The following is a 72,089-nucleotide window of genomic DNA, read 5'->3' as shown; positions in this document are numbered from 1 at the left end:
AACACCAAAACTTATCACTGACATTATTAAAAGCATTCTACTACATTCTTCACATATAGAATAGCAATTTTGGGCATTTAAAACCCTAGAAATCATTGCCATCTTATATCCTTTTCAATTTGTGTATGATATGAAACAAGTTAATCTATTTCCTAAACAGAGAGCCATTAATCCATCTTTATGGGTGATCTCATGCTTAAGGATAAGATTGCACCAAGTCAGTTCCATACAAATTCTTATCAAATCTAGAACTAGATAAACCTGGGTCAATACTAGAATTCCAACCCAAAACCGAGTGGAGGAACAATGTATTAATATAAATAAAACCAAACCAAAATTCCTTGGGTGGGATACAGAGCAAAGAGGGACCACCTACCGAAGCAGAATGAAGTAACGAGGTGTAGCACAATGATAGCAACGGCAAACGGCGGAAACCATGAGAGAGGGAGAACTTCCAATCATGAGAGAACGAGTGAAAATCGTGGGGAGAGATGAGGGTTTTTACCTACCAGCGAAAAAAGAGAGGGGAATTTGGGAGGGATTGTAAAAAAGTGAGGTGCCTGTTTGGTTTGAGTTTTGCTTTTTAATTTTTTTTCTTGTTTCATTTTTAAATGTTTAAGAATTATTCATATCCTTTCTAAAATTATGTAACAAAATTTTACATATTATTTTTACTTTTTTATTATATGTGACAAAATTTTATAGTTCATCACGGATTATTCTTATTTAGTGATGAAATTTATTTTTTTCACTACTTTTTGTCACCATAGGTTACTTAGAAAGCTAATTAACTTGTGTTTTGTTTTGAGAGAGAGAGAGAGAGTGAGAGAGAGAGGGGAGAGGAAAAATGAGAAACAAAAAAAAAAGGAGGGAAGTTAGTAGTCTATTTTTTTTCATTACCGCCCAATATGTCAAAATTTTCCCTTTAAAATTAGTGACAAAATAATTTCCTCACTAAAAAGTCTCAAAATATTAAAAATTATTAGTGACAAAAATATATTTCTCACCAAATGGTCTTAAAAAATTTAAAATCAAGTTTCTCAAAAATATATATATATATACAATTATTGGTGACGAAAACATTTTTCTCACTAATAATTTTATAATTGGTGACAAAAAAATTTCTCACCAAAAGTCTCAAAATTTTGGCGCCACCAAAAAAAAATTAGTGGGAAAACCTTCGATGACGAAACTTAATTTTTCCTCACCTAAAAAAAAGTATTTGTTGACAAAAATAAATTTCGTCACCTATTATTTTTATTTTTTGTTATATGTGACAAAATTTTATAATTCGTCACGGATTATTTTTATTTAGTGACGAAATTTATTTTCTTCACTACTTTTCGTCACCATAGATTACTTTTGTTGTAGTGTTCCGGTTATTAGCCTAGATTTACTATGTGATGCACACAGCATACAAGTATAGACTGGATCGCCTGAATTGGAACAAAACATTTCATGTTTGTTTGTTTGAAAATGGTTTGATGGTGCTACCCACAAGTAGGCTAAGACGTGGATTTGCCACCCTCAGGTGGGCTTAGAAAAACATGATTTTGCCACTATCTGGTGGGTTTAAAACTCACAGTCAATGCATTTATTCCAATTCAAATAATCCAACCTTCACCCACAGGCATTCAGGCAGTTATATCACATAAGCATATAGCCTCATGGTAAACATACTATCATGGCAGTCACTCACACACATGCAAGGATGCTAAAGCATAAAACTTACCGAGTACTCCAAGCCAAAACAGAAGCTAATTAGAAATCCATGCATGATCCTAACTATACAGAAATGTCTAATGCAACACACGCAAAATGCACTAAGATAGGCTCGGCTATTCTAAAGATGGCATGTGAAATGCTATAACTAACAAGTATTCAACTCGGAATTGAAATACAAATGCAATTAGTACGATGCGCCGAGCCCGGTGCATGCAAGACAGATGAATGAATGCAAACATGCTATCATACTGTATGCTAATTGAAACATGCCCTAATCTAACCATCATAAGCGGGTAAATAAAAGGGAGAAAGACGTGGGGTTAGAAGACATACATCACACACACACACACTTATTACAGTTGTGCCCTCACTCGGAGGGTCCGAATAAATAATACAGTCCCAAATGAATAAATAATACAGTCCCGAATAAATACAGAATCCTAATTAATTAACAAATTAAACTAGGAAAGTAGTAAACTAGCATGCAAGCTAGGGACTGCCTCGGCTCTGTTCTAGATGATGAATGATGCATGTTCGGGTTGCTTGGCACGGAAATCCATCGCGATGCCCCAATTAGCCTCTGTTTGCAATTGATGCCGGAATGCTGTGCAAGGCTTTTGAAAGCTGTTGATTTCTGATTTGTTGCAACAGAGAGCAGGAAATGGGCATAGCAATGTATTTTCACATATGTATGCTTGACTACTCTTCAGGGAGTGTAGTCCTTGATCCTCGTGCCACCAATCACGCATATCGATGCATGATGGCCGAGGAGTCGATTTGCACGACTTAATATGAAATGAATGCATATATGGACACAACAAGGCCTAGACTCCATCATAGATAATCCGGAGTGTCGGCAACCAGGAATTGAGACACGTTCCGTCACTCAGAGTACGAAACGTCCCTCGTTTTCCGTGCTTGGGCTAACTCCTATCCCAAGCACAATGCAATATGCATGACATGCATGAATGCAATCCTAACATGCAACCTAGCATGCACAATGCTATGAGATGGCATACACAGTGCACGATGTAACAAAGCATACACAATGCTCTAACATACAACCTAGCATACGCAATGCTATGAATTGAAATGGCATACACAATGGATAATGGACTTACACCAACATGAATGGACCTCAGCCACACTCACATCAGTAGCCATGAGATGAAAATGAGACTCTTGAAATACGTGCACGCCTGCACGCAAACCGAGGACCGAACCTAAGGCAACAAATGCCACTCTACCAAAGCATGGCAAGGCATGGAATATGGTATGCAAACATGAAAATTTCAGCGCTGAAATGTGATACAAAACAGCCCCGAAACATGGAAACATGGCACCCGATGCGTGGAATGAACCCCGAAACTCGAAACTAGGCACATGGAATGACTTACAGCTATACAAAGCATGCATTATTTGATCATGAAGCGTGAAGACAGATGCAAGACAGTCCCAAAACATGCATATTTTCAGTTTATAACAAGTTTCAAAAATGAACACAAATAGGGCAAATCTATCATGCAAAAATGGCCCTAAAAGAGAGATTAAACACAAAGCGACGGCAGCTTGCCCCAAATGGAAAAAATCCCTTCAATAAAGTTGAAGAGGGGCTCAAAAAAAGGCACTTTACAGTTTACATCAAGCCACGAAAATAATCACAAATAAGGCCAAACTATCATGCAAGAAAAGGCCTAAAAGAGGGGTAAAGAGACAAGTGGTAGCTGCTGTTCTCAAATAGAGGAGAGCCCTTCAACAATGTTGAATAGGGGCTCAAAAAAAGATATTTCACAGTTTATGGAAAGGTCCAAAACAGCTCACAAATAAGCCTAAAATACTATGCAAAAATTGGCCTAAAAGAGAGATAAAGAGGCAAGTGATAGCTGCTGGCCTCAAACAGAGGAGAGCCCTTCAACAATGTTGAAGAGGGGCTCAAAACAAGATATTTTACAGTTTATGAAAAAGTCCAAAACAACTCAAAAATAGACCTAAAATACTATGCAAAAAAAAAGGCCTAAAAGAGAGTTAAAGAGGCAAGTGATAGCAGGAGGCCTCAAAGAGAGGAGAGCCCTTCAATAATGTTGAATAGGGGCTCAAAAAAAGCTATTTTTACAGTTTATGGAAAAGTCCAAAACAGCTCACAAATAGGCCTAAAATACTATGCAAAAATTGGCCTAAAAGAGAGTTTAAACACAAAGGGTGAGGAGGGGACCTCAAACAGAGAAAGACCCTTAATCAAACATGGAGATGAGCCCAAAATATGACTATTTACAGTTTGGGTCGGAGCCCAAAAATGCTAGCAAGTATGGCTTAGATACAAAGCAAGATAAGGCACAAAAAGAGGAAAAATTGGACTCACCCTTGTAGACCAATGGACCAGCAGCTCTTGGACCAATTTTGGGAGCTCTTCACCTCTGGAAAGTAGCCTTAAGTTGCTGGAATGGAGGATGGAGGCCTTGTGCTATGAGGTGTAGGGTAAATGGTATAGGATTAAGGGTGTTTTGGTGCTTGGAGTAGAGAGAGAGGGAGATTTAGTGCAAGAGCTCAAAACTAATTCTTGTAACCTTCCAAAATGCAGTTGGGGGTGCTGGTTATATAGGCAAAGGAATGAAGGAAATGGGGGGAAATCAAATTCAAATTTCCCCCCCAAAAGAGCCCCCTCGGATACAGGATCTGGGGGAAAAAAGAGGGCATATCTGTAAGGAACCAGGTGAGGGGGTCACGGCCGGCCAGGTTCAGAAGGTTCAGGGGGCCAGCCGACCACCTCCCATGGCCGGCCGACCAAGGGTCAAAAGGATCAAGCACAATTACTGGTCGGCCACCTCAAAAAGGTGGTCTCCCATGTGTGCACAACACAACTATGTAGTCAAAACCTAGAAAAAGTGAACCAGGAGAGAGAAAATACCATTTTTTAGAGGGGTCAAAAGGGTCAGGCACAATTACTAGTCGGCCACCAAATATTGGTGGCCTCCCAGGTGTGTACAACACAAATATGGGGTTTAGGGTTCAAGAAAGTGGCCCCGGGGTGGTCAACATTGGCTTTCAAGTGAGGAAAAACGGGCGTCAGAGAGCGATGAAGAAATGAAGCTGGCTTTTTAGAACAATTGCTGGCCTCCCACCCTCCTACAAGCTTCCTAACCATGAAAATAAGGTCTCCACAAAAAATGAACCAAAACAGATGCAAAACGGAGGTTCGGGGACCGAAACGCGCGGCCCGGGGGCCCCGAAAATGGGCTGTTAAGCACCGAAGGTGGCGTTTGACCACGAAGTTGGTCTTTCGGACCCCAGTGTCCCTCAAAAGGGAGGAAATAAGATGTATGCCAAAAATCGGAGCAAACGAAGGTGGTTAAGCGGTCCCGAACCGAGGCACATGGCCTACGGCTCCGAAAAACTAGAAACCGGGCTCCAAACGGGAAAAATGGCCTACGACCACGAAACGTAGCCTACGGCCACTGAGAGATGATCTACGAGACCTCTCCCTCCTTTCGGGAAGAGAAAATGGAGAAAACGGGACCTGGTTTGCAAACCGAGGCAAGGTACAAAAGAGTCTGGAAGTCCGGAGGCAAGGCTCGCAGCCGAGACTCCGCAACCTCAGAACGAGCACAATATGCGACATCACCAAGCGCTCAATCGGTGACGTCTGAGTCTTAAGGTCGGTCAAAAATGGGGTGTCTATAGTTGCCCCTCTTTGACAGAACTCGGAAGTCATAAGTGACGGGAGTGAATGTCAAAGCCTAGAGACGACCCATTTTTGACAAGGCCGAAGACTTAGACAAACAGGCAAGACAAACAGAGATGTGTCCGCAGGCAGGGGCAAAATGCAACCGACAATGCAAGAAGCCGAAGGTATCTCAATGGTCACGCAAATGCAGCAAGCTGTAATGAAGCACATATTCACAATAGATACAACAGTTTTAAGCAAGAATGCAAAGCAACAATTACATTTCATGCGGTTAAGAATGCGGAGAATTGTTCGATTCTCGCCACGTTTCACACAGAGAAGATACAATACCTGCATGATTCGTCTGGTTGCACCAGCTTTGAATGAACCGTAGATGCAATATCGTGCTTCATGCTGCTGGGGATCTCTCGCTTCTTCTTGATTGAGCCACAGGTACTACTTTTCTCCCTGACTATGGTTGCAGCTTTCCCTATTCTCCAACAGGGTGACAGACTAGGTTGGTTCAGTATCCAGAATTGAGGCGCACACACATGCTATCTCAATCTATGGGGCTGCCATACAGATTTCAAGCCGAGGATATACCTCTGGGTATTTAAACCAGACTTTAGTCTCGGAAATCCCGAACCTTTGCGTTCTAGGCAAGAGCCATTCGAACTCTAGTTTCCACCGTCTCAGTTGATCTCCTAGGAACTCACTGCTAACACAGGCAGGTGGCTATACCAGACCACTGGAAGTCGTTCGGGCACGACAAACACCAAAGGAATTGCACCTTTAGAGGATTTAAGGCCTCCTAGACCCGGGAGTGCATAAGATAGTACGAATAAAGATGCAGGATTTAAGGTCCCCTTAGACCAGAGGATTTAAGGTCTCCTAGACCAGACAGTAAAATAGATACGATGTAATAGATGTGATGCAATAGATGCAAAGGGTGAACACACGCCAACCACGTTGGACTCGTGAGTGGAGGAAGAACAAAGAAAATCAATCAGGAGCGCGTTCCATGCAACCTAAGATAAATTCCAAACACGCTGAAATCGTGTGAAGAAGGGGAGGCTCCCAAAACAACCCGCCCAGTGCGTCTACAACGCAACCTGGGATAAATTCCAAACACGCTGAAATCGTGTGAGGAACGGAACACTCTAACCATGCTGAAAACGTGAGAAGCGGTCCGAAAATAATTACTCAAGTACGCACACAACGTAACTAGAGATAAAATCCAAACATGCTGAAATCGTGCGAAGAACGGGACACTCAAACCACGCCAAAATCGTAAGAGGAGGTCCAAAAACAACCCACCCAGCGCGTCTACAACGCAACCTGGGACAAATTCCAAACACGCTGAAATCGCATAAGGAACCGGACACTCAAACCACGCTGAAATCGTGAGAGGAGGTCCAAACAACAACCGCCCAGGTGCGCGCACAACGCAACCTGAGATAAATTCCAAACACGCTGAAATTGTGTGAGGAAGGGGAGGCTCCAATCACGTTGAAATCGTGAGAGGAGGTCCAAAGACAACCCGCCCAGCGCGTCTACAACGTAACCTGGGATAAATTCCAAACACGCTGAAATCGTGTGAGGAAAAGAACACTCTAACCCCGCTGAAACCGTGAGAAGAGGTCCGAAAACAACTGCTCAAGTGCGCGTACAACGCAACCTGAGATAAAATCCAAACACGCTGAAATCGTGTGAGGAACGGAACACTCTAACCATGCTGAAAATGTGAGAAGAGGTCCGAAAAAAATCGCTCAAGTGCGGGCACAACGTAACCTGAGATAAATTCCAAACACGCTGAAATCGCATAAGGAACGGGACACTCAAACCACGCTGAAATCGTGAGAGGAGGTCCAAACAACAACCGCCCAGGTGCGCGCACAACACAATCTGAGATAAATTCCAAACACGATGAAATCGTGTGAGGAAAAGAACACTCTAACCACGCTGAAAATGTGAGAAGAGGTAAACAACTTGGGAGCGTGCTCCACGCAACCTAAGTTGAGTCCCGGGAGACAACGATCCTAAACGCTGCTCAACGTAAAAGGATAAACAATAAGAGATAACACAAGATGCAAATAAATGCAATAAGTGTGATGATATGATACATGTTGCAAGCAATGCGGAGCGTGATGTTTAAAGAATGCAATAAACAAACAAAGCGGCACTTTAGAAAGCACCTCATGGAGTGAGTGGCGGTAAACCGTTTTACTCTCGCGGGGAATGGTACTCAGGGAGAGCGCTTCTGATCACCATTCTGGCTTGAAATAGTAAAACAGTCAACACAGTATTCTGTTCACTTTGAACACACAGCTCGTATCGGCATACTGCTTATTCTGAACACGCAGCTCATAACACAATATTCTACTTATTTTGGAACATACGGCTCACGCAGGACAACGCTGATTTTGAACACACGGTCCATTCTGAACACAACTCATTCTGAACTCATAGCCCATAACACAGTATTTTGTTTATTCGGCACACAGCTCATATAAGACACTGCTCATTCTGAACATACAGGATGCAATGACGAAACTTGCAGAAGTTGAAACAATCTCGGATGCCCAACATTTTCCCTCTTTTCTTTTGCTTTGAAACCCGAAACTTTCATAGCTTCAGATGGGTCCTGGTTTTACTGTTTTCACATGACCTGGGTTGAATCCCGCGGCTTTATGAAAGAACCAATCCTGATTTGCACAAATGTGGAGAACGACACGGCACTCTGAGCACAAAACGATTTTTGAAATTAAAATGAGAAAAGGGTTCTCAACCGGGTATTGAGCCTATAACTGACCATAGCCAAAACGACTCAACAATGGAAAACAAAGGTAGAACAACCCAAACACATCTATTGACACTTAAACGACTCAAAACAAGAATCGAGACAAACAAAACACACAAACACAACACTCAACTGTGTTATAAAGACAAGAGACCTCTTGGTGCACGAGGAGCCAGTTTCTCTGGGTATTATTTCCCACCATTTTCTTATTTGTGATTCTCACATCACTCGACCCTCAGGCTCTGTTTTTCTGAAAAAGCCCTTTCCTCACTTTTTCTCTCAGCGCACATCTCTCTATTCTTCAGTCTCTCATTTTTTATCCCTCTCCTGGGTGGTTGATGGATAAACAGAAAGTTGCAGCTCTTGCCCAACATAATCAGTCCGCGGCTATTTCCTTCGGTGACATCTGTCAATGCGCCGGATGAGGGAATGGAGTATCTTGATCCATTCCAATCTTGTGCTTCGCACTTGGCTTGATATCTCGCTACTTAGAGGATGAGGGAGCTTTCAGCCCTTTCGCTGTCGCCTTTAGTTGTGCCTTTTCTGGTAGGTAGAGTGCCCTTCTTGGCAAGTATGGCACCTTTTCTGGCTTGTATGTTGACAATGGGGAAAAGACAGAACACCTGACTCAACTGTGCCTCTAGTTCATCATTTTGACCATTTTTTGTTTTTGGCTTTCTACTAAAACAATTTTAACCAAAATGAGAGTTAGATTAACACACTTGTTCGATTTTTTGATTCAAAATCATGCAAGTTAGGTTATGAGCACTGAAAATTTTCCTTTTTTGGGTCCAAGAAAAAGGTCCAGTTTTGAAAAAATGGAATAGTTTTTGAGAGAAGATCAGTCAACCTTAGTAAAAATTCTCAAAAACTATTTTTTTCAAACGACCACTGCTCAACAAGCATAGAACCCACTCTCGGGATGCACAACCTCAGATTCGAAGGAAAATTGCTCCTTGCTTGAGGGGAGCTGCATGGCAATGGACAGTCGCCCCTTGTTTGAACGGCACTACAGCGCGTTGAATGACAACGGAAAGTTGCCCCTTGTTTGAACGACACCACAGCGCATTGAATGGCAACGGAAAGTTGCCCCTTGTCTGAATGGCCCCGCAGCGCATTGTAGTCAGTCCTTAGAGTGACGAACACCACCAAATTCTCGGGTACAGAGAAAGCGAAGATCATCAAAACCATTACATGGGCAAAATCAATTTTGAAGTGTTTTACGACTGGACTTCAGAATGAAGTTGCCTACGTGTCCCAAAGATGGAAATCAAGCCTTACGTAGTTCGGGGTTAAGGTACACTCAGCTATGTTCTTTTTTTTTTTTTCTTTTCATCTTTTTTCTTTTTCTTCTTTTTCTTCTTTTCTTTTTTTTGTTCTTTGCATTTTTGTTCTTCTTTTTTTTGTTCTTTTTCTTGTTCTAACTTTTGCCTGGGTCGCCCTTCCAGGTTTTCGGCCCAGCGAGCCTCTCAAGGGTAAAAGTGTAGCTTGGTCCAAGTCAAATGGTTCTGAGATCTCGAATCCGTCTGAATCCAAGAGAGTGGCTGCTGTTTGCTGATGATGCAGGAGTTCATCCTGTGGAGGCTGAATTTGCCCCTAGTGTTGTAGATCAGAACTCAGTTTTTCTTTAGCAATACTTTCTTCTCTTTTCCCCTCTGGGATTTGGCATTCTTGCCGATCTTTGTTAGCTTGAGAAACATCCCAATTTTTTGACTCTTCGAGCACATCTGACAGTTTTGCCCCTAGTTTGAGGGCTTTTGATCTAGCTTCGCAAGCTTCCTTTGAAAACACTTGATCTTCTTGATCTGACTTTTCTTGCCCCTAGTTCGAGGGCTACTTCGAATCTAGCCACGCAGGCCTCACATTATGGTTGACTTTTGAACTTTCTGAGTCTGAGTTCGAGGTTTGAAAGCAAGGGGTCGAGTCTCGAGGATGAGAGCGATCCTAGGTTGCACAATCTCAAGAACGATTCCACACAGGTCTTCGCAGGACCGCGCAAAACACTTTTTGAAATCTTTTAAGAAAGCGACTAGTCGCTTGCGCTGAAGACAATGTAGAACCAATCTGGATCAAGCCAGGACCCTTCCCAGTACTCACACTAACAAGCATGATTTCATTCATTAAGGGCTTAGCATGCTTCTCTTTCTCTCAATTGATCAAATTTTTGCAAAACCCGAGGAATTCCTTCCTCTTCGTTTTCACCGCAGTGTTAAAAAAAAAAGTTTTGAAAAACTTAGGTCAATGCAATGATTTCAAGGCATAAGAGAGTAGGTGGAGTGCACTGCCGTTTCATTCAAATCCCGGCACAACTAGCACACGGCAGAAGCAAACATAAGAGTGCGAAAATCACTACTATTTCAATCAGAATCTGTTGGCACAACTGGCTCCAAGGCAAAAACAGACTCAAAAGAAAACGAAAAGACAAACACAAAACAAGCAAGTGATGTCCGAGGTAACACCCCCGAAATCACTCGACTCCAACAAAACAGGACTGACTCGATACACCAAGACAGACCCAAAACAAAAAGGCTGACTCTATACAAAACAACAAGACTGACTCAATACCCAAGTTAGAAAGCACAAAAACTGGTGTTTGCATATTGCTCAGAATAGTGCATGCCATTCCCACGTCTGGAGTTAATCGAGCGCCACCCGCAGTTGGTTCATCCCCTGATCACATCACATTATCCCCCAAGTTCACCGATCCAGTGCCGATAGACTTTGCTGAGCTCGGCGGGAGGATGACCCCGTTGTCAAACAGATCCTGTACTTCATGGCGAAGACGAAAGTAGTTGTCAGTAGTATGGCCAGTTTGCTGATGGTACGCGCAGTACTGGGTAGCATCATGTGTAGCCGGAAGAGGGTTCGGGAGAGGCCGAGGCTCAAGGGGTTTGAGATGACCTTGTCCAATAAGGATTTGGAGAGCTTTGGACAAAGGCATATAGAGGGCATGGAAGACCCTCCGACCTCAGGGTTGGTACTTCAAGGTTTGTGGATTTTTGCTGGGCGCACCAGCAGAGGGATTAGCAGGTACTGGCCTGGTTTGCTGATCTCTTTCGAGTGCAGGATTATAGCTGAAAGGAACGTTTCTGATACAACAACCCTTCTCTCGGCTTGCCCCTTGATTCAAATTGCCCCCAACTTGAGTGGCGAAAATGTCGTCCACAGTTTTTGCAACAACTGCGAGCACTTGCTCTTTGTTCAGTCCCTCGGCTTTCAAAGCCTCAACAGCCAACAGAAGATGTTCATGGGGATCCATGTCCGCCCCTATCTTATTCTTTCCACTCACCTCCACTTTGCCAAAGGATTGACATTCCTCAAATACAGCCCGTTCCAAGACTGGGGGGCCTTTTGACATGAACTCCCTGGTATGTGATGTGGTTGATGATGGAGCCGATGTCCCAGAGGCCAAATCTGTCACAGTTCTCTGAAGATCTTCGATCATTCTTTTCAGCTCAGAAGTAGTGGGCTCACGGGTTTGAGATGATTGGGGTCCAGGTGCATCCATCATGCATAAGTCCATGCTTTCTGGAATGAACACCTCAGGCTTGGGTAGATGGGCTGGGGTGATCTATATGCTGGGGTTGAAGGTGGATGGTAGTGTATGGATGAGGTTGAGATGGGGAGGTGACAAATCAATATTAACCTGAGGTCCTTTTGGTGGAGCCAAGGTCTCTTCGTCAATAAGATCCTGAATCTTATGACGGAGGCGGATGCAACGGTTCGTAAAATGACCATGTTGTTGATGATAGGCACAGAATTTAGCTGGGTCATATCTTGGTGGAAGAGGATTTGGGAGGGGTTGGGGTTCTAGGAGTTCTAGGTGTCCTTCTTCTTACAGCTTTTTCAAAGCTTCGGAGAGACTCATGTAAAGAGGATGGAATTTTCGGGCTTGGGGCCGAGTTGAAGTGGTTGGTTTTTGGTCATTGAGGGAAGTGGTGATAGTGTCTACTTCTGAGCATTTCGCAGCTGTGCTACCATCAATAGTAGCATTGGAACTGCGAGCAACATTCCTCTTCGAAGGCTCATTATCTTCTGCAAAGATCCCTTGTCTGATGGCATCCTCGATTTGAACCCCCATTTCATGAAGGGCTGGAAAGGTAAACAGAGGTAGAACGACCATCTTTTGCAGTAACTTGCCATGCAGATTCCGAACAATCATCCTGATCTGATCTTTGTCGGAAGGCCTTGTAGTCATCATTGAGGCCTTTGCTCTCCATCTTGTCACGAGCTCTGAGAAACCCTCCTTTGGCTCTTGGCGGGTGACTTCGAGATCACGAGTCGTGACCTCGATCTGTGTGTTGTAGGAGTATTGAGCAATAAAGGCCTCAGCCAGCCTTTCCTAGTTCTGTTTCACAGAGTTCTCCAATTTTGCATACCAGATTGCAGCTATCCCAAACAGGGTTCGGCCAAATAGTGACAATTTCTGGGCTGTGGTCAAACCCATTGGCCTCAAGATATCAGAAAACAGTTGGAGGTGCACCATTGGGTCTTCAGAGCCATCAAATCGATCAATATGCGGCATTTTAAACTGCTCCGGCAAGGTTACCACTGAGTCGGTATAACCATCCTCTATATCAGGAATAGAGCGGGCCTCTTGAGACTTTTTGAACAATTTCTCAAGCTTGCTCACTTTCAATGCTGTGGGGTCCATCTCGAACTCAAAGGGGGAGTCTGGTAGGTTGGTGGGTGTTTTAGACAGCTGGGGTAGCACCGGGGGCAGAGCTGGCCCGCGTGGAATGTCCGTATCATCCTGGACGTGGGTTGCCTCCCCGAGTATGGGAACTCTTGGTGGGGGGGAGCCTGGTGTGAAGTAGATACTCCAGTTTGCTGTTCTAACCTAGCAATTGTCTCTGCCTGTTGGGCTATGACCACGGCCTGTTGCTTGGTGAATTCCGCTTGACGGACAGCATCTTGCTGCATGGTTTTCATACTATCCTGGAGTTGGCGCACCATCTCTTTTAGACCCGACATATTGTCCTGATCTAACTGAGTAACTAATATACCTGTGTCTGTAGTAGGCTCAGAAATCTCAACCTGGCTGTTCAAAGACCACTGAGCTGGTAGCTGCTGTACTGGTGGTCTGTGCCTGACCGACCTTTTCACCCTGCCTCTGGTAAAGGAACACTAATTGCCTTTGAATTGAATCTCTGACCCGACAAACTCTATCAACACAAATTTAGTGTACCCGGGGGATATTGGAGCCCTTTGAAGCTATGGTTCCCAGACTACCTAGTAAAAGAGAAAACATGCAGCATCTTAGCCCGATTTCACGATAACCCATATGAGCAGAGCTGAATGACTGTGCCTCCTACAGAATTCTGCCCAAAATTCTGCCTGTAAACTGATACCATCAGGTGAACTGAATCCCAAAGTACTGAACTGCTGCCCGCGGGCCTGATGCCCAAACCACTAAACTGGTGCCCGCAGGCCTGATGTCCAAACTTGTAGACTGATACATGTATTCCTATAGAGACGCACTCTAAAAGCACATAGCAGACAAGTGAGAGCCAAAACACCCCTATGTTGGGGTAGGGTTTCCCTGTCCTATTTTGTCAGGAGCTAGGGTTTCACTACGCAGGCAGCGATTTCAAACAACCTAAATCAGGTAAGTAACCTGTCCTAGCTTGGAATGGTCACTATGGATTCCGAATATGCACTAGGTTGAATGGTCAAAAAGGGTGCCTCGGTAAAACCGGGGTTTGTGTTCCCATACTGGCAGAGCCCATAACCGGTCAGCCTTATGATCATGCCTTGACAAGACAAGCCTCCGGCAAACCGTTCAGAAATAGCAGATGGCAAACACGGTGTCCTAGGCGCACCAATGCAAATGCAATGCAAAGAAACACAAAAGTGTAATCAAAACAAGATATCATGAGTTCGAGTCAAGTTCTCTAAATCCCCAGCAGAGTCGCCAGAAACTGTAGACGTCCCCGAACGCCCCGAGAGGGTGAGTCCCGTTCTGTTCGTTTGGGCTTCACTGCAGTTCGGACTCTCAAATTGTCACGGTTCTAAATCTGAACCAAAGAGTCCAAATCCGGCAAATCGTTTTGAGAAAAACAGATTTTTAAAAAAGTGCCAAACATGGACTGCTTTGCCAGATACAGAGTCACCACCTAAATGTTTTATTTTGGGGAAATTTAGGAAACCCTGACTCGTTTGCCTAAGGCCACGTGTCCGTTATCACCAAAGTTACCTCGGCTCGGGAACTTGGGTACGATTGGGGAAGGTCACTTCGTGAGCACCCCCGCTCGCCCGATCAAAGATCGGCCTCTACTAACCATGATATCTAGTTTTGAAAATTTTATGCGTTCTTATTCCGGTTATTAGCCTAGATTTACTATGTGATGCGCACAGCATACAAGTATAGACTGGATCGCCTGAATTGGAACAAAACATTTCATGTTTGTTTGTTTGAAAATGAATTGATGGTGCTACCCGTATGTAGGCTAAGACGTGGATTTGCCACCCTCAGGTGGGCTAAGAAAAACATGATTTTTCCACTGTCTGGTGGGCTTAAAACTCAGAGTCAATGCATTTATTCCAATTCAAATAATCCAACCTTCATCCACAGGCATTCAGGCAGTTATATCACATAAGCATATAGCCTCATGGTAAGCATACTATCATGGCAGTCACTCACACACATGCAAGGATGCTAAAGCATAAAACTTACCGAGTACTCCAAGCCAAAACAGAAGCTAATTAGAAATCCATGCATGATCCTAACTATACAGAAATGTCTAATGCAACACACGCAAAATGCACTAAGATAGGCTCGGCTATTCTAAAGATGGCATGTGAAATGCTACAACTAACAAGTATTCAACTCGGAATTGAAATACAAATGCAGTTAGTATGATGCGCCGAGCCCGGTGCATGCAAGACAGATGAATGAATGCAAACATGCTATCATACTGTATGCTAATTGAAACATGCCCTAATCTAACCATCATAAGCGGGTAAATAAAAGGGAGAAAGACGTGGGGTTAGAAGACATACATCATACACACGCACACTTATTACAGTTGTGCCCTCACTCGGAGGGTCCGAATAAATAATACAGTCCCAAATGAATAAATAATACAGTCCTGAATAAATACAGAATCCTAATTAATTAACAAATTAAACTAGGAAAGTAGTAAACTAGCATGCAAGCTAGGGACTGCCTCGACTCTGCTCTAGATGATGAATGATGCATGTTCGGGTTGCTTGGCACGGAAATCCATCGCGATGCCCCAATTAGCCTCTGTTTGCAATTGATGCCGGAATGCCGTGCAAGGCTTTTGAAAGCTGCTGATTTCTGATTTGCTGCAACAGAGAGCAGGAAAGGGGCATGGCAATGTATTTTCACATATGTATGCTTGACTACTCTTCAGGGAGTGTAGTCCTCGATCCTCGTGCCACCAATCATGTATATCAATGCATGATGGCCGATGAGTCGATTTGCACGACTTAATATGAAATGAATGCACATATGGACACAACAAGGCCTAGACTCCATTATGGATAATCCGGAGTGTCGGCGATCGGGAATTAAGACACGTTCCGTCACTCGGAGTACGAAACGTCCCTCGTTTCCCGTGCTTGGGCTAACTCCTATCCCAAGCACAATGCAATATGCATGACATGCATGAATGCAATCCTAATATGCAACCTAGCATGCACAATGCTATGAGATGGCATACACAGTGCACGATGTAACAAGGCATACACAATGCTCTAACATACAACCTAGCATACGCAATGCTATGAATTGAAATGGCATACACAATGCATAATGGACTTACACCAACATGAATGGACCTCAGCCACACTCACATCAGTAGCCATGAGATGAAAATGAGACTCGAAATACGTGCACGCCTGTACGCAAACCGAGGACCGAACCTAAGGCAACAAATGCCACTCTACCAAAGCATGGCAAGGCATGGAATATGGTATACAAACATGCAAATTTCAGCGCTGAAATGTGATACAAAACAGCCCCGAAACATGGAAACATGGCACCCGATGCGTGGAATAAACCCCGAAACTCGAAACTAGGCACATGGAATGACTTACAGCTATACAAAGCATGCATTATTTGATCATGAATCATGAAGACAGATGCAAGACAGTCCCAAAACATGCATATTTCCATTTTATAACAAGTCTGAAAAATGAACACAAATAGGGTTAATCTATCATGTAAAAATGGCCCTAAAAGAGAGATTAAACAGAAAGGGACAGCATCTTGCCCCAAATGGAAAAGATCCCTTCAACAAAGTTTAAGAGGGGCTCAAAAAAAGGCACTTTACAGTTTACATCAAGCCACGAAAATAATCAAAAATAAGGCCAAACTATCATGCAAGAAAAGGCCTAAAAGAGGAGTAAAGAGACAAGTGGTAGCTTATGTTCTCAAACAGAGGAGAGCCCTTCAACAATATTGAAGAGGGGCTCAAAACAAGATATTTCACAGTTTATGGAAAGGTCCAAAACAGCTCAAAAATAAGCCTAAAATACTATGCAAAAATTAGCCTAAAAGAGAGATAATGAGGCAAGTGATAGCTTCTGGCCTCAAACAGAGGAGAGTCCTTCAACAATGTCGAAGAGGGGCTCAAAATAAGATATTTTACAGTTTATGAAAAAGTCCAAAACAACTCACAAATAGGCCTAAAATACTATGCAAAAAAAAGGCCTAAAAGAGAGTTAAAGAGGCAAGTGATAGCAGGAGGCCTCAAACAGAGGAGAGTCCTTCAACAATGTTGAATAGGGGCTCAGAAAAAGCTATTTTACAGTTTATGACAAAGTCCAAAAAAGCTCACAAATAGGCCTAAAATACTATGCAAAAATTGGCCTAAAAGAGAGTTTAAACACAAAGGGTGAGGAGGGGACCTCAAACAGAGAAAGACCCTCAATCAAACCTGGAGATGAGCACAAAACATGACTATTTACAGTTTGGGTCGGAGCCCAAAAATGCTAGCAAGTATGGCTTAGATACAAAGCAAGATAAGGCACAAAAGAGGGAAAATGGGACTCACCCTTGTAGACCAATGGACCAGCAGCTCTTGGACCAATTTTGGGAGCTCTTCACCTCTGGAAAGCAGCCTCAAGTTGCTGGAATGGAGGATGGAGGCCTTGTGCTATGAGGTGTAGGGTAAATGGTATAGGATTAAGGGTGTTTTGGTGCTTGGAGTAGAGAGAGAGGGAGATTTAGTGCAAGAGCTCAAAACTAATTCTTGTAACCTTCCAAAATGAAGTTGGGGGTGCTGGTTATATAGGCAAAGGAGTGGAGGAAAGGGGGGGAAATCAAATTCAAATTTTCCCCCCAAAAGAGCCCCCCTCGGATACAGGATTTGGGGGGAAAAAGAGGGCATATCTGTAAGGAACCAGGTGAGGGGGGTCACGGCCGGCCAGGTTCAGAAGGTTCAGGGGGCCGGCCGACTACCTCCCATGGCCAGCCGACCAAGGGTCAAAAGGATCAAGCACAATTACTGGTCGGCCACCTCAAAAAGGTGGTCTCCCATGTGTGCACAACACAACTATGTAGTCAAAACCCAGAAAAAGTGAACTAGGTAGAGAGAAAAGACCATTTTTTAGAAGGGGTCAAAAGGGTCAGGCACAATTACTGGTCGGCCACCAAATATTGGTGGCCTCCCAGGTGTGTACAACACAAATATGGGGTTTAGGGTTCAAGAAAGTGGCCCTAGGGTGGTCAACATTGGCTTTCAAGTGAGGAAAAACGGGCGTCGGAGAGCGATGAAGAAATGAAGCTGGCTTTTCAAAACAATTGTTGGCCTCCCACCCTCCTACAAGCTTCCTAACCATGAAAATAAGGTCTCCACCAAAAATGAACCAAAACGGATGCAAAACGGAGGTTCGGGGACCGAAACGCGTGGCCTAGGGGCCCCAAAAATGGGCTGTTAAGCACCGAAGGTGGCGTTTGACCACGAAGTTGGTCTCTCGGACCCCAGTGTCCCTCAAAAGGGAGGAAATAAGATGTATGCCAAAAACCGGAGCAAACGGAGGTGGTTAAGCGGTCCCGAACCGAGGCACACAGCCGACGGCTCCGAAAAACTAGAAACCGGGCTCCAAACGGGAAAAATGGCCTACGACCACGAAACGTAGCCTACGGCCACTGAGAGATGATCTACGAGACCTCTCCCTCCCTTCGGGAAGAGAAAACGGAGAAAACGGGACCTGGTTCGCAAACCGAGGCAAGGTACAAAAGAGTCCGGAAGTCCGGAGGCAAGGCTCGCAGCCGAGACTCCGCAACCTCAGAACGAGCACAATATGCGACATCACCAAGCGCTCAATCGGTGACGTCTGAGTCTTAAGGTTGGTCAAAAATGGGGTGTCTATACTCCCCATTCTGAGAGGTTAGCAATTTTGAAACAAAATTCTCCCCCTCTCTCTAGATTTCTCTCTCTCTCTTGCAATTTTATATGCATTTGTTCACAAATCCTTAGCTTTTGCTTATACCTCCTAAACCAAATCTACTTACCTTTGAGCTGAGATTCTTTTGGACTCTCTTTGAGCTCTAGCAAGAGGTTTTAGCTTGGTTTGGTGCCTAAAGTTGAGTCTTGCTTCAAAGGTATAAAGCTTGTCTTGTTTGCTTTGTTTCAAGATACTTGTTTTGCCATCTATTTCAATTGTTTTTGGCTTGGTTTTGACCTATAAAAACCTATGTTTTTATGACTGAAAATGTTGGTTTGAGCCTTTCATTTAGTTAAGGGTGGTTCACCCTTCTTGCTTACTAGTTTGCTAAACTTTTGTGCCTATATTCATCATTTTCAAATCAATTTTTTTGGGCATTTTAACCACTGAATTTCAAAGGTTTTTTAGTAGCCAAAAACTTATTTTGAAGTCCAAAATTGGAGGAGTTAGCCATCCCTCCTCATGTCTTGTTTGCATGCCTAGTTAGCTTCATATGTTAGCATGTTTTTCTAGCTTAACTTAGCTCAAGTTCAGCATATTTTAGCCTTTGAAATAACTTGTTTTAGTCCTGTTTTGGGCTGGTTAGTTTGTTTGAGTCTTGCTTTGCATAGTTGTAGTGTAACCCCATGCATTAGCTTAATGTTTTGGCTTTTTGTGTCTTGAGTCCAACATGTTTTAGACCATGTTTAGGGCTGTTTTGCCGCTGTTTTTGGTTGTTTGTTTTATTTGAGCCTTGCATGGCATGGTCCTAGTGTTAATTTCTTCACTAGCTTAGTGTTTTAAGGCTTTAACTAGCATTGGTGTGAGTTGGTTGCATGTTTTAGTGCTTTTTCCACCTTATTTCAATAGTTAATCACCTCTGTAATCCTCCTCAATTCTTTACTTTTGATTTGCTTTGAAAGTGGTTTCAAACTACTTGTTTGCCTAAGTATGAAATTGAGGTGTTACACCTAATGGTTTGATCTCTTAGGGGGTTTATTACCAACAGTGTAATGCCTCTTTCATGCCCAAAGCAAGTTGTAGTTTGAGCCCTCTTTTCACTAGAGGACAATCACCAATGGACAATTGGATTAATGAATGGTTTGGTAATTAAAATGAGTAAACAAAAATTAACAAGTAAAAGAGGCAAGATAAGCATCTTCCGTGTTGCATTACATGTGTTCGAATCGGACGTTAATTCGAACACAAGGAAAATAGGACATTTCATATTCAAAAGTGATGAAATGTGCCACTTTCCTTGGTCACCATTGTCCTTGATCATCCATGATAGGGTGGTGGCCTTTTTGGTCTTGTTTGTGCATTTATTAAACTTGTACAAAGTTGGTCCCTTAGCCATCATGCATGGAAATTGCTTGATTGATGGTTTGAGGGGCAAGAGTTTCTCTCCTTTGAGCTTGTGTGATGATAAGGAGGGTAAACAATATAGACAACCTGTGAGAATATACTGTTTTGCTCTCTGTTGCACCATACAATTGTGAACCAGTAGTGGCTAACAGCCACCACCAGTGGCCGACCAGCCACCATTGGTAGCCGACCAGCACCTTGTCCCCCTTGTTGGCCATTAGTGATTTTTGTACAGTGTGTTCCTGAGGTGGAGCAGAGGTGTTCTGGAAGTTAGCACAATTTTCAGTGATCATATGTGCAAACAGGGGCTTGCAACAGCAAAGTAGTGGCTTTTTCGGGTGAAGGATCTAGCATGCATGCATTCCTCGTTTCCCAGGATTAGCTAGTTTGTTTAATTCACTACAACAAAACTGACTTTTTATGGCACTACATCAACGGCATACAATAAATGCACGCCGTAGTTTCTCACTTTTACGACTTTTTTTTTTTGCACGTTGTAAATACTTTTTCAACCACAGCGTGTCTATTGCGTAAGCCGTGGATGTTAATAACGATGATTTTTTTACGACTTGCAATGCATGCCGTAAATAATAAAACTTTCTACGACATGCATATGGCATGCCGTTAATACATCAATTATACACGACGCACATACGCCAGTCATGAAAAGTGTATACTTTTCACGGCGTACACAATGCTTGCCAGTAAAAGTATTGCACTTTTTATGACGCACACACCGCCTATCGTTAAAAGTATTGCCTTTCTAAGACGCACAATGCATGTCGTGAATTGTATGATTAAAAAAAATGCCAAAATGAAATTTGGGACGCCAATCATCAAAAAAAAAATTAGAATTTTTTTTCCCAAAATAACTATTTTGCTTTCCTCTAATCAGAATGGAACATCACAAGGGTTTCAATCTCTCTCTCTCTCTCTCTCTCTCTCTCTCTGATAATGATAAAGGTTGAATCAATTCCTAGGGTTACTAGGATCGTCTCATCTCTTCTCTTCAGTTGTGTATCATAAATTATTAAGAACATAATAGTAATTATTTTGTAATAGAATTATTATTTATTGATTAAAATCATAAAATTTCTTAAATTTATTTTTTCATTCAAAATATTAATTAAACTTTAATAAAGATAAAATTACAAATATAAATAATAAAACTTAAAAAAATATAAATTAAAATCAATTTTTATTTCAAAATTTTGTCCCAAATTCAAATTTCAACTTTGAAACAAGCCCTCCAAAATTTCCTCCTCAAATTTTGTCTAAACTCCCTGGAGTCCCCCCCACCCCCCCTAGGAAAAAAAGAAAAGGGAAAAATAGAGAAAAACTATCAGGGAGATGTATTCAGGAGAGAGAGAGAGAGAGAGAGAGAGAAGACGAAGAAGAGACAGAAGGAAGAGAGACCATGAAGAGAGACAGAGGGAAGAGCAGTCCTTCGAAGCAACAACCATTGCTTTTCTCGTGACGGCCATTGCGTCGCTCGAGCAGTCCTTTGAAGTTACTTCCTTCGCAGCCCCCTTCATCTTCGCTTCTCCCTCCGATCTCCGCTTCTCCCTCCAATCAATGAAGACCTCGCGAACGAAGCAAATAGAGCCATCCCACCTCTCCCTCTAGTTGGAGCTCTCGCACCTCTCCCCCTCACCACCCAATTTCAGGTGCATGTTCAGATACTAGGGTTTTGAATTTTGATTTGAGGCTTTTCAATTTGAAAATTAGGGTTTAAGGTTTTTTAATTTCAAAATTTAGGGCTTTTCAATTTGGGGTTTAGTGTTTGGATGCTTGTTCTGAGTGTTTAAACGGGACTTAATAGTGTCAATTTACCAAGTCTCTTTTTTAGGATAAATTCTTGGCATACATTGATTTTGTATTGGTCAAACAATTCAGTTCCGTAAAAAGATTCTAGTTCTATAGTGCAAAACTTTGTGCTTTATGTTGTAAGATCACATGTATGGTGGTCTTTTTTTGGTGTAATGTTAAATAAATAAATAAATTTAGGGATGGTGTACTGTAATTCCTTGTTTGGTAACTTGATTGTTGAAATAAAAGCCATTGAGGCATATGGCTTGAGAGATGTGTAATCCGTTTGTGTGCCTTTTAAGGGGTGGTTCTGATGCCACATTACCATTTTTATTGTATTCCAAAGAAAGCCATGAATGGTTGTTGATTGCTAGCCATGTCATCCTTTTAGATTTTTTTATTTTTATTTATTTTTTCTTTTTTCTTTTTTTGGGGGAACAACACTCTTAAGCAGTGTTTGCCAGTAGACTCTTAAATTGTTTGTAACACTCAAGAGGATTCACATGTGTTGTATATCACTTGAATATAAAAAGTCATCCTCAAGTTAGATAAGCCTCTAGGAAATTGGCTCAAGTTTGCTATTTGAATACTCAAAGTTATGCCTATTTATGGTGACTAGATGAGGCCATAAACTGTGAATACTACAGTCTATCATCTTTCCATTCATATGATGCTTACTTCTTTTTATGCCTTTGTTTAGAATCAGTTAGTATTCAAATCTGAACAATGAGGAAGAACTTTTTGTAATTGCTGTGAACAATTATTTCATTTTTACTCCAGTAGGAAACTGTTCATTAAAATAAAATGGAAATAAGGAAGGTAGTGGTGTTTGCTTCTAATACAACCAATTTAGCCATGCCTTATTTAATTAGCAACGCTAAAGTTGTTTTGATTTTCAACACCCAAATTTTCAGTTTAGTTTAATTATATTTCAAAGTTTGATAGGCATAAGTAATATGTACTAGAAGATATGGTTGATGTGTAGATATGGTTGTTATGGCTTTGCATTTCAAGTGGCACTAGAATTTCAGTTATTATGATGATTTTTGATGTTATTGAGTGAGTTTCGAGTCAATTTAAATGCAAGATAGATTTTTTATCACTACAAGAAAAAGCACCTTTGGCGACTAAATTTTTAGTCGCCAAAAGTCCGTTTTTAGTCGCCAAAAGTCGACTTTTTACTTTCCCCGACTAATTTTTTTAGTCGCTGGTTTTGTCACGTATAGATGGTCGGCAGAGGTATTGGCGACTAAAACTTTTTTAGTCGCCAAAAAGCAGCTCTTTCGCGACCAACATTTTAGTCGCCAATAGTGATTTACACTTTTCAAAATCATACATTTAGGGACTAATCCTTTAGTCGCCAATACTCACTGAATCACCGACTAATCCATTTAGTCGCCAAAATAAAGACTTTTGGCGACTAATAATTTTAGTCGCCAAAGGTGCTTCCGTGAAAAAAAAAAAAATTACCAACTTTTTTGCTTTTTCTGAGATTTGAACCACAGACCTTCTACTTTGTAGACCTTTACCAACACACTCCCTCCACTATGCTACCACAAGATCACATAAATATATATGTAATATATATTATTTATATAGTATATTGACCCGTATTAATTTAAAACTATATATATAAATATAATTATTTTTATTCAATATTAATTTATGTAAAAAATAAATTAATTATTAAAAAAAAGGGAGCCACTTTTGGCGACTAAAGTTTTTTTTGGTCGCCAAAAACGTTAGTTTTGGCTACTACCAATAATTTAGTCGCTGAAAAAATTAATTTCCGTCTAAAAATAACCACTTTCGGCGACTAAACTGATTTTTAGTCGCCAAAACCGCCACTTTTGCTGACTAAACTCAATTTTTGTCGCCAATTGTCCACTTTAGCTACTAACAATATTTTAGTAGCCAAAAACCTTTATACTTGGCTACAACATTTTTTTTTTGTCGGTAAAATACCTACAATCGGCGACCAAACCATTTTTTAGTCGCCAAAACCTATACTTTTGGCTACTAATCTTTTTTAGTCACCAAAAACCTTCACCTTTGGCTACTAAAATTGTTTTAGTTGCTAAAACCCATGTAATCAGCGACTAATCTGATTTTTAGTCGCCAATAAGTACACATTTGGTTACTAAACTGTTATAGTCGCCAAAGGTCACTTTTGGCTACTAATTCAATTTTAGTCACCAATTGTCCTACTTTTAGCGACGAAATTTACATTTTTGGTCGCCAAAACTGCTTTTTGTTGTAGTGTATGGAAATAGAAGTGAAGTTGATTGAATTTGATTGAGTTTGAGTTCATTTTGACGCTCATATTTATATCAATTGGGACTTGAGTTTGGTTATCGATTAGGAGGGTTTAGTGAGGTTTTCCATTTCAGTTTTATGGAAGGTTTGAAATGTTAGTTATTGTGCAGTGAAATAGGGAGGTGGAGATGCCTCCTTCTCCAGCAATGAGGTGTTCCCCTAAAACGGAGATCAAAGGGGATAATCACAAAAAAGGGCGCAGTCTCGAGGGCAGGATACTCCTCAGGGAGAAAAATGACGATCTTGCTCTCTTCAATGAGATGAAGACTAGAGAAAGAGACAGTTTCTTGCTTCAATCAAATGATGATTTTGAACATACATTCTGTAAGTTTCCATTCTATTGAAATTGGGTTTTGTGGGTTTCTTCTATTGGTAAGTATGGAATTTAGAGTTTTGTTATTTTCTCTGGTTTAGGGGCTAGGGTTCAGTGTTAAAAACTCAGTCTTTTAAATTTGAGGTTATAGTTTCATTCATGAGGTTAGCTACTTTGTGCAAATATTCTAGGTTTGTACCCAATTTACCCACCCAATGGGACTACGCTGGGTGTATTTTGTTGTGCTTATTTCCTATGGCTGACAATTGTTTGTCTTTATATTTAACTTTGATTTGCTTTAAACAGCCATGAAATTGAGATACTTGTCAGATTACAAGCTTGGAATGAATCAGAAAACAAAAAGGAAGACAAGGTTCAATATCACTTCTCTCCTCATATTATGTATATATATTTATTTACCAACTTGCCAACTTACCAAAAATATAGTTACCAACTTACCAAAAACAACTAATAGAAATGGAGGGTATATCCAGAGATGAATTTATTGGATCACTGAGAAGGTAAACTTCATTACTAATGAAAAGCTATAGTAAAGAAAATTAATAAGCTATATATTTTGTATTAAGGTAAATTTTTGTGTTGATCCTGTAGGAAAAGCAGTGATTTTTCTCGAGGAGTATCAAAATATAGAGGAGTTGCAAGGTAACAAAAACAATTGCATATTATCTGTTAATTACTTGTTTATTTGTCTGTCATTAAAAAAACAGTTCTTTGATAATTTTCCTTTTTATTTTTTTATTTATTTTTTATGTGGTTGTTATCAATAGAAAGCTAAACCTGTTATTTTCCAATAATACTATAAGTCTCCTAATCAAATGCATGATATGATTCAACACGCAACTTGTTTCTTTTTAATGTTTCTTCAAATTTTATGAACACAAATTTTAATTATTGACTTGGAGATGCAAGTAACGGATTTATTGTCGATTTAATGTTAATTTATTTATAATTTAAATTTTGGCATTTTTGCCACTATTGTAATCCATATGTAGCTCAAGTTGCCTATCTTCTTATCACAAATTCAAGATGGCAAATGTGTTGTTCTTTTTTACTTATTGTATTTTTATGTCAATAAGCAGACATTATCATAATGGAAGATGGGAAGCTAGGATTGGTAGAGTATTTGGCAACAAATACCTCTATCTTGGGACATATGGTAATGACTTTGTCACGACCCCAAACCGCCCCTAGTAGTTTGGTGCCGTGATGGCCAGTAATCCGTAATTACCGAAGGCCAACTTTCAAAAAAACTTAACACAATCAGAGTATAATAAATGAGGCTCACAAATGCGGAAGCAATAATCTAAGATACAAGTAGTCCACAAGAGCAGTGCATAGATCCAATGTAATGGCATTCACCGTTGCAACTTGAATACAACCAAGCAAAATATGTGTTACATCTTGATCAAAAGGCTTCTCGAGCCGACATATACAAAATACAATGAGTACAAGCCAAGAAGCATAATTTTCAAGAATTGCCGACGTGAATACAAAATAACGCCGACATAATCATGGATCCAAAACAAGCTTTCAAAACACATTCTAGGCGTCGCTGACGTCCTGCTCATCACCTACATATATATAGAGAGGGTGAGCTTGGATACTCAGTGAATGGTACTAAAAATAAAGGTTTTGCATGAATATAGCCGAAGTCTTTCAAAACAAAACACGCCAAACTATACAGATATTAGCCGAGATTTCCTTCAAAGCAAAACACATCAAACTCTATCAAAACAAGGGATGAACCGTATTCATCAATCAAATCTCACAAGTCTCAAGGGATGCTTACTTACATCGGCAAAACAAGGGATGAACCGTATTCATCAATCAAATCTCACAAGTCTCAAGGGATGCTTACTCACATCGGCAAAACACAAATCAAGCTTATCAAACGAGCAAATCCACGCGGTAAATCGCCAGTGGCAAAACAAGGACTGTACGATCCGTAATCGTTGAGTCAAAGGTACTGCGAAATTTTATAGTCTTCCAGCACAAGGGACTTGTGTTACTTAAGCCCGTAGCTCCTTTTAACACGATGATCTGGTGTTACTTAGGCCCGTAGCCCGATTTAACATTATGTCACTTGTGTTACTTAGGCCCGTAGCCCGATTTAACATTATGGCACTTGTGTTACTTAGGCCCGTAGCCCGATTTAACATTTTAGTGCTCCCAAGAAAGGACCGTATCCTTTTATACTTAGTGTTGCGAAAGTTTAGAGTCCTCCAGCACGAGGGACTTTTGCACTTGGTACTGCGAAAGTTTAGAGTCCTCCAGTACAAGGGACTTTTCAAGGATGACATCAAAACAAAGCTTATACTGATACATCAAAACAGGGCTATTCATTCATGCTTAGCAAATACTTTCATCAAAACAGTGTAACATAGCTTTATTAAAAGCACCACTCACCTAGTTCTTCAGGTGTAGGCTCAAAGCAAGGATCAAGGTCCTACAATCACATGGCAAATCGTATTCTCAAAACAAGCCTTATATGCATACGCGAATGATCTCGGCATTCTTATCAGATCCAAGTAAATAGCAAAGCAACACATGCTGGGAGTTTAAACATTGCTCCTGTCTCATGAAAACACACTGGGTACCAACCAGGCCTTTGCCGAGGTCCCACACATCCTTGCCGAGGTGTGGTCCCGAGGGCTTCATCAAAACAAAGCCGGGAAAACCTGGGTTTCCCTTTGAAGAATATGAAGAACAAGATCATTTGGAAGATGGATGCAAGTTCACAACTTGTTACAAAAATCTGAGTTTTCAAGCCAAGAGTTCAAAACATGGACCTGGGTACCCATACAAGAAGGTCATGCAAGAACAAACACAAAAACATGATTTCGGTTCCAACTTTTGGATCAAAACGAGACTTTTCTTCAAAACACATGAACACTATCTTTTTCTTCCGAAACCACTTCAAATCGATGCATGACATGCAAAACAGATCCGATCATGCAATGCAATTAGATGATCAATATCAACAATCAAAGTAGATCAAGGTTCTTACCTCAAAACTCGGATCCAACGGATCAAACCACGAAGATCAAGCTTGGAAGACTTACTCTCACCCAAGAACTTCTCTTCTCTCTAGAGCCTCTCTCTCTAAAGGCAAAGATTTGAGATAAAGAAAATGATTGTTTCTAGGTCTGCCGGCTGTCTTAACAGTCAGCTCGGACACGTGGCGCTACCGGGTTGGCTCAACTCAAAAAGGTGATTGATAGATAAGACAAGACTCTGACAAAGCGTATGCAGCAAGCTGGGTAAGACACATCGGCAAGTAATGACATCGGCTAGGGAGGACGACACTTGACTAAGCTGTGCCACACCTTGGCCGGGGTGTGCCACATCTCGGCCTAGGCCATACCAGCCTGCGGACAAGGTTCACTAAGTGCAGAACATCTCGGCAATAATGCCCGAGGTGAAGATGGGGGTCGACCAAGGTCTCAAAATAGTTCTAAGTACAAAGGTTCAAAGGCGAACTAAGCTCAAGGTGACCTCGGCCACACACACACCGAACAAGGAACAAAATCACGCAAGCAATACTTCAACAATACAAGGCAAGGCAAAACCTTCAAATTAACATAACAAGGCAAGATCGTGCATGAATGTATGCAAGTATGACAAGAGTAAGGTGAGGGTTGTTACAGACTTCGTACTCTTGGGCAAGGCCTTAATCTTTCTCTTTTACAAATGGCTACATGTCAAAGACCAACAGGTGCCATGTGTTGAATGAATTATTAATGTGATTTATATCTAAGGTACAAACACAAATCCATTGACAATTTATATTTAAATTTTAAGCATTGTTATTCAAGATAAAAAATTGGATTCACTTGTTAAGTTCAATTGTGTGGCAATTAATTAGGGTATTAAATGTAACACTTTATCTCATATATTCTCTAATTATTAACCAATTATATTACTTACACATCATTGGGTTTGGCCTTCTGGTGATACAAAACATTATTGGCATCCAATGCTTGTTATGCCTTCAAGAACAATTGCACTATCATTCCTTTTATTGTCTCCCTCCCTTTCTCTCTCTCTCTCTCTTTTATTTTTTTTTTATGAAGCAATTTTATATGTCAAGCAACTTTAATAAATAATAAATGACTAATATCAGTTTTTTCGAGTTCTCCTGTTTATTTTTTTTCTTTTGACATGCATGACTAATATCAGATTGGCTTGACTTTTTAAGTGGAATGGTTAATATAATTTATTCTTGGCTATTTATGCACAGGCCTTTTGAATGCTTTTTCTTTTTTCTTTTTTTTTTCATGTAAGAATACTTGCATGATAGTTTCTTTGCTTGGGTTTTGGTTGTCTAGGAGTTCAGACATCATTTTCACCTCCTTCTCTACATGCCACTAAAAAGGAAAAAAATTATGAAACCAAACAATTGATTTTGTATAAAGTGTCTTTTCTTTCACTGGAGGATTGAAATTTTTCTATAAAATGAGCGTGGTATTTTACTTTTGTCTTGCTACTTATGCTAGAATTCTAAGGACTGTGGTAGCAAATAACAGTTGATGAATTTAATGTGATTAAAAAAAGGGCTAGTGTTCAAGGTTTTCTCTAACAATTACCATCATATGGGTATTTGAGGTTTTCACTGACAACTATCATCACATGGGATGGCTAACTTGAAACTAAAATGAATGAGATACTGAAATTTGATTTGTGCTCAATTCCATATTTTATAAAAGTGCCCCTATTCTTTAGTAATACCTTGTGATTGAATTAGATACTAGTTAAAAATTAAAGAAGAAAAAGATTAGCTTAGAAATTATTCCTATAGTTTCTTATCTTATGTATTTGCTACTAAGTACTCAGGTAGAATTACGTCACATTGTCCTAAAAAGTGCTTAAAGCTACTAAAACTTACCTAAATTTATTCTATAATGGATTGAAAGTTTTTTTTTTAACTTGTAAATAATATAGACTCTAATTTGACTTGGACTCTTTATTTTGGAACTTACAATAGTAATGGATAAAACCTATACAAACCTAAACCTCATATATAGAAATCCTTTACCATAATCATGCAAGTCCCAAGTAGGTGCTGTATTTATGTTTTAAAATTTCTTGATCATTTCTTAATACCTTAAGAAATATTTTTGTCCCTGAGTCGTTTGTTTTTGTACTTAAGTGAAGTTTTCTTTGTCATGCTGACAAGAAATGCAACAGGGTTAGTTGCTCTAGTTATTGCCGCGAGTTTAGGTGACATATACATTGGGTACCCTCGTCCCTGTGATAGGAGCAAGTGGATTTGCTACAACTGTAGCTGTGTCACGACCCAAACCCGCCCCTGTAGGTTTAGTATCGTAACCGGCCAGTAATCTGTGGATTATCGAAGGCCTCTGAACAGATTAGCAAATAGTAAGGGGCAGCGGAAACAATTATACAAAATAGACAAGGTCCAATGAGCTGTGATAACATACATGGGACATCACATTTCAAAACTTATATATATACATAAGCATGCCAGTCAAGGACACCAATATTTATAAAATATTTACAGAAGTGAACTTCCCAAGACCTGACTTTACAAAGTAGTCACAAAGACTAGCATAAGCACAAAAATAGCCATGGAAATAGACTTCAATCGGGACCTCCTCGGGAGGCATAACGGTTGGCTGACAAAAATAGAAACAATGGCCGTCAACTCTAGCCCTGGTCACACGCCAGCTCACCTACATATATAATATAAACTGTGAGCGAAAGCCCAGTGAACAATAACAGAGTAAAGGGATTTCAATGAATGAGTCTGAAAAGATTCAGAAATCATAATTCAGTTTCATATCAAAATCATAATTTGTCCATATCATATACAGACAGAAATCATAAGTCATGCGCAAGCATACGTGATACATCCGTTAGCATTAACAGAACAGAATAGAACGTATGCACGTGAGGTTACGAATAAACAGTTCCATAAAGGAACCTCCGGATCCGGGTAACAGAACAGAACAAAAATAAAATATGCTAAGCCCCCGTGACGGGGCCTCCGGTACGGGTAACAGAGTGCTAATAGATTAAGTTCCATAAAGGAACCTCCGATACCGGGTAACAGCCAACAGATATCACATGATGCTAAGGATGTCACGAATACATATCAGAAATTGGACAATCATTCATTGAACAGAACATATCATTTCAGAAAACAGATCTCATTTTATCACACAGAAAATAAATACAGTTGAACATAATAAGTTGTTATTCACAGTTGACCTGGAGACAGACAGACGGAGCAAATTGGTTAGCAGTGTATGGCGCGTGACCTACAGAACACATAACAGATACACACCTGAAACATACTTTCGAATTGAACACAACCTGTTTCGTTTGCTCTTAGTGTGTTTCTAACCTTCAATCCTCATTATGGAGTCTTAAACATGGCCTAGGAATGCCTAGGATGGAATGAGGATGCAAGAATGCATTGGAAAACATTTCATAAAATTTGCTGAAATAAGGTCCATGCTCGAGCGTGGCTTTCCCTGCTCGAGCGGACATGCAGATGTCGAAGCTCCGCTCGAGCGTGGACTTTCCTGCTCGAGCGGACTGTAAAATTTGACAAAAGTGCTGGATACAAGATTTTTACGCTCGACGAGCCCTCGACCTACGCTCAAGCGTGAGACTCAGAGTATCGCTCGAGCGTGGGTTTGCCCGCTCGAGCGGAATGCAAAACACACAAACTTCTAGGTATACGCATTTCACGCTCGAGCGTAACTCTTGCTACTCGAGCGGAATGCATGTACTCAGGGTTTACACTCGAGCGTGAAAGTCCCCGCTCAAGCGTGGGTCAAATTTCTGGAAAATCCAGATTGACCTCCAAACATGAAATTCAACATTCAACCATCAAAAACTCATTTTTCTTGGCCAAAACTTTGGAAAACATTTGGTAACCTATAAAACATGTTAAAAGCATCATTTCAAGAAATCATGGCCCAAGAGCGAACCAATTATGCACAAACTCAACTTAAACTTTATAGATGATCCAAAACATGACATGCATGTGCATTTTTGAGCTAAGGCTCTCCAAAACATGATCAAATGCTATCAAACAACATGAAATTCATTGTGTTTCCAAAATTAGAATGAAATCAACACATGCATGAGGAAATTCTTGAAACTCATACTTCAAAATGCTATGAAACATGCATGCATGCATGAATTAATCCTCAATTCAACATTTTAACCCAATGCCTAGCTTTAGACACTTATTAACAATGAACCATGAAAGAAACAATTCAAATTCAAGTTCAAGGGGATGAAATCTCTACCTTAGGTCTTGAATTCTAGGTGTAGGAGATCAAATATGCAATTCTTCTTTAATTTCTTCTAAGTCTCCAAGCTAAATCTCTTGTTGAACTCAAATTCTCCTACTCTCCCTCTCTCTCTCGAATTGGTCTAAGAAAGAATGAAGGAATGATGCAAAAAGATATAAAATCTATTAATGGCCTAAAGTGCCCACTAGTGGCAAAGATGCAATTAATTCAAGTTGATGTAATTTAACTTTATTTAATCATACCAAATCAAATTTAAATTAAATCTACCAGAAAATTGCATAAATTCTAATTAACACATAACACTAATCAATTTCGAAATCGGGCACCGATAAGGGTTTCAATTCGCAGTTCAAAGTCAAAACATGAACAGATCGTTCTACACCGAACAGATAGAACACAAAAATCAAACAACACACATGCAAATTAATTCCAAATTCCTCCTAATCTACTGTTAGGCATAATTAAGTGCGAATTAACATTAATCAGAGATCGGGGTTATTACAAGCTGCAACTGCTATAGGAACTGTTGTCAGTAGTTTTAGATAATCTCTTAATAGTTGTCGATATGTTTAGAAAGTTAGATATGCATAGTTTTGGATGGTTTAAACTTTTTGTATAGTTTAGAACTTAAGTATATAGTTTTCGAAAGTTTGGAATGTATAGACAATTATTGAATGTTTATAATTTATGGATATAGTTTCTTTTGATGTTTCAAACAATATTTTGGTGGTTGATTGATGTTTTGTGATGTTTGTTTGTAATATTTGTTAGATTGTACAAAATTGGTTAAATAGAACCTGTTGATTTTTTTTTTTAATTTTAAAAATGCATATTTTACGGCAAGCATAACAAGTCGTTGTATTACATATTTTACGATGCGCAATCAGCACCGTTATTTGTCTCACCAATTAACGGCGTGCAAAAGTAGTCGTAGAAAAAATAACAACGATGCACAAAATCGGTTGTTAAATAGTTTTTAATGGCGTACTATAGCATGTCGTAGAAAAAGTAACGACACACAAAATTTGCCGTTAAATAGTTTTTAACGGCGTACGAAGCATGTCGTTGAAAATGAATGACTTTCCATGGCTGATCATAATATGATGCGCGCTGCACGTCGTAGAAGGGTTTTTACGGCGTGCATTGCGTGTTATAAAAACCCTTTTTTATTGTAGTGATTAGCGTTAAATCAAGCATGTGTTGTAATTAATTAGTTGTGCCTAATTAAGTGTTTTCAATAATTAGTTAGTTTAACTAGTTATTTGTTATCGGTTTGTAATAATTAATTAGCTATAAGTAGTTGATTAATCCAGTTTGTAATAATTAGTTAGCTGCGTTGCTAGTTGATTAGCTTATTCATTCGGACCCTCCTTCGTGAGGGCGTAATGTTGTAATAAGTGTGCTTGCGTGTGTGTATGTGTAGACGCGCCCGTGGGCCCCGCTACAGTTCAGACTCAATTTGTGTCACGGTTCTTAATCTGAACCAGAGAGTCCAAATCCGACAAATCGTTTTGAGAAACAGATTTTTTTTTTTGAAAAGAAGTGTCAAACATGGACTGCTTTGCCAAATACAGAGTCGCCACCTAAATATTTTAAAATGGGAAAATTTAGGAAACCCTGACTCGGTGCCAAAGGCCACGTGTCCGTCATCACCAAAGTTGCCTTGGTTCGGGAGCTTGGGTACGATTGGGGAAGGTCAACTATGAGCACCCCCTCTCGCCCGATCCGAAGATCGGCCTCTACTAACCGTGATATCCGTTTTTGAAAATGTTATGTGTTCTTAAACCGATTATTAACCTAGAATTACTATGTTATGCGTACAGCAAACAAGTATAGACTAGATTGCCTAATTTGGAAATAAGCATTGCATATCCGTTTGTCTTGGAAAAATGTTTTGGAATTTGCTACTCGCAAGTAGGCTAAACACGGATTTCAACGAGTGTTTCCAACTCAGACAATCCAACCTTCACCCACAGGCATTCAAACAGTTTATCACATAAGCAACTAGCCACATGGTAAGCATGCTGTCATAATAGCATTCACACACATGCGGTATGCTAAAGCATGAAAATACTTACATCGTACTCCGTGCCAAAACAATAAACTAGTTAGCAATCATGCGTGATCCTAGTTCATGTTAAAGTGCCTAATGCAACACATGCAGGATGCAATTAGAATAGGCTCGGCTAACCTAAACATGGCATATGAAATGCAATCAATTGATGCACGTATTCAATTTTGGAATTGAAGTACAAATGCAGTTAGCATGATGTACCGAGCCCGGTGCATGCAAGGCAAATGTATGAATGCACGCATGCATAGCATAAGGTATGCTAATTTAAGCATGCCCTAGTCTACCATCATAAGCGGGTAAATAAAAGGGAAGAAAGACGTGAGGTTGGAAGACATACACACACTCACGCACGCTTATTACACGATTGCCCTCACTCGGAGGGTCCAAATAAATATTACAGTCCGAATAATAAACACATTAATTATTACAAAAACTTCTAATTAATTAATAGAATGAATGCAAAAAGAAAGGTGGCCGCAACCCCCTGCCTCGGGATGCGCGAATGATGCATGCTCGAACCCGTCTCGCCTGGAAAGTCCACACCATACCACTGCCACCTCTGTTTACACTGCCCTGCTTCTCTAAAAATTTCCAAAGTTCTGGGACAGGTTTCTTACATTCTGAAGAACACCACCGGCTGGAGGAAATGCCCACCGGCCAAATGTAATTTCCATCGACTGCTGATGGAGTTAACGGCCATTCACCAATGGCCGGTCGGCAGTGGATGCTGCCGGTCGGCAGAAACTTCCTGCAGAAGACAGTTTTTGACAGCAACAGAGGACAGACAGTATATGGCATGGGATTTCAGGCACATGTGAGCATGGTCACGTTTCCCATCATGCTTTGAACTCAGGGAAGCATGGCCCTCGATCCTCGAGCCATCAATTGTGCATGATAGCCTAAGTGATCAAGCTTGCCATTTGATGTAAAAATGCATGCAACACACAAATGAGGACCAAGACCCTATCATGTCAAAGTCAAGGGGCCCGGTGACCGAGAGTTAAGACGCGTTACATCACTTATAGTATGAACGCTCCTTAACCCTCACACTTGGTTTGACACCCCAAACCAAGTAATGCAATGCATGTTATGCAAACATGGCTCAAAATGCAACATGATATTAATTATGCAAGGCATGTCAAATGCCATGCAACTACTATGGCAAACATACAATGCTAGGCATGCAAGATGCAAATGTGATGCAAATATGGACCAATATGCCATAAGGCTAGCATGGGACAACACCTTAATGAACCAAATAAGCAACAAGCATATGATAAGCATGCAATGGTGGGCTTAAACCATAAAGGGGCAGACTTTAATCCACCCCAAAACAGTGGCCAAAAGTGCCCAAAATGGTGGTCAAACACTCATGCCAATATGCAAGCCAATGGACCTAAGGCTAAGGCACAAAAAGGGGACACTTTACTTCCACTAACATGACCATTCATGGCATGAATTAGACAAGCAAAAACAGAATCCTAGCATGCAAAATGGACTCCAAACCCACCGATATGGCAGCTTAAAAGGCTCCAATGAGATGTATGCACCAAAGCTCATTTCTAGGCATAAAAGGGCACACCTTCAAAGCATGAAAGAGGTCATATATGCAAACATACAAACATGATTTATGGACTGAAATATGATCCTAAATGATGCCAAATCATGAGAAAAGTCTAAGCTATGCATGCTAGAGGCCAATATACTCAAAGCTTACAAGCCAAAACACATAGAGATGACACCAAACATGGCAAGCATGACTGAAACAGATGGCCAACAGGCCTTAAACATGATAAAGTAATGCCAATACCTTCATGAAATTAGGCTAACACATGCTAGAATCATGGCCTAAACACGAGATACATTTTTAGGCCAAATAGAGGAATGTAAAGCAAGTATATTAAGCATGCAAAAGGTCACAAATCCGACCAAAAAAAGAGGTTACATGTGACTTAAAAACACCCAAAAACCTCTGAAAAAGAGACAAAATCAATTAAGCATGCATGTTACCCTTTAAGCCAAAAAGTAAGGAAATGAGGCAATGAAGGGAGAGGGGTGTCCCTCCCCTATATAAGACTTCAAACCACCTTCCTCACCACTAAAAATCCACTGGTTTCCAGTGGTGAGAAGGCTAAGACACTCAATTAAACAAGACCTTACAAAGGAAGCACCAAAAGGGGCCAAATAAGGCCTACGAGGGTGAGTTTGAACTCAAACTACAAAACACCCTTAATGAAAGTTCTTAAGCATGAAAATATAAGCTTTTTTTATGTTATGCACAAAGCCTAAATCAGCAAGCAAGACAGGTAAAAAACTAGTGCAAGTTTGGGGAAACTAAAGCAAAGTGATTACCCTTGAAGAACCTTTGAAGAACAGATGATCCAGCCTAGGGCTGTTCAAAAATCCGTTTAAACCGGTAATCCGGACCGAACTAGACCGAATCGTACGGTTTGGTTCGGTTCTATTAAGAATTGATTTGATTTCGGATTAAGAAATATGAGAACCGTAAAAACGGTTCGGTTAATGGATTTTATGAAAAAACCGCGGTTCGAACCAAACCGAACCGAATTTTAAAAGATATATATATATATAATATCAAGTTTTATTTTTATTAATTGGTTTTTTATAAATTTTAATGATATTAGGATGATATAGATATGTAATATTAAGTAATGCCTTAATATTATTAGTTTTTATCATGAGTTAAATGTAATTAGTTTGAGTAATTATTTTGCTAATATTAACAATTTGTTTTTGTAAATAGAAATTTTTGGAACCGTAAACCAAACCGAAACCGAACCGTTTTTTCGGTTTGGTTCTGGTCCGGTTTTACAAGTGTAACGGTCTGGTCTGGTTCTCAAAATCACAGAACCGTTAGGATTGGTTCGGTTCTTGGATTTTCTCAGAACCGAACCAATCCGGACCGTGTACACCCCTAATCCAGCCACCTTCTATTGACCAAAACCAGCCCAAAACCTCAAAAAACAACCCTCAAAGTGCCTCAAAATCGAAGCAAGGTGTGTTAGTGTGTTTGTTAGTGCAAAACTAAGGTAGAAATACACTTTAAGGCCACCAAACACACACAAAGGAGAAGAAAGGGGGAAATATAGAGAGAGAGTGTATGTATATGTATAAGCTCTGGTTTTCTCTTCAAAATTGCTAACCAAGAACAAGGAGAAGAGCTCTCCTCTTATAGAAGTCCCTCTTGCAAAGCTTACACAACAAGCTTGCTTAGAGGGAAATCCCTCCATACACGTGTATGGATGTAATAACCCTCATCACTGCTTACCGATAAACATTGATTACTGTCAAACTGAACCGATTATGACTGATAATTGAACTGATTAAAGTACTGAACTGACTAACTGAAAACTAGAACTGAATTGACTGAGTTTGTGTGTTAATCTGTATTCTATCTGTTTGATTGTTTACTTGATCTGTTCACGTTTTATGTTTAAACTACTAATTGAAGGCCTTATCGGCGGCCAAACCGGGAATTGATTGATGTTTTATGATCCTCATAATTAATGTGATCTTATGGTGTATTTATCTGAAAACTGATTAGGTATAATTGAATTAGATTAAATATTGATAGATTGCATAATTTGACTTAATTGCCTTAATGCCACTTAAGTGGCCCACTACTTGAATCATCTTTGAGCCTCATTACACTCATACATACACATTTCATCAGCTCATTCCTTAGACTCAACCGACCAAGATAGAGAGTGAGAGAGAATTGAGTGGATCTTGAGTTCATTGGTAGAATTGCTTGAAGAATTGAAGTATAGCTTGCTAATTTGAGCTTCTAGTCTTGCATTGAAGACCTAAGGTAGAGTAACTGCCCTTTTGTTCTTGAGTTTAAGTGATTCTTGCATGATTTATAGAAACTTGTAGCCTTGAGCCAAGTTATGGCTCTTACATGGTGAATTGAAGCTCAATCCTTGCATGCATGGTTGTATTGTAGATGTTGAGTTGCTTTCATGGAAAAAATGGTACTTGCATGTTCACAATTATGTTTAAGTCCATGATTTCATCATGTTTTGGAAACAATTGGCTCCTTAGAGCATCAAATTGAAGCTTTGAATTGATTTGAATTCATGCATGTTTGCATGTTCATCCTGTTCTTGAAAATGGTTTGAAATTGGGTTTGAATTAAACACCCGTGGGCTTTGATTTCTCAAAGTTGAGTTTTGAATCATGTTTACCTATGTGTTTACAAATGTTTTCTGGAAATTCAGCCTCAGAGGTCGAGTTTGGAGTTGTTAAAACTTGGATTTTGGCTTGGAGGTGCAATCTGGGTTTTCCAGATTTTGCACTTCCGCTCAAGCGGGGACTAGTGACGCTCGAGCGTGGAATCCGAGCATCCAGTATTTTCTCTGCACTGTTTTACAGTCCGCTCGAGCGGAGGATTGGGCGCTCGAGCGGAGGCATGCGTCTCACGATCGAGCGGGCGTCGAGCGTCCGTCGAGCGGAGATTTCACCCATCCAGTACTTTTACAGTACGCTCGAGCGGGAAAGTTGACACTCGAGCGTGTACCTTATTGCATGTCCGCTCGAGCGGGTAAAACTGCGCTCGAGCGGGACTCTGTTTTTCTGAAAAGTCTGAAAATGCTTTTAAACGTGCATCTTTGCATCCTCATCCCATTCTAGGCACTCTTAGGCCTAGTTTAAGACATCTTCATGAGGGCGTAGATGTAGAACACACCGAGGTAAATTAGGGATTAAGTTATTATCTTTCCCAGCTGTGTAGCTTAGTGTGTTCAATCTGTTAACTGTGTAGGGTTGGCGACTGGGGAGACACGCTCTAGCATACTGTAGCCCAAACTCTGTGAGTAACGTTTGTGTAAAGATATGTTCGCAAATGATTATCTTCTGAACAACTGAACTGTACTGTTTTCTGAACTGATTACTGTTAACTGAATGAATGTATGTCCTATATTCTGAACTGTATTGTGGCATCCTTACCACTTACTGTTCACTGTTACTGTTACAGAGATCTCTGTCGGTTCCCTTGTTGGAACCACTACTGTTTACTGACTGATGGCCATCATTACTGTTCGGTCTTTTAAGACCTACTGTTATGCTAATGGGTGTACCACATATGACTGTACTGATTGATCGACTGAAATACTGTTTAAATGGACTGTTTTCATTACTGTAAGGACATTCATTCTTAACCTCTTTACGCATTATGTTATTCACTGGGCTTTAGCTCACTGCTCACATATATATGTAGGTGTACAGGCACCAGACCGCGGCTAGGAGCGTCAGGGTTACTCCAGTTTTGTCAAGCCAACTACCGTGCCTCACTGCGAGGTTCCAAGCCTATCATGCTAAGGCTTAGGGGTGTTTTAGGACTCCCCCTTCTGTACTGTCTTGCTGTTTTGTAATAACTGAATGGATTATTTAGGCTGAATGTTACTGTACTGTTATACAGGGAGTAAGTCCTTATTCTGAATGATTGTGCATTTTGTGCATACTGTTCTGTACTGATTATGTATATAGGTATGAAAGTCTTTTTGCATACAGACTGTCACAGCTCATTGGACATTGTTTATTTACTGTTTTGGCTTCCGCCAGGCCCTGTACTCTGTTTTACTGTTCTACTGTTCTGCAGGCCTTCGGTAATCTCAGATTACTGGCTGGTTACGGTGCTAAACCCATAGGGCCGGGTTTGGGTCGTGACAGAGTGGTATCAGAGCGATACTTACCACGAGTTATACCGCACACACGTGTCCAAATGAGCTACAGGGTGTCCTAGAAAAGTAATTAGGGCATCTCATGAGCATGATAAGTGTGTGATATGACTGACTGAATATATGCTAATGTGTTAAACTGTTAAACAAATGACTACTTATGTTTAAAATGGTTATAACTGCTTATAGTGAAATGGATAACGCAAACACTGCAAATGAAACTGAATCCTCATCCTCTAAGCCCAAAATGGCCAGACTGGAACAAATGATGGAACTGATAACTGCAAGACTGGACCAACAACTGAACCAACAGCCCCTATCTCCTCCTCCTCCGGTCATACCGGAACAGAATATGAATGCTAATGATGGGGACATAATTGCACTGACCCATAAGTTCAGCAAAATGAAACCGCCGTCCTTTCAGGGAGGCCTAGAACCGTTAAAAGCTGAAGCATGGGTTCAGGAGACTGAAAAATTGTTTGAAGTTTTCCCGTGCTCCGAAGCACACATGGTACTGTTAGCCACCTTTACATTGCAAGAAGAAGCTAGAAGGTGGTGGATGCTCATCCGTGATGAAAATACCATTCTGACTTGGGCTCAATTCAAGGGAGCCTTCTTTGAAAAGTACTTCCCTCAGTGTGTTAGGGACAGAAAAGTAACTGAGTTTGAACAGCTGAGACAAGGGGCAATGTCTGTGGCTGAATATGAGACGAAATTCACCGAGCTTGCTAGATATGCACCTCATATGGTGGATACTGAGTATAAGAAGACCAGAAAATTTGAAGGCGGCCTTAATGTTGCAATTCTTGACCGAATAAATGTTCTGAAACTACCGAATTATGTAAATGTCCTTGACAGAGCCTTGATGGCTGAATCAAATATTGAAGCACTGAAAACTGAAATGCCAGCGCCCGAATGGCGGGGTAAAAGGCAGGGTTTCAAGTTCAAGAAAGGCAAGCATGGTCCATTGAACAAGAAACAGAATACGGGGTCAACGACTACGTCTAGTCAAGGAAACCGTACAATACCGCCCTGTTCTGAATGTGGTAAAAATCACAAGGGAGTCTATTACAAGATATCAGGAGCCTGTTACAGGTGTGGCAAAGTGGGCCACATGGTTAAAGACTGTCCCTCTGCTCCACAAGCTAGTAGTAAAGCTACACCAAGCGTAGCGGCATCAACTGTTACACCAAAACCGAATCCCAAAGTTACCGGGAAAGAGCCTATGAGGCAGGGCCGAGTGTTCGCCCTAGTGCCGGGAGACGTCCACAATATCGAGACCGTTGTGTAAGGTATTCTCTCTATTTGTACTCAGAATGCTTATGTACTGATTGATTCAGGGTCTACGCATTCTTATGACACGCATGCTTTTTCGCGTAAATTGAATAGACCCTTAGAACCCATGAATTATCTGTTAGCTGTATCATCACCCGTTGGGGGATCTATGACCTGTGCATACATGTACCCTGCTTGTGAAATCATTGTTGGAGATGCACATCTGTTTATTGATTTACTGCCATTGAACATTGATCATTTTGATGTAATATTGGAGATGGACTGGTTAACGAAATATCATGCCACCATAGACTGTGTAACGAAACAAGTAGTTTTCCATCAACCTGGTTTGCCTGAATTTGTGTTTAATGGGGTTGGAGTAGTACCTCCCCTATATCTGATTTCATCTGTGAAAGTTGTTAAATTGATTAGGAAGGGATGTAAAGGGTATCTGTGTTCTATACTGACTGTATCTACTGATGATAATGCTAATGTGAACTGTATTCCTATAGTCAGAGAATTCCCAGATGTTTTTCCAGACAATTTGCCAGGGGATTTGATTGACAGGGAGATTGAGTTTACCGTTGATGTGGTTCCCGAAACACAGCCAGTTTCTAAAGCTCCTTACCGAATGGCTCCAACTAAATTGAAAGAACTGAAAGTGCAACTGCAAGAACTGTTAGATAAAAAGTTCATCAGACCCAGTACCTCACCATGGGGTGCGCCTGTTTTGTTTGTAAAGAAGAAAGACGGCTCACTGAGACTATGCATTGACTATCGTGAACTGAATAAGGTAACTGTAAAGAATAAATACCCATTACCGCGTACTGATGACCTGTTTGATCAGTTACAGGGTGCTAAAGTATTTTCGAAGATCGATCTCAGATCCGGATACCATCAGTTGAAAGTTAAATCAGATGATATTGATAAAACTGCATTTAGAACGAGGTATGGACATTATGAATTTTTAGTTATGCCTTTCGGAGTCACGAACGCACCAGCTGCATTTATGGACCTCATGAACAGAATTTTTAAACCATACGTTGACAATTTTATTGTTGTATTTATTGATGACATATTGATTTACTCCAAGAGTATAGAAGAACATGAACATCATCTGAGACTTGCCCTACAAACCTTAAGAGAACAGAAACTGTATGCTAAACTGTCTAAATGTGAATTTTGGCTTGACCATGTTATGTTTTTGGGGCATGTTGTTAGCAAAGATGGAATTTCCGTTGATCCGCAGAAAATCGAAGCTGTAGTGAACTGGCCTAGACCAACCAACGTGACTGAAGTCCGAAGCTTTTTGGGTTTGGCTGGATATTACAGAAGATTTGTCAGAGATTTCTCCAAAATAGCTTTACCGTTGACTCAACTGACTCAGAAGGGGATATCATTTGACTGGACTGACCAAAGGGAATCTGCCTTCCAGGAGTTGAAAACTCGATATGACCTACAGATTTTGTACCATCCGGGAAAAGCCAATACCGTTGCCGATGCATTGAGTCGGAAATCAATTGGAAACTTAGCCTGTTTACTCACTGGACAGAAAGAGCTGCCTTGTGACCTTGAAAAATCTGAAATTGAAATTGTTTTACGAAAACAAGGTGGAACCTTAGCTGCTATTTCTGCTCAACCGGCACTGATTGAAGAGATTAAAGAGAAACAGCAACTGGATGACTTCTTGAAAAAGATCATCGAAGAAAGAGAAACTAAACCTAGACCGAGTTTCAAGGTTGAGAATGATGTACTGAAATTTCAAGAAAGACTGTGTGTACCGAATGATACTGAACTGAGAAGAAGAGTTCTGCAAGAGGGCCACAACTCAAGATTTTCTATCCATCCAGGGAATACGAAAATGTACCAAGACCTGAAACTGAACTTCTGGTGGCCGGGAATGAAGAAAGAGATTGCTGATTTTGTATCGAAATATCTTCATTGCCAACAAGTTAAAGCCGAACATCAACGACCCGCAGGCTTATTGCAGCCCTTACCGATACCGGAGTGGAAATGGGAGCATATCACCATGGATTTTATTGTGGGATTGCCTCGCTCCAGTAAAGGTATGGACTCGATTTGGGTTATTGTTGATAGACTGACTAAATCTGCTCACTTCTTACCTGTTAAGACAATTTATAATGCGAACAAATTGGCTATACTCTATATTGATGAAATTGTTAGACTGCATGGAGTGCCTGTGTCCATTGTTTCTGACAGGGATTCGAAGTTTACATCGAGATTTTGGCAAAGCCTACAGACTGCACTGGGTATTGAACTGAGACTGAGTAGTGCCTATCATCCTCAGACAGATGGCCAATCAGAAAGGACCATCCAGACTCTGGAGGATTTACTGAGAATGTGTGTCCTTGATTTTCAGGGAAACTGGGAAAGCCATTTACCATTGGCTGAATTTGCCTACAACAACAGCTACCATTCGAGTATTAGTATGGCGCCTTTCGAGGCATTGTATGGCAGAAAATGTAGATCTCCGATTTGATGGGCAGAAGTTGGAGATGGGCCTTTGCTTGGGCCCGAAATTGTTTATGAAACAACTGAGAAAGTGAAACTGATACAACAGAGATTGAAAACTGCATAGAGCAGACAGAAGAGTTATGCTGATGTCAGAAGACGAGACAGAGAGTATGAAGTGGGTGATCACATATTTGTGAAAGTGACACCGATGAAAGGCCAGACTCGTTTTGGAGTCAAAGGCAAGTTAGCACCGAGATACGTCGGACCATATGAGATTATTGAGAAAATCAATCCGGTGGCGTATCAAGTTGCGCTTCCTCCTGAAATGGAGCATATGCATAACGTCTTCCACATTTCTATGTTGAGAGACTACCTCTGGGATCCTTTCCATGTAATAGAGCCTATCCGTGTAGTGTTGAGTGATGACTACACTTACAAGGAGCGGCCTATACAGATTGTAAACAGACGGATCAAGAAACTGAGAAACAAAGAAATCCCGCTGGTAAAAGTCGACTGGCAGAACCACGGTGGCATGTATGCCACTTGGGAAAGGGAAGATGACATGGCTAAAAGATATCCTGAACTATTTCCACTGAATCATGTTTTCTTCCTGAACGAAGGTAACCCGAGTTTAGAGGACTAAACTCTTTATAAGGAGGGGAGACTGTAATAACCCTCATCACTGCTTACCGATAAACATTGATTACCGTCAAACTGAACTGATTACGATTGATAATTGAACTGATTAAAGTACTGAACTGACTGACTGAAAACTGGAACTGAATTGACTGAGTATGTGTGTTAATCTGTATTCTATCTGTTTAATTGCTTACTTGATCTGTTCACGTTTTATGTTTAAACTACTAATTGAAGGCCTTATCGGCGGCCAAACCGGGAATTGATTGATGTTTTATGATCCTCATAATTAATGTGATCTTATGGTGTATTTATCTAAAAACTGATTAGGTATGATTGAATTAGATTAAATATTGATAGATTGCATAATTTGACTTAATTACCTTAATGCCACTTAAGTGGCCCACTACTTGAATCATCTTTGAGCCTCATTACACTCATACATACACATTTCATCAGCTCATTCCTTAGACTCAACCGACCAAGATAGAGAGTGAGAGAGAATTGAGTGGATCTTGAGTTCATTGGTAGAATTGCTTGAAGAATTGAAGTATAGCTTGCTAATTTGAGCTTCTAGTCTTGCATTGAAGACCTAAGGTAGAGTAACTGCCCTTTTGTTCTTGAGTTTAAGTGATTCTTGCATGATTTATAGCAAATTGTAGCCTTGAGCCAAGTTATGGCTCTTACATGGTGAATTGAAGCTCAATCCATGCATGCATGGTTGTATTGTAGATGTTGAGTTGCTTTCATGGCAAAATGGTACTTGCATGTTCACAATTATGTTGAAGTCCATGATTTCATCATGTTTTGGAAACAATTGGCTCCTTAGAGCATCAAATTGAAGCTTTGAATTGATTTGAATTCATGCATGTTTGCATGTTCATCCTGTTCTTAAAAATGGTTTGAAAATGGGTTTGAATTAAACACCCTTGGGCTTTGATTTCTCAAAGTTGAGTTTTGAATCATGTTTACCTATGTGTTTACAAATGTTTTCTGGAAATTCAGCCCAAGAGGTCGAGTTTGGAGTTGTTAAAACTTGGTTTTTGGCTTGGAGGTGCAATCTGGGTTTTCCAGATTTTGCACTTCCGCTCGAGCGGGGACTAGTGACGCTCGAGCGTCGAATCCGAGCATCCAGTATTTTCTCTGCACTGTTTTACAGTCCGCTCGAGCGGTGGATTGGGCGCTCGAGCGGAGGCATGTGTCTCACGATCGAGCGGGTGTCGAGCGTCCGTCGAGCGGAGATTTCACCCATCCAGTACTTTTACAGTACGCTCGAGCGGGAAAGTTGACGCTCGAGCGTGTACCTTATTGCATGTCCGCTCAAGTGGGTAAAACCGCGCTCGAGCGGGACTCTGTTTTTCTGAAAAATCTGAAAATGCTTTTAAACGTGCATCTTTGCATCCTCATCCCATTCTAGGCACTCTTAGGCCTAGTTTAAGACATCTTCATAAGGGCGTAGATGTAGAACACACCGAGGCAAATTAGGGATTAAGTTATTATCTTTCCCAGCTGTGTAGCTTAGTGTGTTCAATCTGTTAACTGTGTAGGGTTGGCGACTAGGGAGATACGCTCTAGCATACTGTAGCCCAAACTCTGTGAGTAACGTTTGTGTAAAGATATGTTCGCAAATGATTATCTTCTGAACAACTGAACTATACTGTTTTCTGAACTGATTACTGTTAACTGAATGAATGTATGTCCTATATTCTGAACTGTATTGTGGCATCCTTAGCACTTACTGTTCACTGTTACTGTTACAGAGATCTCTGTCGGTTCCCTTGTTGGAACCATTACTGTTTACTTACTGATGGCCATCATTACTGTTCGGTCTTTTAAGTCCTACTGTAATGCTAATGGGTGTACCACATATGACTGTACTGATTGATCGACTGAAATACTGTTTAAATGGACTGTCTTCATTACTGTAAGGACATTCATTCTTAACCTCTTTACGCATTATGTTATTCACTGGGCTTTAGCTCACTGCTCATATATATATGTAGGTGTACAGGCACCAGACCGTGGCTAGGAGCGTCAGGGTTACTCCAGTTTTGTCAAGCCAACTACCGTGCCTCACTGCGAGGTTCCAAGCCTATCATGCTAAGGCTTAGGGGTGTTTTAGGACTCCCCCTTCTGTATTGTCTTGCTGTTCTGTAATAACTGAATGGATTGTTTAGGCTGAATGTTACTGTACTGTTATACAGGGAGTAAGTCCCTATTCTGAATGATTGTGCATTTTGTGCATACTGTTCTGTACTGATTATGTATATAGGTATGAAAGTCTTTTTGCATACAGACTGTCACAGCTCATTGGACATTGTTTATTTACTGTTTTGGCTTCCGCCAGGCCCTGTACTCTGTTTTACTGTTCTACTGTTCTGCAGGCCTTCGGTAATCTCGGATTACTGGCCGGTTACGGTGCTAAACCCATAGGGCCGGGTTTGGGTCGTGACAATGGAGGGGAACAGAGTTGGTGCCAGCTATCACAGCTGGCACAAAATATCTACATAAAGTAGATGAACAGTAGTCGGCTGCTCAAAAATGTCATTTTGACAAAATTGAGTGCCGACCTGCAACAAATAGTGCCGACCGGCAATATAGATTGCCGATGGCAACAAAACACCAGCCGGTGGCTTCTGGCCATGGCCGATGATGTGTGGGGGTGCCTCACAAGGCATTCCCTGCCCCTCCAAGGCAAAACACAAGTGTTTGGTGCAAAGCCAGACACTAAACAATCGATTTCGGAGATCCTGAGGCAAGGCGCGTAGCCGAGACCTCCGGGAACTCCAAACGAACACAAACAAGGGTAATCACCAAGTGTTCCAATGGTGACGTCCAAGTCTTGAGGACGGTCAAAAATGGGGTGTCTACAGTATGTCTTCCAACCCCACGTCTTTTTCTATTTTATTTAATTGCTTTTGATGGTTAGATTAGGGATCATATTTCAATTAGCATATCGCATGCTTACATCCATTCATTTTGTATTGCATGCACCGAGGCTTGGCGCATCATTCAAACTGTATTGTCATTTAAATATTTCTTTGAATACGTGTTTAACCCCATGTTGTTCAAATTGAATCATATGCCATATTAGTAGCCGAGCCTATTAATTGCATTCTTCGCATGCGTTGCATTAGACATCTTGTATAGTTAGGATCATGCATCTTTCTAACTAGTTTCTGTTTTGGCTTGGAGTACTCGGTGAGTCTTTACGCTTTGACATACTTGCATAAGTGCGATTGTCATATTGCCATGTTTCGCATGCTCGCCATGAGGCTATGTGCTTAAATGCTAACTGCATGAATGCCTGTGGATGAAGGCTTGTTGTTTGAATTGGAACAATTCAACAAATGTATGTTTTCAGCCCACTATGTTGAGTGGCAAATCATGTTTTAAGCCCACTATGTTTGGTGGCAAATCCGCATCTTTAAGCCCATTTGAGGTGGCAACTTCAAACCATTTTTCGCAAACAAACATGAGTTGAATTGTTCCAAGTCTTGCAAACTAGTCTATACTTGCTTGTGCGCATCACATATTAAAGCTAGTTTAATAACCGGAATGAGAACACATAATGTTTATAAAAAATCATATCATGATTAGTAGAGGCCGATCTTTGATCGGTCGAGCGGGGGGTGCTCAATTCATGACCTTCCCCCTTCGTACCCAAGTTCTCGAGCCGAGGCAACTTTGGTGATGACGGACACGTGGCCTTTGGCATGAGTTATGGGTTTCCTAAATTTTCTCAAAATAAAATATTTAGGTGGCGACTCTGTATCTAGCAAAGCAGTCCAATTTTGGCATTATTTGATTTCAAATCGATTTTCCAAAACGATTTGCCGGATTTGGACTCTTTGGTGTTTATTAGTTTCACGTTGCCCTTGTGAGACTAGATTCAGAACCGGGGGAGTCCGAACTGTGAGGCCTTCATTTCAAACCTTTCTGAAAGGCAGGGTGCGAGAAAATGCTAGTACACAGTTTTTGGCAACTCTATTGGGGATTTAGAGAATTTGACTCGAACTCATGATATGTTGTTTTATGTACACTTATGTTTTTCTTGGCATTTGCATTTGCATCGGTGCGCTTAAGTCACAGTGTTTGCCATCTGCTATTCCTGAACGGTTTGCCGGAGGCTTGCTTGGAAAAGCTTGCCAAAAGGCTGACCGGTTGCAGGCTCTGCCACGATGGGAACACAACCCTTGGATCTAGATTACCGCTGTACCGTTTGATTCTCCTTTCACTTCTCGGTGTTAGGTGCGTGAGGTATATTAGATAGTCTTGCTGAGGTACCCTTTTTGACTAATCGACCTAGTTGTGTATCGAAAACCATAAAGATTGTTCCAAACTAGGACAGGTTGCTCACCTGAATGCAGGAAATGTGTGAAACCGCTTGTTTTGCCTAGTGAACCCTAGCTCCTGACAAAATTAAGACAGGGTAACCCTACCCCATCATAGGGGTGTTTTGGCTCTCACTTGCTTGATATGTGCTTTTGGAGTGAAACTCTGCAGGAATGTATATATTAGTTACAAGTTTGGGTATCAGTTTTGGGGTAGAAATTAGTGTTTGAGTACAGTTCTCTAGCTTATGATTGCAACTGTGTGTTGTTTGTGTCTGAGCCGAGGTGCTGTGCGGTTTCTGATTTTTGTTTCTTTTTGCTTTATTTTCTTTTTGCAAGGTAGTCTTTCACCATTGCTTCAGAGGATTTTGTTACCCCTAAGCACTCTAGACCCGAGTTAACATGATTTCCAGATTCGAGGATCTAGTCAGGGGACAACCAGTGTTTGTTTCACTTTCACCGATTACTAGACAGAGGAGGATTCGACAGAATTCGCCAATTCAGTAGCCACCTTTTACCTCATCTGTGCCTAGCCAGGCCCAATCATCTACTTTTACTCCAGACAGATAGTATTCGCCAATTTCGGCAGTTCAAAGTCCTTCAATCAACATGGAAGATATACTTCGTCAACTCCAGCAGACTATTGAGAACATACAGCTAGATGCTGCCTGACAAGCTGAGACCACTGCCCGCCAAGCAGAGGTTATAGCCCGTCAAGCAGAGGTAATAGAAAGGCTTCAACAACAGTAGCCACAATCGGCAGTGGCCTCAGCATCCTATCCACCCCCAACGGGAATTCCTACACCCGGGGTCACAATCAATGTCCAAGAAAATGTGGGCATTCAGGCGGATCCTATCCCACCTCAGACCTTCAAGGCACCGGTTTATCCGATAAAGGCACCGTTTGAATTTGAGGTCGACCCTATTGCATTGAAAGTGAGCAAGCTGGAAAAGCTCTTTAAACGGGCACAGGGCATGAATTCGATCCCTGACATAGTGGATGGCTATACTGACTCAGCAGTGGTTTTGCCAGACAGATTGAAGATGTCGCATATAGACCGGTTTGACGGTTCCGAGGATCCTATGGTCCATCTAGGGCTATTCTCTAACATTCTATGACCAATGGGTCTCACCAGACTACAGAAGCTGTCGCTCTTTGACCGGACCCTGTCAAGTATAGCGGCCATCTGGTGTGCCAAGCCTGAAGACTTTGTGAAGAGAAATTAGGAGAAAATGGCTGAAGCCTTCATAGCGCAGTACTCCTATAATACTCTGATCAAGGTCACTACTCGTGATCTCGAAACAACTTGCCAAGAGCCGAATGAGGGCTTTTCGGATTTTGTGACTCGGTGGAGGGCTAAGGCCTCTATGATGACTGTCCGGCCTTCTAAAAAGGACCAGATCAGAATGGTGGTCTGTAACTTGCAAGGAAGATTATTACAAAAAATGATAGTCTTGCCTTTGTCTACTTTTGCTGACTTCCACGAAATAGGGGTGCAAATAGAGGACGCGATGAAGCAGGGTCTGATAGACCATAAGAAGGAACAACCTAAAAGGCCCTTTACACGTAGCTCCAATGCAGCCACGACTAGTGGCACCTCTACACGGCCTTCGGATGTGAGCATGGTCACCACTACACTTAAGACTGCCAATCCCTTTGCCAGCACATCCAATACAACCTCTTAAACCTCCAATCCCCAGGCCCGAGGCCAGAGGGTCTTCACACCACTCTACATGTCCTTATCTGCTGCCCTGAGGGTCCTAATAAAAAAAAAAAAAGGCATCTTAAGCCGTTAGAACAACGCCCATTGCCCGATCCTCTCCCTTCGAAACACAACCCGGCCAAATACTGTGCCTTTCACCAATAGCATGGTCATGATACTGATCAGTGCTTCAGATTACGTCATGAGATTCAAGATCTCATTAACAATAAGGTGATAGCACCTCTCGAAAAGCCCAACGTCACTAAAAATCCTCTTCCACCACATAACCAAGCGCCTCCACCTCGGCAAATAAACCTCATCCATACACTGGCCATCCCTTACGACCCTAGTATATATATCACCCATGTTTACCTACCTAAGCCAGCGTTGTTCATCCTAGAAAGTGCAACTTTGTGCAGGATGAACGTGTCCACATCCCAACCTAAACCTGTGGTGGTGACTGTAGTATATGAAGGCAGGGTAGCCTTGGTGGAGAATGGAAATGTCAGTTCAGTGCCTGAGGGCTTCATGGATTTATCTGAGGAGGAATACAACCTATGCCGTTATATTGTGTCGACCAATCAGGCCAAACCAGTGGCGGAGTTGCCAGCAGGAATGGAGGTTAGTGTGGTCCGGGAGGATGGCCCAAGCCAGGGATTAGATGACCTAGCCGACCTGGAGGAAGACATCAACAATTTGCAGTTATTTGATGAGTAAGATTCAAGAGATGTGCACATTGACTGGTTTGATCTGAACGGGTCGACAGACAACTTTGGGTGGCTCAGTGATGAACCTGATGTGGATGAGGGACTTCAACCAAAACTAGAAGAGCCAGAAGCAGGAACTGCTACGAAGGCCGAAAGGGCTGAAGACAAGCAGAAGTTGCCGAAGAGCACCGATATTAAGAATTTAGCTTAGGAATCAGGCATTATTAGTACTGCTGATACAGAACAAGAAGCCGCATTGAAGCGGATTGAATAGGAAAGGGATGAGAATAGTCAGAAAGTTGGAAAAACCAAACACCCTGCGGGGGAAGACTGTGATATAAGAGTAATTACAACGAAGCCGGACAATTGTCTGTCGGTTACCGGAGGACTATGGTGGGAAGATGATGATCTGCATCTTGCCCACATCGATGAGGATTGGGGTGAAGGCCTTCTCGACAATACTTGGTATGTGGAAAAAGTCGACCACATGACAAGAAGTAGTCGATATTTCAAACCCCCGCATCTGGACCAACCTGAGGCATCTGGGAAGGACAAAGAGGTAAAGAAACAGAAGGAAAAATTGTTAGAGGAAGAGGCTGTGCTGAAGCAGTTGAAGAAGATTCAAGTAGACATATCTATCTGGGGTTGCTTATGGCTTCACGCGTACACAGGCAAGCTGTACTGTCTGCAATGGATAAAGCAAAGTTGTCCATCGACACCACCCTGGAACAACTGGTGGGATTAGTCTTCCCAGGAGGCGCTGCGCCAACTTTGACCTTCTCCGATAAGAAATTGCCGCTAGAAGGCTCTGCACACAACAAGCCTCCATACATATCCGCAGAGTGCCAGGAAAAGTGGGTGCCAGTTGTACCAGTCGACATCGGGTCAGCAATTAATGTCTGTCCATGCCGCACGACTTATGCTATTGGCCTGAAACTGATCAATTTTGTGCCTACAGCCCAGGTGATCAGAGCTTATGACAACACAAGCAGAGAGCTGATGGGAACAGTGCAGATCAAAGTGCAGGTTGGACCTGTGCAACATGATATTGAGTTTCACGTCCTGGATGTTCCAGCCACTTTCAACCTATTGCTTGGACGACCCTGGCTACACCAAGTAAAAGCTGTCTCTTCTACCCTCCATCAAATGTTGAAGTACGCCCATGGGAAATGGGTTGCCATAGTCTTTGGGAATTCTTCTATTCATCCTTCGCCGGAGGTTACTACACCTGTGTTGGAGATTGTGCACTGCGAGGAGGATGCTTTCATTTCAGGGTTTACCTTAGCTGAGGACCGAGTAGTGCAGAATATCCTGGCTATTAATGAGGGCTTCTATGTCACCGCCCAATCTGTGTACTTCATGAATAAGTTGCAGCACATGCTCGGAATGGGATTAGGAAGAAGTGGCCCGAAAGGCGTCGTTGTATTGGCCGACGTGCCACATAACCCTCATGCCTTTAGCTTAGGCTATACGCCCACCAAAGAAGACTGGGTGAGGAAAGGGAAAGAAATGGCCGGAAGAGCCAAAGCAAAGTAAAGTGGAAAGCACTATGAGCTTGTACATAGGCTAATTTAGGGAACTCTAAACGGCCGCTTTGTCCGGGAAGATGAAGTCTTCCTATTTTGTGGCTTTCCTAAGCCATGGTTGAACTTCGAGAAGCGGCGTCCACACGGTTCCAAGATTTTCTTTGACTTATAGTTGCAAGAGGGTGACGCCATAGAGGAACAGACTGAATTAACTATTGAGGCTAAACAAAGCATAGAAAATAAGTCCAACAGCAGTGAACTTGAGAAAGGAGTAGCACTGGCATGTCTCCTTTCGGATCCTCATATCAACTCGGAGAGCTTGGGGGATGACCTAACCGTTTCCATGATCGGAGACCAATCAGGTGTGGACCCTTCCAGTGGTATCTTGGATGCATTTGGCGCACCATCCCTTACTTGGCAGCTGGATGAGGGTTTTCTGTCCAGTAGTTCTGAGTCGGGTAATGAGCCGGAATCTGATTCCACAGAGTCTGTGGAGTCGGAATCAAATTCCAGTTCCTCTGAGTCGGAGTCCGGTATTTCTAGGGTTGATAATCCAGATGTCGTGGTTTTGTTCAGGTCGTCTTTTTCCTTTTCTTTTGAGTCGGTTGTAACCGAGGAATTGGATGAGTTAGACTTTGTGAATAAGAATACCACTACATGTTTTGAGTACTTCTCTGTACCACTTGTGTATTGCATTGATCATAACTTTCAAAATTTTAGTGAAAACAACGAGAAAGGAATTCCTCTGGTTTTGAAACATTTGATTGATCGAGAGGATGAAAGGTTTGTCAAACCCCTTGTTGATGAAATCATTACAATTAATGTGGGTACTAAGAAGGATCCGCGTTTGGCCCGAATCAGGTCCATGTTGTCTTTGGAGGAGCGCGAGCGCTTAGTCGCTTTATTAAAAAATTTCAAAGATGTTTTCGCATGGTCCTACGAAGACATGCCTGCAATCGATCCTAAGATTGTACAGTATCGGATCCCTCTTAACCTCGAGGCTTGACCTATCAAGCAGAAGCTTTAAAGAATACGCCCGGATTGGGCTTTGAAGATTAAGGAAGGGGTCACCATGCAGATAGACGCAGGGTTCTTGCTAGTATCTGAGTATCCAACTTGGTTGGCTAACATTGTTCCAGTGCCAAAGAAAGATAATAGAATTCGGGTGTGTGTGGATTTTATGGATCTGAACAGAGCCAGACCGAAGGACAACTTTCCCCTACCGCACATCGATGAATTGGTGGACTTCACCGCATGCCATGTGTTGCTCTCCCTCGTGGATAAAGTTTTCGGGTATAACCAGATTTTGATGGCACCCGAGGATAGAGAGAAAACTGCCTTCACCATGCCGTGGGGAACCTACTGCTACAGGGTGCTGCCGTTTGGGTTGAAGAATGCTAGGGCTACCTATCAACGGGCTGCAATCACAATTCTACATGATATGATCCACAAAGAGGTCAAGGTGTATGTGGACGACATGATTATCAAGTCCAAGGAAAGAGAGGGTCATTACACCGTCTTGAAGAAATTCTTCCAACGAATCAGAGAATATCGGTTAAGGCTAAATCCACAGAAGTGCACTTTTGGCATAATGACAGAGAAAATGTTGGGTTTCTTGATCACATAGAGGGGCATTGAGGTAGATCCTTCCAAAATCAAGGCCATCCTAGAAACGCCACCAACAAGGACTGAAAAGGAAGTGCGAGGCTTTCTAGGTAAAGTGCAATTCATAAGATGGTTTACCACAAAATTAACTTTGACTGGTGAACCACTATTTGGTCTTCTGAAGAAAGAAAAGAAATTCCAATGGGATGACCGATGTCAGTTTGCTTTTGAGCAAATCAAGCAATACCTTTAGAATCTGCCTGTCTTGTCCCCGCCAGAGCTAGGGAAGCCCTTGATTCTGTATTTGTCAGTAACGGACAAAACAATAGGATGCATGCTTGCTCAGGAATTTGAGGATAGGGTGGAAAAAGCCATCTACTATTTGAGCAAAAAAATGCTGGATTATGAGACCCGTTACACCCCGCTGGAAAAGACTTGCTTAGCCTTGGTATGGGCTACCAGGAAGTTGAGGCACTACCTGTTAGCTCACTCCATAATTCTGGTTTCGAGATTAGATCCCATCAAATATCTCTTCGAGAAACCAACGCTTACGGGTAGGTTAGCCCGTTGGTTGCTTCTTCTCTTCGAATTTGATCTAAAATATGTCACTCGCAAGCCTGTCAAAAGGAGAGCGGTAGCTAAGTTCCTGGTAGATCACCCAGTGGAAGGGGATGAAGCGGTAGAGTACCTATTCCCAGATGAAGCCATTCTACAGGTTGAGGAAGAAACCTGGACAATGCACTTTGACAGAGTGTTTAACCAGTACGGTTATGGGATAGGGGTGTTACTGATAGCACCCGACAATTTCCACATACCTTTAGCTTTCAAACTCCGATTCAAAGTATCCAACAACGAGGCAGAATACGAAGCATGTATCGCTGGATTGGAAGCCGCCCTGGAACTAGGGGCAAAAAGGTTGGACGTCATCGGGGACTCGAACCTGGTTGTGTCTTAAGCAAAAGGAGACTGGAAGGTCAAAAAAGAAAAGATGAGGATCTATCACCAAACTCTGGATGTTCTGATTCCTAAGTCTGAGAAGCTAACCTTCACTCATCTACTAAGAGAGAACAACAAGTTCCCTGACGCCTTATCAACTCTATCTTCCATGATAGACATCCCATTTAGAGTCCGGATGCGTACGGTCATTATTGAATAGAGATATATGTCGGCCTACGAGTTGATCGCCGCAATAGATGAAGTGCAAGATCAAAACCCCTGGTATTATGATATCTGGAACTTCTTGGAAAAGGAGATTTATCTACTAGGGACAAATGCCAACGATAAGAGGGCAATACAGCGGATGGCCGTTCAATTTATCATCTGCGGGGGTAAGTTGTATAAGAGGGGTCATCTGGGAATACACAAGTTGTGTGTTGATGCAGAATAGTCGAAGCGCTTAATGGAGGCCATCAATGGGGGAGAGTGTGGAGTGCACATGAGCGGAATAATGCTAGCCCGGAAGATTCTCAGGCAAGGTTACTATTGGTCTACCATGGAGGAGGATTGTATTGGTTTTGTTCGGCGATGCCACAAATGCCAATTTTATGCAAATTGCATGAATATCCCGCCGTCGAAGATGTACAACATGACTTCACCATGGCCTTTCTCAGTCTAGAGAATTAACGTCATTGGGGCAGTTACACCAAAAGGGTCAAATGGACACAAGTACATTCTGGTGGCAATTGATTATTTTAGGAAGTGGGTGGAAGCTCAGTCTTATGCAGTGTTGAAAGCAGCGCATGTGGCTAAGTTCATCTGCAACAACATCATTTGCCGTTATAAAGTCTCGAATGAGATCATTTTAGGTAATGGCTCCCATTTTAAGAAAGAAGTGATCGACTTGCTAGAGAAATACAACGTGGCTTTTCATAAGTCATTTATATATCGGCCACAAACCAACGGAGCTGTTGAGGCCGCCAACAAGAATATCAAGCACATTTTGTAGAAAATGGTTAAGACTTACAGGAACTGGCCAGACAAATTGCCATTTGCTCTTTAGGGCTACAGAACTTCAATTCGGACATCTACTAGGGCAACTCCGTACTCTCTTTTTTATGGGATGGAAGTTGTTCTGCCGATTGAAATAGAGGTTTTGTTGCTGCGTGTTATGGCTGAGTCCAAATAACAGAAGAGGATTGGCAGCAGAATAGGTTTGAAGAACTAATGTTGTTTGATGAGAGAAGGCTGAAAGCACTGTACCATGTTCAAGGATATCAACGCAGGATTGCCAGGGCTTTTAACAAGAAAGTTAAGTCTCAGAATCTTAAGGAAGTGGATTTGGTACTAAAAGACAACCGAGCTCACATCTACAACCCTAGGGGTAAGTTCAGACCCAATTGGACTAGTCCTTATATCATCAAAGCTATTTGGCCGGGTGGAGCCGTTATTCTTATGGACCTGGATGGCCTAGAATTTTCCCAACCGATCAACATGGACAAGTTCAAGAAATATTATCCCTAAGAGGCTCGCTAGGCCGAAAACCTGGAAGGGTGACCTAGGCAAAAGTTAGAGCACAAAAAATTGGAAAAAAAAAAAACTGAGCGCGCAAGGTTGAAAACCCAAAAAGGGCGGCCTTGGCAAAAGCTAGAGCGCAAAAAGAGAGCGTTAATACCTGAGTGAACCTAAACCGAACACCTAAGGCCTGAGTTCCATCTTCAAGATACGTAGGCAACTTCATTCCAAAGTCCGGCCGTAAACACCTCCAAATCAGCTATGTCCATATGTTGATCAAGTCATCTTTGTCTATTATTTGAAAGATTGGTTGTGATCCTTACCCTGAGAAAAGAGCTAACCACAGTGCTGAGCAGTACTATTCAGTCAAGGGGCAGTTTTCTGTTTCTAGATTCGGGGTTGTACATCTCGAGGATAGATTCCATGTGTGTCAAGTTGCGATCCTTATCGAAAATGGTTTTGAAAAGTTTTGAGAAAAGTTAATTTAGTTCAAATTAATCTATTTACAACTTAGACCATTTTTGGACCAAAAGGAAAATTTTCAGTGCCCACAACTTCAATTGCATTGATTTCAATACAAAGTTCTCCAACTCTCGATACACATCAAAGTTTCTTTTATTACATGCAAAAGGAAAACTTGAAAAGTTAGATCAAAGCAATAAAGTTGGGGCATAGATGAGTCAGGCGTTCTTGCCTCCCCTCCCTGCACTTGTGGAAGTTTATGATGCTAAAGTGGGCCTAGATTGCGCCTCATCTTCAAGCCAAGTTAAGCATTCTCCAGAAATGGTGCAACTGAAATTGAGAGCAGGAGCCAGAAGTTCTCTTGTCCTCCACGCAGTGGGATATCAAGCTAATTGTGAACCTCGAATTGGAAATGAAGCTGGGTACTCTACCTCCTCTTCTGGGCAAGTCTGGTCGTGTCCGAACTGACGCCTGAATTGGAACGGAAAGTAGAACACACAGTGTGTCAGGCCAATCAATTGAATGTCGGGTTACTGAGCCATGCTGTAGCTCATCTCCGACAGATCAAACCAGGGGCAGCACCAAGCAATGTCAACAGCAGACCTGTTACACATCCAATGGCAACACCATCCCTCGTTCGGGAAATCCACTAGCCGTTGGCGAAAGAAATAGCCTCGTGCTGAATATGCAGGGCAAGAGTCCACTACATTCAACCTGTCCGTGAGCCATACCTAGTGAGGGATGAAATAAAAGAGAGATTAAAGAATAGAGAGGTGTATATTGAGAGAAAAAGTGAGAAAAAGGGCTTTGAAAGAAAAATAGAGCATGAGTGCCGAGAGATGTGAAAAATACATATGAGAAGGGTGGAAAACATTACCTGAAGGAGTAGTGGACTTCTCACAAATTTGTTTGTCTCCCGTCGATGGAAGGCGTCCAAGCCCATCAAAGTCTCGATCAGTACCAAGCCAATGCAACTCTTGCCCTCTTTCAAGCCCAATGCCACTTCAACTAGCCGAATGCTAGACCCGCCGAAACTAGGGGCAAGGAGAAAATGTGCTAGCATGCACAAACAAAGGGCGTGTTGTCGAAAACCCCACTGTAGACACCCCATTTTTGATCGACCTTGAGACTCAGACGTCACCAATTGAGCGTTTGGTGATGTTGCATATTGTGCTCGTTCTGAGATTGCGGAGTCTCGACTGCGAGCCTTGCCTCCAGACTTCGGGGCTCTTTTGTGCTTTGCCTCAGTTTGCGAACCAAGTCCTGTTTTCTTTGTTTTCTCTTCCCGAAGGGAGGGAGAGGTCTCGTAGACCATCTCTCAGTGGCCGTAGGCTATGTTTCATGGTCGTAGGCCATTTTTCCCGTTTGGAGCCCGGTTTCTGGTTTTTCAGAGCCGTCGGCTATGTGCCTCGGTTCAGGACCGCCTAACCACCTCCGTTTGCTCCGGTTTTTGGTACACACCTTATTCCCTCCCTTTTGGGGGACACTGTGGCTCGAGAGACCAACTTCGTGGTCGAATGCCTCCTCCGGTGTTTAACAACCCATTTTTCAGGGCCCCGGGCCGCGCGTTTCGGTCCCCGAACCTCCGTTTTGCATCCGTTTTGGTTCATTTTTGGTGGAGACCTTGTTTTCATTGTTAGAAAGCTTGTAGGAGGGTGGGAGGCCAGCAATTTTTCTGAAAAGCCAGTTTTATTTCTTCATCGCTCTTCGTCGCCCGTTTTCCTCACTAGAAAACTAATGTTGACCACTCCCGGGCCACTTTCTTTAGCCCTAAACCCCATATTTGTGTTGTACACACCTGGGAGGCCACCAATATGAATAGGCCGGCCAGTAATTGTCTCTGACCCTTTTGAACCCCTCTAAAAAGTTGGCTTTTCTCTCTCCTAGTTCACATTTTCTGGGTTTTGACCACATATTTGTGTTGTGCACACATGGGAGGCCACCTTTTTGGGGTGGCCGGCCAGCAATTCTAATTAACCCTTTTGACCCCTGGCTGGATGGCCATGGGGGGTGCCCGGCCAGCCCCTTGAACCTTTTGAACCTGGCCGGCCATGATCCTCTCTCCAAGTGTATTCCAGCTGTTCCAGCTATTCTACATTTGACCCACTGTCCGAAGGTCTTCCCTTTTGAGGGGAAATTTGAATTAGTTTTTCCCCCTTTTCTCCACCCCTCTCCCTCTATATAACTAGCCTCTCCCCTTCATTTCTAAGGGTTACAAAAAATTGTTTAGGGCCATTGCATGCAATCCTCCCTCTCCCTCTCCCTCTCTTCCAAGCCTCAAAACACCCTTGGTTCTTGGCCATTTACATACCAACCCATAGCACAAGGCCTCCATCCTCCATTCCAGCATTTTGGGACTGTTTTGAAGAGGTTGAGAGCTCAGAAATTTGGTCCAAGAGCTGCTGAAGTTTGGTCTTCAAGGGTAAGTCTTCTTCTCCTCTTTTCTTGCCTTATTTTGCTCTATATCTAAGCCATATTTACTAGCATTTTTGGGCTCCAACCCAAACTGGAAATGATCTTATTTTGAGCTTATCTTCATGTTTGATCAAGGGTTTTTCTCTGTTTGAAGCCACCTGCTACCCCTTTCCCTTTATCCCTCGTTTATGGCTATTTCTTGCATGATATGTTAGCCCTGTTTGTAAGCATTTATGGGCTTCGAGCCAAACTGTAAAGTGCTTCATTTTGAGCCCCTCTTAAACTTTGTTGAAGGGCTCTTCACTGTTTGAGGATAGCTACTGCCTCTTGCTTTCTATCTCTCTTTTAGGGCCTTTTTTTACATCATATTGTAGCCCTACTTGTGAGCTGTTTTGGACTTGGTCATAAACTATAAAGTGCCTTATTTTGAGCCTCTCTTAAACTTTGTTGAAGGGCTCTTCACTGTTTGAGGCCAGATTCTGTCCCTTGTCTCTATTCCCTCTTTTAGGGCCATCTTTGCATGATAGTTTAGACCTATTTGTGTTTGTTTTTGAGATTTGTTATAAATTGGAAAAAGTTTTTTTTGAGGCCCTATTGATGTTTTATTAAGGACATTTTCTTGTTTGAGGTCATCTCCTTCCTTGCATGCCTTATTTCTTCATGTTTTGAGCCATACATGTGAGCATTTGCATTGGCCTTGTTTTGGCCTTCTAGCCACTGAAATCTAGTGGATTTTCAGTGGCTAAGACACTGTTTTGAGAGCCAATATTAGAGGGGGGTGACCCCCTCTCTCCTTCTCTTGTTTGGTGGCCTTTTTGGCCTTCCAAAGAGACCCTACCTTGCATGCTTCGAAGTCACTTTCCAAGGTCAATTTGGTGAGTTTTAGGACTACCATATTTGATTTTCATAGTTTTTTATTCCATGCTAAATGTCTACCTTGCATGTGCTTAATAACTCCTTGCATGGCCCTCCAAAGTAACTCATTATTTTTGCATACCATGGTTGCATATCAGTGGTTATTTGGGCCTATTTTCATATGATTTATTCACTGATTTTTTCTGGTTTGGTGAGATTACATTTGCTTCATATACTTGCCATGTAAACCATGATTGCTAGTCAAGATTGCATGGTATTTTGTCCACCATGCTGGCATCTTTTGGCCATGCTTTGAACTGGAAATGTTCATGTTTTGGGACTGCCTTGGCTCTGTCTTCATACTTCATGATCAAATAATGCATGCTTTGTATAGCTATAAGTCATTCCATGTGCCTAGTTTCGAGTTTCGGGTTTCATCTCATGCATCGGGTGCCATTTTTCCATGTTTTGGGACTGTTTAGCATCATATTTCAGTGCTAGAATTTGTGAGTTTGCATGCCATCTTGCATCCCTTGCCATGCCTTGTTAGAGTTACATGTTATGCCTTAGGTTCGGTCCTCGGTTTGCGTGCATGCGTGCACGCATTTCGAGAGTCTCATTTTCACCTAATGGCTACTGATGTGAGTGTGGCTGAGGTCCACTCATGTTGATGTAAGTCCATTATGCATTGTGTATGCCATTTCATTTCATAGCATTGCGTATGCAAGGTTGTATGTTAGAGCATTGTGTATGCCTCGTTACATCGTGCATTGTGTGTGCCATTTCATAGCATTACGTATGCTAGGTTGCATGTTAGGATTGCATTCATGCATGTCATGCATATTTCATTGTGCTTGGGATAGGAGTTAGCCCAAGCACGGGAAACGAGGGACGTTTCGTACTCCGAGTGACGGAACATGTCTCAATTCCCGGTCGCCGACACTCCGGATTATCCATGATGGAGTCTAGCCCTTGTTGTGTCTATATGTGCATTCATTTCATATTGAGTCATGCAATTCGACTTCTCGGACATCATCCATCGAGATATGTGATTGGTGGCACGAGGATCGAGGACTACACTACCTGAAGAGTAGTCATGCATACATGTGTGAAAATACTTTGCCATGCCCCTTTGTTGCTCTCTGTTGTAGCAAATCAAAAATCAGCAACCTTCCAGAGCCTGGCACGCATCCCAAGAATAATTGCAAACAGAGGCAAATCGGGGCATCGCAAGGGATTCTCCGCACAAGGCAACCCGAGCATGCATCATTCATCATTTGGAACAGAGTTGAGGCAGTCCATGGATTTGCGTGCCAATTTACTGCTTTCCTAGATTAATTTGTTAATTAATTAGGATTCTGTATTTATTCGGGACTGTATTATTTATTCATTTGGGACTGTATTATTTATTTGGACCCTCTGCGCAAGGGCAATGTTGTAATAAGTGTGCGTGTGTGTGATGTATGTCTTCCAACCCGACGTCTTTCTCCCTTTTATTTATCAGCTTATGATGGTTAGATTAGGGCATGTTTCAATTAGCATACAATATGATAGCATGTTTGCATTCATTCATCTGTCTTGCATGCACCGGGCTCGGCGCATCATACTAACTGCATTTGTATCTCAATTCCAAGTTGAATACATGTTAGTTGTAGCATTTCACATGCCATCTTTAGAATAGCCGAGCCATCATAGTTGCATTTTATATGTGTTGCATTAGGAATTTCTGTATAGATAGGATCATGCATGGATTTCTAAGATAGCTTTTGTTTTGGCTTGGAGTACTCGGTAAGTGTTTATGCTTTAGCATCCTTACATGTGTGTGAGTGACTGCCATGATAGCATGCTTACCATGAGGCTATATGCTTATGTGATATAACTGCCTGAATGCCTGCGGGTGAAGATTGGATTATTTGAATTGGAATAAATGCATTGACTGTGAGTTTTAAGCCCACTAGATAGTGGCAAAATCATGTTTTTCTAAGCCCACCCGAGGGTGGCAAATCCACGTCTTAGCCTACTTGCGGGTAGCACCATCAAACCACTTTCAAAAATAAGTATGAAATGTTTTGTTCCAATTCAGACGATCCAGTCTATACTTGTATGCTGTGTGCATCACATAGTAAATCTAGGCTAATAACCAGAATAAGAACGCATAATGTTTTCAAAAATAGGTAGCATGGTTAGTAGAGGCCGATCTTTGATCGGGCGAGCGGGGGTGCTCACAAAGTGACCTTCCCCAATCGTACCCAAGTTCCCGAGCCGAGGCAACTTTGGTGATGACAGACACATGGCCTTAGGCAAACGAGTCAGGGTTTCCTAAATTTCCCCAAAATAAAACATTTAGGTGGCGACTCTGTATCTGGCAAAGCAGTCCATGTTTGGCACTTCTTTCAAAATCTGTTTTCTCAAAACGATTTGCCGGATTTGGACTCTTTGGTTCAGATTTAGAACCGTGACAATTTGAGAGTCCGAACATGTAGTGAGCCCAAATGAACAGAACGGGGACTCATCCTCCCGGGACGTTCGGGCGCGTCTACAGTTTCTGGCGACTCTGCTGGGGAGCTTAGAGAACTTGACTCAAACTCATGATATCTGTTTTTGACTACACTTATGTGTTTCTTTGCATTGGATGTGCATTGGTGCGGCTAGGATACCGTGTTTGCCATCTGCTATTCCTGAACGGTTTGCCGGAGGCTTGTCTTGTCAAGGCATGACCATAAGGCTGACCGGTTTTTTACGAAAGTGCAGTACAAGTTTATATAGCAAATAAAACTCGTCTGAAGCTATACAAAGTACTAACACTACCAACAAAAGAAACTAAGCAAAAATATATATATATATATATATATATACAGATAGATCAACGCCAGCTATCTCAAGCTCGAAAGGCCCTTTTCGTCGTCTTCTTGGGCGGGGACTCAAAGCTGTCTCCATCTGCCTTGCTGTCTGAACCAGATGTCAAACCGGAACTAGAGTCATCGCTGCTCTCTGCCTCAAAACCTGGCACAGTAGCATCACCGCTAGCAGAATCCGAGTCGGCGTCGTTGTCTCCACTCTTAGATAAATCAATATTCTAACTCGCTACCTCCTCGGCCTCGCTGGTCTCAATATCATCCTCGCTCAGAATAGGCTCTGAAGGGGCACTCTCAGCTCGAGCGCTTCTAGCTCAGCCTCGGCTGCGTGTTGGAGCCTGTCTCTCTCTCCCTGTTGCCAGAGGGGGTGCTGATGGTCCTAGTGCTACTGCCGCTGATGTTGTCGATACTGGTGGGACCTGAAAAGGTAGTTGTTATATGTCAGTCACAGTATGTGTATTAGAGATGCAAGTATGGTGTGCAGAATGAGTATATGCAAAAGTCAAGTACAGTGTATGAATTCAGACGCAGTGTATTAGTGTAGCGTGGGGAAGTTTTCAGTTGAAGTGTCAGTTTCAGTGTGTCAATGGAAATTTGATGACTGAAATGCAAGAAAACTGAAGAAATTACTTGAATGCCATGGAAGCCAAGCAGTGCCTCCCTCCTCAATATCATGCCCTCGAATAAGGCCAACAGCTTTAGCAGATCCTCGGTGTATCCGGGAGGTGCCTACAAATGCATTAGAAATGATCAATGTCCAGAGGAAACAAATATTAGAAAGAAATGAGAAAACTAAAGAATGGGGTACATACCGAGGGTGCATCAACAGCTCTAATGTATCTGTGTCCCGCTGCGAGAGGCTCAGTCGGGATCTGATATGCCTCCCCAGTATACCGCCAACCTGTGAGTGCAGTAGACAGCTCTGGCCAGCCGGTCCTTTGCCTTGTCTGTGTGGCTCCTCTACTGCGCGCCCTGGTCCCCTTGGGTATTTTAGCTTCCTCTCTCGCAGCTGGAGCTCTCACCCTCTCACCTCCACGAACACTGGTCAAAAGTGGCATGAGGTGTGTCTCGATGAATGTTGCATAATCACCCTCTCCCAAGAAGTAATCGATATCCAAGCCTCTGGTAAGCTGAATCATCTCCTGGGAGGTGAGCTACTCTATAGCTCTCATAGATGGTGGAGGTGCCGTGGGAACTATCGGTTGTGGCAAGCCCAAGGTCAAGTGTACGAAACACTCACCTAAAAACCAGGTCCGGCAAACTAGACCCTCGAATAGAAGGCAGAAATTGGTGGCCCCCCGAGCTCCAACAAATTGGTCCCCTACTCGTTCAGGCATCATCGCCCAAGGTTGCCACGTGATCTGTAAACAGAGAATATACAGCTTGTTAGTTGCTATTAGAATATTATAATATGAATCAGAGTTGAAGTAGAATGAAAATAACAGTGAATTTTGAGTTACCTCTGCTGCAGTTTGTAGACACCCCATTTTTGACAGACCTTAAGACTCAGACGTCACCAGTTGAGCACTCGGTGATGCTGCATGTTGTGCTCGTTCTGAAGTTGCAGAGTCTCGGCTGCGAGCCTTGCCTTCGGACTTCGGAGCTCTTTTGTGCCTTGCCTCGGTTTGCGAATCGGGTCCTATTTTCTCTGTTTTCCCTTCCCGAAGGGAGGGAGAGGTCTCGTAGACCATCTCTCAGTGGCCGTAGGGTATGTTTCATGGTTGCAGGCCATTTTTCCCATTTGGAGCCCAATTTCCGATTTTCGGAGCCGTCGGCCGTGTGCCTCGGTTCGGGACCGCTTAACTACCTCTGTTTACTCCGGTTTTTGGCACACATCTTATTTCCTCCCTTTAGAGGAACACTGTGGCCCTGGAGACCACCTTTCGTGGTCATACGCCACTTCCAGTGCCTAACAGCCTATTTTCGGGGTCTCGAACCGCGCGTTTTGGCCCCCGAACCTTCGTTTTGCATCCGTTTTGGTCCATTTTTGGTAGGGACCCTATTTTCATTACTAGGGAGGTGGTAGAATGGTGGCCGGCCACCTTTTCCCCTGAAAAGCCAGTTTCGACAAATGTGGGTTGCGTGTTCACCATCAAATATGGACTGCGTGTTCACCATCAAATATGGGCTGTGTGTTTAGATTTAATAAATTTAAAGTTTGGGCTGCGTGTTCAACTTTCATCAAATCTGGGCTGCGTGTTCACAATCAAATTTGCGCTGCGTGTTCAGATTTCAAAAATTTAAAGTTTGGGCAGCGTGTTCAACTTTTGATTAAATATGGGCTGCGTGTTGACCACCAAATTTGGGGCTGCGTGTTCAGATTTCAGAAATTTAAAGTTTGGGCTGCATGTTCAACTTTCGACAAATGTTGGCTGCGTGTTCACAATCAAATTTGTGTTGCGTGTTCATATTTCAGAAATTTAAAGTTTGAACAGCGTGTTCAACTTTCAAAAAATGTCAGCTACGTGTTCACAATCAAATTTGGGCTGCGTGTTCAGATTTCAGAAATTTAAAGTTTGGGCTGCGTGTTCAACTTTCAATTAAATGTGGGCTGCGTGTTCACCATCAAATTTGGGCTGTGTGTTCAGATTTTAGAAATTTAAAGTTTGGGCTGTGTGTTCAACTTTCAATTAATTGTGGGCTGCCTGTTCACCATCAAATTTGGGCTGCGTGTTTAGATTTCATAAATTTAAAGTTTGGACTGTGTGTTCAACTTTCAATAAATGTGGGCTGCGTGTTCACAATCAAATTCGGGCTGCGTGTTCAGATTTCAGAAATTTAAAGTTTGGGCTGCGTGTTCAACTTTCAATTAAATGTGGGCTGTGTGTTCACCATCAAATTTGGGCTACGTGTTCAGATTTCAGAAATTTAAAGTTTGGGCTGCGTGTTCAACTTTCAACAAATGTGGGGTGCGTGTTCACAATCAAATTTGGGCTGCGCGTTCAGATTTCAGAAATTTAAAGTTTGGGCTGTGTGTTCAACTTTCAACAAATGTGGGCTACGTGTTCACCATCAAATTTGGGCTGCGTGTTCAGATTTCAGAAATTTAAAGTTTGGGCTGCGTGTTCAACTTTCAATTAAATATGGGCTGCATGTTCACCATCAAATTTTGGGCTGCGTGTTCAGATTTCAGAAATTTAAAGTTTGGGCTGCGTGTTCAACTTTCGGCAAATGTGGGCTACGTGTTCACAATCAAATTTGGGCTGCGTGTTCAGATTTCAGAAATTTAAAGTTTGGACTGCGTGTTCAACTTTCAACAAATGTGGGCTTCGTGTTCACAATCAAATTTGGGCTGCGTGTTCAAATTTCAGAAATTTAAAGTTTGGGCTGTGTGTTCACCATCAAATTTGGGCTGCGTGTTCAGATTTCAGAAATTTAAAGTTTGGGCTGCGTGTTAAACTTTCAATTAAATGTGGGCTGCGTGTTCAGATTTCAGAAATTTAAAGTTTGGGTTGCATGTTCAACTTTCGACAAATGTGGGCTGCGTGTTCACAATCAAATGTGGGGTGCGTGTTCAGATTTCTGAAATTTAAAGTTTGGGCTGCGTGTTCAACTTTCAACAAATGTGGGCTGCGTGCGTGTTCACAATCAAATTTGGGCTGCGTGTTCAGATTTCAGAAATTTAAAGTTTAGGCTGCGTGTTCAACTTTCAATTAAATGTGGGCTGCGTGTTGAGATTTCAGAAATTTAAAGTTTGGGCTGCGTGTTCACAATCAAATTTGGGCTGCGTGTTCAGATTTCAGAAATTTAAAGTTTGGGTTGCGTGTTCAACTTTCAATTAAATGTGGGCTACGTGTTTACCATTAAATTTGGGCTGTGTGCTCAGATTTCAGAAATTTAAAGTTTGGGCTGCGTGTTCAACTTTCAGTCAAATGTGTGCTGCGTGTTCACAATTAAATTTGGGCTATGTGTTCCGATTTCAGAGATTCAAGTGATTGAGCTATGTGTTCAAGACGGAGTATTGTGTTATAAACTAAGCGTGCAGAACAAGTTGTGTGCTAAAATAAGGAGAAGCATGGCATGCGAATGTGTTGAGAACGAGCAATAAGCATACATAGCATGAAATGCAGGGAAAACGCAGAATTAAGGCAGGAAATGTAAAAAGGTGAAGTACATACCTCTCGCGCCTCATGAGAGAGATGGGACTCCGGCTCCCGCAATAGCAGGTCTACAAGAGCTCGAGGGTCGAAGTCGGTAAAATGATAAAAAATCGCCCAAGGGAGGACATGAGTTGAAGGATCGTACCTCTCGGGGATAAAGGGGCGAACCCTCGGATGCAAAGACATGATGTCAGGCTCGCCTTCGGCGCCTGGAGAACCTCTGCCATGGGGAAATTGACCCGCCATTTCAAGAAATCTACAAAAAGGAGCAAAAATGAGCGAAATGAGCCAAAATTGGAAAAAGTCAACAAAAGTCAACTCTTAGGAAATGAAAAAGTCAACAAAAGTCAACTCCTGAGAAAATCTTTCAAATATTGAGACAAACTTACCTCAAGTGGTGAAAATGAGAAAAGAAGCCCCGAAATCAAATTTTAATCGGTTCAAAGTGAAGAAAACTGAAAGTTTTCGCGAAATAACTTGGCGTGGGGCATTGGAAAACGCGTATAGAGCGTAGATCTGAGAGAGAAAATGGTCTAGGAAGGAGGAGAAGGCAGTTTCAGACCTGATGTTATGAGCAAAAAGTGTTTGGCTTTGTGTATTTAAAGAAATGAGAGCAAAAAGACCAAACTGCCCCGGATTTGGGCTAGGTGGACGGCCGGCCACCTTTTCTGGTAGGCCAACCACCCCTTGCACTCCAACCTGGTCGGTGGCCTCCCCCTGGGACCAAACCTGGTCAGTGGTGTTCCCAAGGTGGTCTCCAAGGTCTCTGCAAATTTTGGTAGTCATCGGAGTCCCCGGGACCCGAGAAAGTACAAGGAAAGTGCACTTTTTGTCGCAAAATTCCTCCGCGGGAACTCCAACTCCAACTTTCGATGCGTGCCTCATCGTCACTCGTCAAGAGCAAGATGTATCCTTTTTGAGTATGCTGTGACCCTTTTGGGAGGTAAACCGGAGGTCGCGATTGAGTCGCACTCGTCAAAACTCGCATTTCTTTGCTCATTGTTTCGTGTCAAACATGCATTCGAGTTTGCACTTATCCTGTATTGTTATGCACGTCACTTGTATTCTCATGCATACCGCTTGCATTGTTGTGCACGTTTCATTGGTATTGTCATACCTCCATGCTTAACTTGCGTTGTTACGCGCGTGTCTCTCGCATTGCGATGCGCTTTCCCATCAACACCCTGTTTGTCTGCATTCGATGTAGTGTTGAACATGTGTTGCTAACTATGTTGTACTTGTTGAGTTTTTTTCCTCTTTCAGGCATGATATTGTATGTACAGTTCATTTGAAACTGGGGCGACCAGACGAATCGCGCAGGTATTATATCTTCTCCATGTGAGACGTGGCGAGAATCGAACGATTCTCCGCATTCTTAAACTATATGAAATGTAGTTGTCGCTTTGCATTCTTGCTTGTAACTGTTGCGTGTGCGCTTCGTTACAGCTTGTTGCTTTGCGTGATCATGAGTTATATTAGGCTTTGTGCATACCATTTTTCATTTTGCCCCTGCCTGCGGGCATGCCTGCGGGCACATCTTTGTTATCTTGTTTGTTTGTCTAAGTTTTTGGCCTCGTCAAAAATGGGTCATCTCTGGGCTTTGACATTCACTCCCGTCACGTGTGACTTCCGAGTTCTGTCAAAGAGGGGCAACTGTAGACACCCCATTTTTGACCGACCTTAAGACTCAGACGTCACCAGTTGAGCGCTCGGTGATGCTGCATGTTGTGCTCGTTTTGAAGTTGCGGAGTCTCGGCTGCGAGCCTTGCCTCCGGACTTCGGAGCTCTTTTGTGCCTTGCCTCGGTTTGCGAACCGGGTCCTATTTTCTGTGTTTTCTCTTTCCGAAGGGAGGGAGAGGTCTTGTAGACCATCTCTCAGTGGCCGTAGGCTACGTTTCGTGGTTGTAGGCCATTTTTTCCATTTGGAGCCCGATTTTCGGTTTTTGGAGCCGTCGACCGTGTGCCTCAGTTCGGGACCGCTTAACTACCTCTGTTTACTCCGCTTTTTGGCACACATCTTATTTTCTTCCTTTAGAGGAACACTGTGGCCCTGGAGACCACCTTCGTGGTCATACGCCACTTCCGGTGCCTAACAGCCTGTTTTCGGGGTCCCGAATCGCACGTTTTGGCCCCCGAACCTTCGTTTTGCATCCGTTTTGGTCCATTTTTGGTAGGGACCTTATTTTTATTGCTAGGGAGGTGGTAGGATGGTGGCCGGCCACCTTTTCCCCTAAAAATCCTGTTTCCTCTTTTTCTCTCTCCAAAAGCCGGTTTTTCTGACAAAAAGCTGGTTTTTCTCACTTTTGAGACACATTTTTTGGCTTTTCATACTACCATTGTGTTGTGCTCTTCTGGGAGGCCACCAATATGGGTAGGCCGGCCATAAATTCATCTTGACCCTTATGAACCTTGCTTAAAAGCTAGCTTTTCTCTCTCTTGGGTCACTTTTTCTAGTTTTTCTCCACACAGCTGTATTCTACTCATCTGGGAGGCCACCTTTCTGGGTAGGCCGACCAGCAATTTTTGTTGACCCTTTTGACCCCTGGTCGGCTGACCAGGGGGGGTGGCCGGCCGGCCACTTGAACTGGCCGGCCTGCTTCTTGCTTTTTGCTTTTTCTGAGTGTAATCCAGCTGTGCCAGCTGGAGACCATTTGGTGCATCCTCCATACACGTGTATGGAGGATCTTTAAAGCTTCCAAGAGAAGCTTTGGCCTCTCTTCTCTATAAGAGAGGCCCTCCTCTTCATATCTAAGGGTTAGACATTTTTGGCCAAGGCACATAACCTCCCTCCTCCATTGCCACTATTCCAAGCTCCTAAACCCTAACTTTCTTGGTCCATTTACACTATGACCCTTAGCACCACACCTCCATTATCCATTCTAGCACCTTGGAAGCCATTTGCAGAGGTTGAAATCTCACCAACTTGGTCCAAAAGCTGCTGGAGGTCGGCTCTTCAAGGGTAAGTCCTCATTTCCCTAATTTTTGCATTATTTTTCCCTATACCTTAGCTCCATTTGCAAGCATTTTCGAGCCTTGGTGTAAACTGAAGATAGTCTTATTTTGAGTTCCTCTTCATGTTTGTTTAAGAACACTTTTCTTTTTGAGGCCTCCTACACCCTTGCAAGTTTTACCCCTCTTTGTAGGCCTATTTTGCATCATATCTTGGTCCTACTTCTGAGCACTTTTGAGATTTGATATAAACTGTAAAGTGACTTATTTTGAGCCCTTGTTCAACTTTGTTTAAGAGCACTTTACTGTTTGAGGTCATTTACTTCCTTGTTTGTTCAATCTCTCTTTTAGGGCTATTTTTTGCATCATACTTTAGCCTTACTTGTGAACATTTTCAAGATTTGTTATGAACTGGAAAATTCTTGTTTTGAGCTCCTCTTCAAGTTTTGTTAAGGTCCTATTTCTGTTTGGGGTCATCTTCCCCCTATGCATGCTTCATCCCTTCATGATTAAGGCTATGCATTAGAGCACTTGCATTGGCCATGGTTTGGCCTCTTAGCCACTGAAATCTAGTGGATTTTCAGTGGCTTTGATACATTTTTGAGGGCCAAAATTAGAGGGGGGTGACCCCCTCTCTCCTTGTCTTGTTTGGGGATTATTTGGGCGTATTTTGGCATGTTTTGTTCACTGTTTTTGGCCGGTTTGATGAGTTCTCATTTGCTTCATATATATGCCATGTAAACCATGCTTGCTAGACAATATCGCATGCTATTTTAGTCCATCATGTTAGCATCTTTTGGCCACGCCCTAAACTAGAAACGTGCATGTTTTGGGACTGCCTTGTCTCTGTCTTTAGACTTCATGATCAAATAATGCTTTCTTTGTATACTTGTGGTTCAATGCATTGGACTAGTTTTGAGTTTCGGGGCTTATTCCATGCATCGGGTGCCATATTTTCATGTTTCGGGACCATTTAGCATTATGTTTTAGTGCTGAAAATTACATGTTTGAATGCCATGCTTCATCCTTGCCATGTTTTGATAGAGTGGCATTTAATGCCTTAGGTTCGGTTCTCGGTTTGCGTGCATGTGTGCATGCATTTCGGTCATCCCATTTTCATCTTATGGCCACTGATGTGAGTGTGGCTGAGGTCCACTCATGTTGGTGTAAGTCCATTATGCATTGTGTATGCCTTTTCAATTCATAGCATTGCGTATGCTAGGTTGCGTGTTAGAGCTTTGTGTATGCCATGTTACATCGAGCATTGTGTATGTCATTTCATAACATTTCGTATGCTAGATTGTATGTTAGTCGCATGTGTATGCCATCTCATTTGCATTGTGTTTGCGATAGGAGTTAGAACGAGCACGGGAAACGAGGGACGTTTCGTACTCCGAGTGACGGAACGTGTCTCAATTCCCTGTCGCCGACACTCCGGATTACCCATGATGGAGTTTAGGTCTTGTTGTGTTTTCATGTGCATTCATTTCATATTGAGTCGTGCAATTCAACTCCTCGGCCATCATGCATCGATATGCGTGATTGATGGCACGAGGATCGAGGACTACACTTCCTGAAGAGTAGTCATGCATACATATGTGAAATACTTTGCCATGCCCCTTTGTTGCTCTCTGTTGCACTAAATCAGAAATCATCAGCCTTCTAGAGCCTTGCATAGCATTCCGGGATTAATTGCAAACAGAGGCGAATCGGGGCATCGCAATGGATTTCTACGCAAGGCAATTCAAGCAAGCATCATTCCACCATTCGGAATAGTGCTGAGGCAGTCCATAGGCTTACATGCTAGTTTATCGCTTTCCTAGTTAATTTGTTAATTAATTAGGGTTTTGTAATATTTAATTATTCATTCCGGACTGTAATTATTTATTCGGACTGTATTATTCTTTCGGACCCTCCGAGCGAGGGCACAATTGTAATAAGTGTTCGTGAGTGTGATGTATGTCTTCCAACCCCACGTCTTTCTCCCTTTTATTTACCAACTTATGATGGTTAGATTAGGGCATGTTTCAATTAGCATACAGTATGATAGTATGTTTGCATTCATTCATTTGTCTTGCATACACCGGGCTCGGCGCATCATACTAACTGCATTTGTATTACAATTCCGAGTTGAATACTTGTTAGTTGTAGCATTTCACATGCCATCCTTAGAACAGCCGAGCCTACTATAGTTGCATTTTGTATGCGTTGCATTAGGCATTTCTGTGTAGTTAGGATCATGCATGGATTTCTAACATAGTTTCTATTTTG

The 72,089-nt window shown here is 42.1% G+C and overlaps 2 protein-coding genes across 2 annotated transcripts in view; one reads left to right on the top strand and one right to left on the bottom strand.

The window, feature by feature from the left end:
• The window catches only part of LOC114305525 (putative sugar phosphate/phosphate translocator At3g14410), a 5,824-nt gene extending 5,722 nt beyond the window's left edge, over window positions 1-102 (bottom strand). Inside the window, exon 1 of the mRNA XM_082910602.1 lies at window positions 1-102. This exon is cut by the window's left edge and continues 167 nt beyond it. Coding sequence (XP_082766728.1) covers window positions 1-102 — 102 coding nt within the window.
• Window positions 103-24,864: 24,762 nt separating this feature from the next.
• On the top strand, window positions 24,865-50,811 carry LOC145814075 (AP2-like ethylene-responsive transcription factor At1g16060). Its single transcript, XM_082910600.1, has 4 exons — window positions 24,865-24,908; window positions 25,000-25,050; window positions 25,488-25,564; window positions 50,612-50,811. Exons 1-4 carry the CDS (start codon window positions 24,865-24,867, stop codon window positions 50,809-50,811), a joined length of 372 nt encoding a protein of 123 aa, XP_082766726.1.
• The last annotated feature ends 21,278 nt before the right edge of the window (window positions 50,812-72,089 follow it).

Source organism: Camellia sinensis, unplaced genomic scaffold (genome assembly GCF_055761805.1).
Source record: "Camellia sinensis isolate YWXY unplaced genomic scaffold, ASM5576180v1 Unanchor1, whole genome shotgun sequence".
Lineage (NCBI taxonomy): Eukaryota > Viridiplantae > Streptophyta > Magnoliopsida > Ericales > Theaceae > Camellia > Camellia sinensis.
Note: the sequence above shows the minus strand (reverse complement) of the source record. Positions and strands in the feature narration are given on the sequence as shown.

Coding starts and splice junctions, on each gene's coding strand:
- LOC145814075 (XM_082910600.1), top strand. CDS start 24,865: ATGGAGGGTATATCCAGAGATGAATTTATTGGATCACTGAGAAG. Junction 25,051..25,487: donor AAATATAGAGGAGTTGCAAG/GTAACAAAAACA, acceptor GTCAATAAGCAG/ACATTATCATAATGGAAGAT. Junction 25,565..50,611: donor CCTCTATCTTGGGACATATG/GTAATGACTTTG, acceptor TTGATGAGTAAG/ATTCAAGAGATGTGCACATT.